Source organism: Lactuca saligna, chromosome 9 (genome assembly GCF_052625555.1).
Source record: "Lactuca saligna cultivar CGN05327 chromosome 9, ASM5262555v1, whole genome shotgun sequence".
NCBI classification, from domain to species: Eukaryota; Viridiplantae; Streptophyta; class Magnoliopsida; order Asterales; family Asteraceae; genus Lactuca; species Lactuca saligna.
Genome location: NC_136425.1, coordinates 176,561,072 through 176,629,987, shown reverse-complemented (window position 1 = coordinate 176,629,987; position 68,916 = coordinate 176,561,072). Strand labels below are relative to the sequence as shown.

Genomic DNA, 68,916 nt, shown 5'->3' with positions numbered 1-68,916 from the left:
GTGTTAGGTGTCTGCAATCGTGACATGAATTTTGTCTACGTCTTAGCTGGTTAGGAAGGTTTCGGCTACTAATTCAAGGGTTTTGCGGGATGCAATTACTAGACATAATGGTTTGAATATTCCAATTGGTAAGCTAAAACAATAATTACTAAATATTTGAAGTAAACATAATTATATATATATATATATATATATATATATATATATATATATATATATTATTTTATTTAGTATAGGTAACTATTATTTGGCTGATGGAGGATATATCAATGGTGAAGGTTTTTTGGCACCATATAGAGGTATTGGGTATCATTTACGGGAATGGGAAGGTAGTACACGTGCACCTACAAATAAGGAGGAATACTTTAACATGAAACACTCTCAAGCAAGGAATGTTATTGAGAGGTGTTTTGGTCTACTAAAGAGACGTTGGGCTATATTAAGAAGTCTTTCATGTTATCCGATAAGAATTCAAGGGAGAATAGTCATGGCATGTGCTTTGTTTCATAATTTTATTAGGACACACATGGCTCTTGATCCGGAGGAAAACACGTCTAGAACTTTTGAAGATATGCCTATCGGGGAAGAACAACCAAATCATTTTCAAATTGTGGATGTTGTTGAATCAAGTAATGAATGGACTCAATGGAGAGATGATTTAGCACAATAAATGTTTGAGTCTTGGATGTCAACTAGATCTTATTAGATTGTTTTTTTAATTTTAGATTTTTTATTTTAAGCTTGTTATTCGTAGTTGTTATTGATGTGAACAACTTTGATTTTTTTGTATGTTTTTATTAATTCTAACTTGCTAAGTGGATGATTTGTTTTTATATTTTCCATTTTTATATATTACATTTGTTATGTATAATATGAAAAAAGCAGATAACAAATCATGGTAGACCATTGTCAATGAACTCAAGAAGAAGAGGATGCATTGATTACCATCATTCAAGACATAGTTGTCATCGGTGGCAGAGGTGATAATGGAAGCTTTAGGCCTGGAACCTATGATCAAGTCATTCTAAAGTTGCGGGAAAAAGTCATTGGTATTAATATAACAACAAAGCACGTACCAAACAACATCAAACGTTTAAAGGATAAATTTTCTGTTGCATATGATATGCAAAATACAAGTGGGTTTGGTTGAGATGATGCTTGTAAATGTATAGTAGTTGATTCTGCGGATATATTAGAGGAATATCTAAAGGTTAGTGATTATATATATATATATATATATATATATATATATATATTATTTGTATGCATATCTAAGTATTAAATATATGGTTTTACATGTAACTTTGTTTGTTTTACTAAAAACATCCAAACAAAAACTATGTTTGTAACGACCAAAAATTTCAACAAAATTTAAACTTTTCAAAAACAAATCATTTTAATAATGTTATTACAAAAAGGTTTTCAATACATTTATTATCAGAGTATTTCCAGAACCATGTCATAAACATAAACACGAGGAGAGGTACGATCACGCCTTCGCCTTGCCACGATCTCCTGAAGAACCTGAAAAAAACATTTAAACCACAACTGTAAGCCCAAAAGCTTAGTGAGATACCCCCAAAATACTAACCACGTATACGCCCTTCCAGGCTACGACCTTCCGATCCAAAACATATTGCCTTCCGGCCCATAACATAATGCCTTCCGGCCCATAACATAAATAGCATACATAGCATAACAAAACATAGAACAGCCATGCATATCGGGTCTACTGTGTGACTGGTCCGCCGTATCGGGCCTTCAGTCTGCCAGGTCCAAACTCCGAGTCTAGTCATGTCCTTCGAGTCTGCAGTGTGGTTGGTCCGCCCGCACCGGGCCTTCAACCCACCTGGTCCACTCTCTGAGTCTACAGTATGACTGGTCCGCCCGCATCGGGCCTTTAGTCGACCTAGTCCACTCTCCGAGCCTCGGCACGTCTGGTCCGCCTTCGTGGGGCATACAGCCTATCTGGACCGCTCGATGGGCCTTCGGAACAACCGGTCCGCCCAGGGTATCTTGGCCTACAACACAAAGCAGGACCCGCCTCAACCCATCTCCAGTCCAAACAACCATGTGCACATAACATACAATCATATAACAGTTCATAGTCAACAAGCAGATCAAGCAGATCACAGAACATATCATGACCCTAACCGGTCACTAGCATAACATCACCCTACATATCAGGAAACTGACCTTAACCAGGTCTCTAACATATACCATCCTAGCTACCAGGATGCAGACATATCAAGGACTAACATAACAATAAATATCCGAATCTCAATCCGATAAAGGGCCGGCCTTGGTGCCTTAGACCCTGTCGATATAGTGTGGATAACTCACCTCGCGAATGCCGATACTCCGAACTGAAGAAGCAAGCTCTCAAATCACCAACTCACCGCCAATCCCAAACTATCCATCATAACAAAATAAACATAAGGCCAATCATACATCCACTTATCGGGCCAAGACCAAAGTCCAAATCTCATACAAGGTCCAATATTGGCCCAATTTACCAAATTGGGCCCACCTCACCAAATGGGCCTAGAACCAATGACCATAACAATAATTAGGCCTAAAATACTCTATCCATAAATTCCCAGACTTGGCCCAATAACCAACTACCCACAACGGCCCAAACTCAAAGGCCCAAAATTAAGATCCAATTAGGGGGAGTACGCTGGGCGTACTCTCTCTGGTACGCTAGGCGTACTGCAAAGAAACGCAACTGGGATCGGGGCTCTGGCCCGCTACGCGGGGTGTAACTACTCTACTCACAAAATCATATAACTTCTTAATGGCTTAAGCCCTTAAGCCCAAACTTCAGATCCTTAGGCCAAATATGCCTAAGATTCATAAAGTCCCAAAATTTATGACTTGGGACATCCATAAGCTCTTAATCCAAGGTCTTAATCCATTAAGACATATATTTCTCACACATGGAACAACTACAGCCCTTGGGACCTCATTTTTCTCACTCAAGACCTCTCCAAAGGTCTGAAAGGACATATAATCTCGGGCAACACAAAGCATGAATCAAGATGAGAACTTTGGGACAAGAAAGATGCTAAAAAACTCCACAACACTTAGATCTGTGCAAAATAGATGGGAAGCAAGAAGCTTTATACCTCAAAGAAAGCTCCAAAGGATGGTATCTCTTCAGATCTACAAGCTCCAATCGATCCTCTTCTTCTTTGACAACTTCTCATTTCTCCTTCTAGCCTTTCTTTTGCCAAAATGAGCTTTCCAAGGTCAAACACACCCAATAATGGAGAGAATATGAGATCTAGGGTTTCTGAGGTTGAGGATGAGCTTTAAGGAGGCTAGGGTATGAACCAACATATTCCTTTTATAGTGGCTGACCCTAAATTAGGGTTTGTGGTTTCTGAGAGTATGCCGGGCGTACCTCCCTGGTATGTTGGGCGTACTCACCCGGCCACCCGCACACTTCTCGCCCCTTTACGATGGGCGTACGTCCAGCTTACGCTGGGCGTACCCAGCCATACTTCAAAATGCATGCATGGGACCTTCCCCACTTATTTCACATGGAGCTATAAACAATAATCATCTTCGAAACACCGCAACTCCTCTAATCTAAACCCGCTCCCAAATAACTTTACATTCATATGAGGGTGACGAGAAGCCCAATGCTTCTAACACATACACCAGCCCAAAACCTTCTCGGATGAAACTCATTTCCCGTAAAAGGACCAGAATTACCCTTCCTCTTAAATCTCAGGGACTCATAATTAAACACTTTAAGAATGGGGTGTTACAATTCTCCCCCACTTAAATTAGGCTTCGCCCTCGAAGCCTGCGACAACTCTACTCCGAAACTATCCCTGCAATGCACCGCCTGGTATTCACCAGACCATGCTACTCAAGACTCGACCATCGAAATCCGAAACCCAACTTTACCTTTCTTGCTGACAAGACGACACATGTTTCAGCCTCAGAGCAACTCCCACAAGTTCTCCACCGCAATCTCATAACCACACCAAACTGGCTCTAGAGTCCTCGGGTTAGGAAAACCCCGATACACTGATGACACTTCCAAACATCCTTCCGGATGAATTTTCACCACTTTAAACAAAATCTATCTGGAAATCTGAGATTCCATCCATGCATTACTGCCGAGCCTCAGCAACCATCCTACCCGGATGTGATCCCATACCACTGCCGCAATCTCGTTGCTCAATGACCATAATTGGACCACTCCCATCATAACCCTGCGCTGCTACTTCCACTTCCGTGAATTTACATTCTCTTATAGCTAGGCGTGAGTAAAAACCGCACTGCAACTAAAAATAACCGCAAAAACCGCATAAACCACAACCGAAAAACCGCAACCGCAATAAAAACCGATGGTGAGGTTTTCTGTTTTTCAAAAACCGCAAATTTGCGGTGCGGTGCGGTTATTAATTTCCAAAAACCGCAAAAAAAACCGCACCGCACCGCATATATTATATACAATTTTTTATCAATAATTAGTTTATTAAATATTAAAAATAAGACAAATTTCATGAATGAAAAACGGATAAAATACTAGAAGACAAAAGTGTTGGTTTTTTCTTATGTTTAACTTTGAAAAAAAGGATGAAATTAGACAATTTTATGATATTTATTGTTAATTACTATTGATTTAACGTTTTTAAGATATTAGTTGTTTGTGGTTTAAGTTAAATAGTTAATTGTCTTATACCTTATGGTTTTTATTATTATTACAAGTAATATGTTTGAACTCTTAAAACTATTTGAGCTCTAAACTGTGGTTAAAAACCACACAAAATAACCGCATCAAATCCATGCGGTTAATAACCGCAACATAGAAAAAATAAACCGCACCGCAAAAATAACCGCTTAACCGCACCGCAAAAATAACCGCACCATGCGGTTTTGAAAATGGATTAACCGCATTTGCGGTTAGTGGTGAGGTTTTGACTAATAACCGCACCGAACCGCACCGCGCTCACCCCTACTTATAGCATAACCGCTACCCATGCAACACACATGTCCTGAACCTACTCGCAAGGACTCTCGAGTCCATGCACCATCTCCACTAATCACAATCAATACCCGGGGCCAGACCTTCTAATGCTAACACATCACAACATACCCAACCCATTTCCTCGAACCGATCCAATAATACCTGCAGAGTCTTCAGCATGACTGGACCACCTTACCAGGTCTTCAGCCAATCTGGACCACTCTCAAAACCTTCAGCCAATCTGGACCGCCCTCCAGGGCCTTCAGTCTGGCTGGACCGTCCCCCCCCCCCCCCCCCCCGAGCCTTCGGCCTGATTGGTACGCCTACCGGCCTTCAATCTATCCGGACCGCTCGACTAGCATCCATCATTCCGAGTTATCTCTCTGGGAAATCCTCCCATGCATACTGTTCTAGCCCTCTAGGGGTTCCGAAATCTATCTCCATCATACATACTCGATCCCAGCCTGATCCCAGGCCCTCCACAATCAATGCCATAGGTCTGTATTCCGCCCCACACGCCTACTACTCACCCATACCAGCCTGCTCTCGGTTGACAGAAATATCGCTGAATCCCAAGCAGCTAAACGATCTCTCAAGCCTATCGACCATCTGAAGAATTTCCAATTCTCCCCCACTTAGGGCACTGACTATCAACCATCGGTCGCTATCACCGACCTCCCAGAATAACCTTGCACAAAACCAAGACTTACATGCGGATTGATTCCCACTAGCACTAGCAACCTTCGCAAAAACACATTTCCATACTGATCATCCCGCTCGAAAGAAACTCAATCTTCAACTATCCACTCCTCATACTGCAGATGCTACCCGACCTTCAAACCAACATCGTAATTCCACTAATAACCCTCATGAATGATAACCAACGAAAACCCATAACCATACCAAACCCTTAAGGAACCACGGATACCAGAACGAAAAACCACACAATGAGACTAGCAGATAATAATACTCCACAATAATCACAAGATAACAAGATATCGAGAAAGGAACATACCCGCAGCTGTATCCGGTACTGCTCTGACCTCCTCTACTGAAAGGTGAAAAGCACGACCCTGAGCCCTTGGGGGCTCCGCTCCACCCTGACCTCCACCTGCGATTCTCAAAGTGGCCGGTGCTGGAACCTGCACCGGCCCTGCAGCAAGCTGTGGGCAGTTGACCCTCAAGTGCCCAACCTGATGAGTGATGACAATGATAACAAATCCTCAAATCCCGAATCGGCGCTGACTGCCGACAATCCCTCGCATAGTGCCCCTCCTTTCCGTACCTGCGGCATGCACCACCGGACCGACAAACTCCGGTGTGACCCCTCCCACACTTCCCACAAACGTGACTGCCCTGATCTCCCATCGTGGAATCAACGGTCTTAGACCGTTTCGTCGCCGGCTGCGACTGCACCGGAGCTTGCCTCAGCTTACGCAACTGCAACTCAATCTCTAACTCACGCCGCCTGGCGGCCTCCTACAACTCCAACAAAGTCTCGCACCTCTCCGTGGACACAAACTGTCTGATATCCCTATTCAGCATACTCAGATATTGGGACATCTGAGCCTGCTCCGAAGCGAACTCAGGGCAAAACATCGCCCTCTCAGTAAACATCCTGGTGATCTCCGTCACCGACTCCAAATCCTGCTTCAACTCAAGGAACTCCTGAGCCAACCTCTCCCTCTCGACCTGCGAAACATAACGAGTGATGAACATCTCTCTGAACTGATCCCATGAAACCGTAGCCCTCTGCGCATCCGAGTATAACCCTGTGGTCAATTTCCACCAATCCTTTTCCCCGAGCCTTAACAGGTTCAGAGCACACTTCACCCTCTGATCAGAAGGGCATGAACACGTGAAGAAACACCCCTCCACATCTGATAACCATCTCATAGCAACGATCGGGTCCTGAACTCCATCAAAGGTGGGAGGCTTCGTATTATCGAAGTCCCGATACTGAAAACCTCTACTAGCTCCTCCCCCTGCCGCTGCTACAGCCGCTGTAGCCGTCGCGACAGCCATCTCAGTGAGAGTCGCATAGCGCCCATCAAAATACTCCACCATGGCGGTCTTGATCGACCCAACCAGTTCCGGCAGCTCGGCCCGGAACAACGCAACAACCTCCTCGTGCAGGATCTCACGAATCCTCGCATCCAACTCGCACGTACTCATCTGTCTGATATCCTCGGGCGATACTGACCCGCCCGGAACTCCCTCTCCTTCTCCCGATCCTGACCCAGATCCACTCCCAGCATGCCTCGAAATCTCCATACTGAAAATAAACCACAAAATCTCAGACACTTCCCACTATCCTGGGAACCAACTCTCAACTCAACCCTAGAGGTCATGGTTTCCCTGATACACGTATGGGTCCTGTGCTTTCAGTAGTACGGGCCCATACTACCTTCCACACCTACCCATATTTGTATGAAGTACTACCACAACTCCCTAGCGACAAATATGCATAGCAAGCGCTCAATCCTCACTCCTAAAGGAACACCGGAAATCTCATACAGAGGAAAACCCTAGGCTAGCAGGCATCATAAAACAGGCAACATGTTGGATTAATGTCTAAGTCCATAACTATAATTAGTAAGACTTGACCCGACCCGGTATGGTCCATTTGGGTTGCATAGCATCATGCACTTGGATAGACTATAATGAGAGAAATAAGACACTTATGGTTATTAATATATTATAAGTTCTAGTATATTAATAATAAGAATAATATGATTATTTAATTAGTATTGATCAAGAATTAATCTAGGATTAATTAAGTGATCAAAAGAAGACTAATTAAATATATGGGTTGATTGTGTAAATCATCCATACTTATATAGTGGACTAATGCTCCATGGATTATCTAGTTGGGCCAAAACCCATATGATGCTCCATGGATGCTCCATGGTGTATTTGAACCCATGGATCCAAGGAAATGGAAAGTCATGACAATTAGGGTTTGCCCTAATTGTAACACTATATAAAGATATTATTCTTGACAAAATCGGCCACGAGTATGATTCTAGAGAGGGTTAGCCGATTTCATGAAGTGTAGAATTCTCTCAAGTTATTCCAAGTGTATTTGGTGTTGTGTGAACCATTTGAGGTGTCACACTTGGGGCACTAGGCACTCAAGCTTCATGAAGACATTCTACATCAAAGAGGTATGTATTCTATCTTGTTATATTGATAGTCTTGTATGCTAGATTAGGATAATACCTTGAATGTTCATATTTGCATGTATAATAGAGAAAACATAGATCCAAGGTATTTAGGGTTGCATGTACACTTAGGAGTGTTAGAATGCTCATAACCCAACACAACATTATCATGAAATCCTGAAGATCCCTAGCCTACTACTAGCATGTTGTTCTATCAAAGCTCGAAAACAAATATCATGTATGGTATATTGGGGTTACTTACTGGCTACGACTGATCGTACCTTCGCGTCCTCTTTTTACTTAATTTGAAAACCATTTTAATTTATCTTTTAAAAACTCTCCTTGATTTGAGACTGGATTCACACAAATGTTCCTCCAATTCACTCAAACTAAGGCTCTGATACCAACTTGTAACGACAAAAAATTTCAACAAAATTTAAACTTTTCAAAAACAAATCATTTTAATAATGTTATTACAAAAAGGTTTTCAATACATTTATTATCAGAGTATTCCAAGAACCATGTCATAAACATAAACACGAGGAGCGGTATGATCACGCCTTCGCCTTGCCACGGTCTCCTGAAGAACCTGAAAAAAACATTTAAACCACAACTGTAAGCCTGAAAGCTTAGTGAGATACCCCCAAAATACCAACCACGTATACGCCCTTCCAGGCTACGACCTTCCGGTCCAATACATATTGCCTTCCGACCCATAACATAATGCCTTCCCGTCCATAACATAAATAGCATACATAACATAGAACAGCCATGCATATCGGGTCTACTGTGTGACTGGTTTGCCGTATCGGGCCTTCAGTCCACCGGGTCCAAACTCCGAGTCTAGTCATGTCCTTCGAGTCTGCAGTGTGGTTGGTCTGCCCGCACCGGGCCTTCAACCCACCTGGTCCACTCTCTGACTCTACAGTATGACTGGTCCGCCCGCATCGGGCCTTCAGTCGACCTGGTCCACTCTCCGAGCCTTGGCACGTCTGGTCCGCCCTCGTGGAGCCTACAGCCTATCCGGATCGCTCGTTGGGCCTTCGGAACAACCGGTCCGCCCTGGGTATCTTGGCCTACAACACAAAGCAGGACCCGCCTCAACCCATCTCCAGTCCAAACAACCATGTGCACATAACATACAATCATATAACAGTTCATAGTCAACAAGCAGATCAAGCAGATCACAGAACATATCATGACCCTAACCAGGATACCGACCTAACCGGTCACTAGCATAGCATCACCCTACATATCAGGAAACTGACCTTAACCAGGTCTCTAACATATACCATCCTAGCTACCAGGATGCAGACATATCAAGCACTAACATAACAACAAATATTCGAATCTCAATCCGATAAAGGGCCGGCCTTGGTGCCTTAGACCCTGTCGATATAGTGTGGATAACTCACCTCGCGAATGCCGATACTTCGAACTGAAGAAGCAAGCTCTCAAATCACCAACTCACCGCCAATCCCGAACTATCCATCATAACAAAATAAACATAAGGCCAATCATACATCCACTTATCGGGCCAAGACCAAAGTCCAAATCTCATACAAGGTCCAATATTAGCCCAATTTACCAAATTGGGCCCACCTCACCAAATGGGCCTAGAACCAATGACCATAACAATAATTGGGCCCAAAAGACTCTATCCATAAATTCCCAGACTTGGCCCAATAACCAACTACCCACAACGGCCCAAACTCAAAGGCCCAAAATTAAGATCCAATCAGGGGGAGTACGTTGGGCGTACTCTCTCTGGTACGTTGGGCGTACTGCAAAGAAACGCAACTGGGATCGGGGCTCTGGCCCGCTACGCGGGGCGTACTCGAGGGTTACGCGGTGCGTAACTGCTCTACTCACAAAATCATATAACTTCTTAATGGCTTAAGCCCTTAAGCCCAAACTTCAGATCCTTAGGCCAAATATGCCTAAGATTCATAAAGTCCCAAACTTTATCACTTGGGACGTCCATAAGCTCTTAATCCAAGGTCTTAATCCATTAAGACCTATATTTCTCACACATGGAACAACTACAGCCCTTGGGACCTCATTTTTCTCACTCAAGACCTCTCCAAAGGTCTGAAAGGACAGATAATCTCGGCCAACACAAAGCATGAATCAAGATGAGAACTTTGGGACAAGAAAGATGTTGAAAAACTCCACAACACTTAGATCTATGCAAAATAGATGGCAAGCAAGAAGCTTTATACCTCAAATAAGCTCTAAAGGATGGTATCTCTTCAAATCTACAAGCTCCAATCGATCCTCTTCTTCTTTGACAACTTCTCCTTTCTCCTTCTATCCTTTCTTTTGCCAAAATGAGCTTTCCAAGGTCAAACACACCCAATAATGGAGAGAATACGAGATCTAGGGTTTCTGAGGTTGAGGATGAGCTTTAAGGAGGCTAGGGTATGAACCAACATATTCCTTTTATAGTGGCTGACCCTAAATTAGGGTTTGTGGTTTCTGAGAGTACGATGGGCGTACCTCCCTGGTACGCTGGGCGTACTCACCCGACCACCCGCACACTTCTCGCCCCTTTAACTGGGCGTACGTCCAGCTTACGCTGGGCGTACCCAGCCATACTTCAAAATGCATGCATGGGACCTTCCCCACTTATTTCACAAGGAGCTATAAACAATAATCATCTTCAAAACACCGCAACTCCTCTAATCTAAACCCGCTCCCAAATAACTTTACATTCATACGAGGGTGACGAGAAGCCCAATGCTTCTAACACATACACTAGCCCAAAACCTTCTCGGATGAAACTCATTTCCCGTAAAAGGACCAGAATTACCCTTCCTCTTAAATCTCAGGGACTCATAATTAAACACTTTAAGAACGGGGTGTTACAATGTCGCTAACAAACCATTCCCTGCATACGAGTGACTAGCAAATGTTTTTGGTAAAGATCAAGCTACAGGCGATATGGCTGAATCGGCGGCTGATGTTACAGAAAATCAAAATGTTGATAACGAAGAAGGAGAAAATTTCCCATCATCTAATTCTAATCCTCAAAACACTACAACTTCCTCCAATCCAAATCCCAAAGACTCGACGCAAAATAGAAAAAGAAAAGCAACATTTGAAGAAGTAACATATGTAATTCAAATGGGGTTAGCTATTGTATCCGAGGAAATTCAAAAAATGACTAGGGCTATTACGTCTTCAACAAATGACCTCACACAGATAAAACTATACATGAAGAGTTGAAGACCATGGAGTTGTCTTCTTCAGAAATCATGCGAGTTTGTTTGAAGGTTACAAAAAACCTGAATTTGTTACCGATGTGGAATAGCTTGGACGCAGCTACCAAACCACTTTTTGTGAAGACTATATTGGAAGATGACAATTGAAGTTTTTTATTTTTTATTTAAAAATAAGGATTTTGGAAACCATTTTGGTTTATAAGTTTGTTAATTTTGAAGCATATTTGGTTATTTGGTATTAGAGCTTTAATTTTTTTGCTAAAAATGTTTATTTTGAAGTTATGTATGTTAAATATGGTTATTATGGATATTTTTTGCATAAGGATAGTTTGGTCATTTTTGCATCTTGTTATGTCCAGTTCTATTGTTACCAAACAGTTTCAGATAACTTGTTCAAAAACAAAACATCTTAATCCCCATATAAATGATAAAAAAAGTGAAAGAAATAGGCATCTAATGAACCAAAATAACAAATCTCTTTGTGCACTATATTAGTTATATTGTAACGAAGCTCGTTGTGGAACAAATAGGCATAAAATGAACAGTAGCTTTATACATATTGACATTTATTAGGGGTGTTGATCAGATATAATTTTTGGGTTTTGGGTAGTTTGGGTCAGGTAGATCGGTTATTCTTTAATAAAAAAAGTAGTCGATAACTGTACTAAATAGAAAAATTGGATAATCAGTTACATGTAATTCAAGTATTAGGTTAGCTTCGGGTATTACCCAAAAAAATAACTTTTTAAAATTTTTGATTAATTTGATCCTTTTCGTTTTACCATAAAAACATATATTTTAGTATTAGTCATAGATGAAGTTGTTTTTTAACTTATATTTATTTGAAATTTAAGGATTCCAAGAAAACCTTTATAATTTTTAACATTTTTGTTTGGTAATGACAACAGTGAATCGGTGGTTCACTTTAACATTTAGGTGCACATGATCTCAGGTTTTCAGTTGTCGTTTACCTTAAATGCTATGAAAGATAACGATGAAGAGAAATAATGTATATCAAATAGAAGGAATTTACTTGTCAATTTTCATGAAAGATAGTAAAAATCTGAAATAAAAGAAAACTACATGAGGAAGTACAGAGAACTCATATGTGTAATGATAGTTTTAGTTTATGACAACTAAAATTTGATGTTCAAAATGATTTTGATAATTTTTTTTTTTTTTGGTTTTTTGGTCAATTTATACAATTTTTTTCCAACTAATATAGTTCAATACATATCGATTGAAGGCAAACGGACAACAAGCTGCACCGTTAGTCCTTTCTGGATGGCAAAACAATTCTTTTGAAAACAACATTTGTGGATCTAGGAGATATGACATTAGAATGCATGACCCGTTGGACTTTGTTGAGGAACTCCACCGCTTTTGATGCGAGAAAACCAAATGTATCGAATGCAAAAGGTACAAACACATGTTGATTTTCTATACATGCATTCTCGTGCTTTACCACTTTGCACGCAATAGCTTTCAAAGCGGCATGCCCTGCTGTGAAACTCCCGCTCCCCAAACCAACGAGAGGAGAGACCCCAGTAAGGTCCACACATGCATGCTTTCCTCTTATCCATCCAAAGACCAAGACGTCAGCCAGTTGAAGTGAGGACCTCCCATCCTGCGGGTCCGTCAAAAAGTTCACTGACGCTTCTTTCTTCACAGAAATACCAGCACGCCAACAAGCATCAAAGAGAACATCCCGAACCACATCATGTTTGTACTTGAAACCAAAGAGCTCTCTACAATGAACTGCATGTTCCCCAAAGGTATCCAAACATACATTGCGGCAAACTGAACATATCTCGTCAATTAGGAATAGGGGAATCATTTGGTGGTAACGAAAGATAGTCCGGTACTCCACAGGAGACATATGTTGACCAAGACCATTAGTTAGCATAAAATCATGAGCATAATAAATTGTATAAATAATGCCAAAACATTTATGTTAAATGTATATTAAAAAAAACTAAAAAACTAAAAAAAAGAATATTGATATTTAAAAAAATCGTAAAAAACTAAAATAAAAGAAAAGGTAAAAAAATGTTTACTTATAATAAATAAATAAAACATTAAGAAAACTGAAAAATAAAGGAAAAATGAAAAAAGACACTACTTTGATAATAAAAAAATCAAACTACAATATCTTGGTAAATATTTTTTTAAGAACCTTATTTTGGTCAAAAACTCAAGAATATGATATAAAAATTTTGTTTCAAATTTTGATTTCATTATATTTTTTAACACACGTTCGAATATGATTTTATAACTTCTGAATTAAAAAATGTATGAATCATGTGTGAGACACAATATCATCACAATATTTATTTACAACAACAATATGCTTAATATCACGTTTTTATCTAACATCATAATATTTGTTTACAACAACAAATCAATATTATATTCAACATTACAATATCTAACTAATGTATTATTCTGATCATGTCTAACACCATGAGGTCTACGACTCTGGAAATTTGGACAATAGTCGTTTAAAATGTGTAATTGAGGTTTGTGGGATCTAGGGTGTTGTATCCTAAAAGGTGCATGAATGGTGATGTTGGTCGATCATATAATTTGGTTGTTGGGGCATCAATTGTAACACTTGTTTTTCTTTGTATGTTTATTTATTAATATTATGGAAATACAAAAGTGGTTTTTTTGGAAAGGGGGTGAGGGAGGAGGAATGACTTCGCAATACGACCATGTGTTATTTGCAGCGCGTAAAGAACACGTGGGGTTGTGATGCGACCTTATGTTGGTTGCGACGTGTTGTCGTCAAGAGCCCAAAACCCTAGGTCTCGGGATTTGAACATTATTTAAAGGTACTAACTCGTAGTTTTTTCTCTTATTTTGAATGTAAACGTCCATAAACCTTAGAAATTTGAAACCATAGCCTCCATTCCTTGATTCTTAAGCTTTTGTGTCATTGGAGTGAAGCTCGAAGGTGAATTAAGTGTTTTGGGTGCAAAGGAAGTAAGATCCAGAGAGTTTAGGCCTTTTTGTCAACTTATCATCCCATGTAAGTGTTAAAGTTTTAATCTTTATGGGTAGTTACTTCTAGATGTAGAGTTTTGATCATTTTTGGTCCCTTTTGTTACGATACTCTTGGAGTTTGGAAACTCCTAGTTTGTGTGTTGTTTTGGATGACTTCATGGACTTTTTGATGTGAACATAATTCATGTTAAGCCCTTTTGTGCTCCATTCATGAAAGTCATGGCCTCTTCGGCTTTGCTCTTGGATTTAGGATTAGTGTTTAGAATGTTAGGGATTCACATGTTAGTAAAGTTTGGATTAAGCACTTTGTAAAGTTGTTCATACCTTGGTCACGACATGGCACGTAGGAGGGAATCATAATTGGTTTGGATTATAGTATGTGTGCGCAACCAGAGGCTGGTCCCAACGTGTTGGACGTTGACTATTTTACCGGTTTAACTTTTGATCAAACTAGACGTGCCTTCAACATCCCCCTCATTGCTTATGCATAATACATCCCAAAATATCAAATACTCCAACAATAAAATAAATTGACAAAATGTATATGAGTACATCACATTCAATATAAAACAAAGGTCAAACTAAATTACTAATTCAAACTTGATGGGGATATGGGCACACGACCCGACTTCAACATAACATATCATCCTCAAACCGATTGACAGAGTGAAATGAAGATTCATACTCTTGAGGATATTTTGAGAGCATGTATCGAATTCAGTGGGAGTTGGGATTCATATATTATGTTTGCATTATTTTCTTACAACAACAATCTCCACTCCAACATTAGTATGCCTCCCTTTCGAGATGTTTTATGGGAGGAAGTTTCGGGCCCCGATTTGTTAATGAAAGGTTGGTCAGAGGGTTATATGGAGCATTTATGTCATGATAAAGACTATTAAGCATATTCAATAGGTTCTCGAAAGACTACAGATGACATAGAGTCGACATAATATCTTTGTCGATAGGCATCTTTCTAAGTTAGAGTTTTAGGTGGGATATTTGGTTTTGCTGAAGGTGTCGCCTTGGAAAGTCGTAATCCATTTTCGGAAGAGGGGCAAGTTGTGCCTCATGTGTAACACCCCAAATTTTTCAAAGTTATCGTTGTAAAATCTTTTCAGGGATTAACCCGCATTTAATAATAATAATAATAAAAACTAGGTCCCACAAAAACATTTACAATTAAAATATTGGGTGTTACTATTAAGCATCAATACAACCATAGCAAACAAATAAGAATTACATCAATAAAATTAATAAGGAACTTAACAAGTTCCGCTCCATTCTTTATCTCTTAACTTTTAACTTCCATTTATCATCTTTCTCCTTGAATATAACATGAAATACATGACATGTAAAAAAACATAATAAAATAATGTCTCGTGAGTTATGTGGGTTTGTGACCCAAAACACATCTACATGAAAAATCACTTCATTCATAACATAACATAGTTTTAGACCACAAAACATTTTCAAGGAAAACTTTTTTCCTACACATGTAAAAAAACGTAAAAAAAACTTTTTCCACATTCCATTCTCGTTTATCATTAAGGTCTAATTCTAATATTAAAATGTTGACATTTTTATACTTAGGGTACCCCCCCAAGTCTAGACAAGGTGAAAAGAAAAAAATCAAACCATCAATACATCATGCTAATAAGGACATCTACTCTACGAAGGGGGGATGTCATCCCAATAGATTCCTCTAGATCCCGTTATGGGGACATCATGGCTCGAGCAAAATATTCTTGTCATTACTTTCCAATTCTTGTCATTTCTTTCCGTTTCTTATCATTACTTTCCATGTTTTACACATTTCATATGTTAATATCAAACTACTCGTTTCAAAATTAAAACATCAATACTTCAAACATGTCAACGTTATCAAAACATTCATTATTTCAAAACGTTATTTACTTTCAAAGCATTATTGCTTCAAAGACATTCTTTCAAAACATTCCTTTCAAAAGTATTTAACATATTCATTTCAAAACATTTCATATATCAAAGCATTGGTATTTCATTATCATAAAATCATTTTTCCATGTACCCCAAAGTGGATTGATTATGGGTCGAGGTCTAATTATTAATTGGATGTTATTTGATAATGCAACGCACAAGGATTTTCCGGATCAGTGGTCCGAGAATTTGTCTGAGATACACAGTGGATTGAGGTGAGTTTTTCCTCATTATACTTACAGGTCAAAGGCACCAAGGCCGACTCATTGGATTGATACCATGGCTTACCATATGTTGCTATGTTGTAGTGATATGTGAGATCTATATCCTAGTTATAGGATGTTAGCATGCAGTAGTAATCTATAGATATGCATGTCAGTATGTTAACTGATTATATGATTATCTATTATTGGATATATGTTATTTGTTATATGGATGTCAACATTGTATGGTGGGGTTGTGTAACGCCCGTAGATCCGGGCTAGTCAACTTAGAGACGATAAGCATCAAAAATGAATTTTTGATGGATGATTATTTAGAAGGAGTAATCTTAACTAAGTTTTAGTATATGTTACAAGGATTCCATGCATATAAAGAACGCCGAAATCTGAGTTATAATGAATAAGTTATCACCTGTCGAAGTCTCGCGACAGAACCGACACGACGCTAAATGACATAAAAAGTGAATTTACGTTAGAGCAATATTTAGCCTTATCAATCTAAATAAAAGTCGTAGAATATGTTAAACCGAAAGTGTGCATAAAAAGAATGCCCAAATCTGACTTCGTATGAGGAAGTTATGATTTTTCCGAAGTTTCGACTTAGTAGTACGCAACCCGAATCCTCGATTTGATATGGAGTGATTTTTAGCCGAAACAATCTAAATGAGAATTGAAGATCTCATCTATAGTAGTGAAACGATAAAAAGATAGGCGGAAAAGGACGTCAGATGAAGAAGTTATGAATTTATAATAGAGTTTTCCTATCCCGGCCTACTAAAAATAATATAAAAGTAATATATTTATAGTATATTAAAAATAAATTCAAAATTAGCCAATGGAGTCTGAATGAGAGTTGTAGAGCATATTCTCACCCACGTGTCAATATAAAGATCATCGAAAACGGAGTTCGTATGTGAATGTTATGAATTTCTGAAGTTCGGGGCGCGAAACCCCAAAACTATCAGCCACCACGGCATGGTAAAAGTGCCACGACGTGACAGGAGCACTGGAGTCTGTCAGACACACATGCAATGACGCATGCAGTGACGACCCATCCACCACGAGGTGGTAAACCGTACCACGACGTGGCAAGGGAAAATTTTGCCCTATAAATATATTTGAAGGGTCAGCCGAGTTTGGGTTGCTCCAGCTCCTCTCTCTCACTCCCAATACCCTCTATGGCCATCCTGAAGTACCCCCGAAGCCCCGATTTCATCCCAAGACCCTAAGCGAGTCCCGAAGCCCGAAGATCCCGAGAAGAAAAGAGTTTCTGAGCCGAAACTCTACCCGCAAGGAGCCCGGTTTTTGTGAAGATCTTCCATATCTACCGAAGAATACTACTTCTACAAGTTGTAATTCTGTCCAATCATCTTTTGTTCAAGTGAGTGTGTGGTCACTTTCTTCTAACACATACATATTAAGTATTTGCTATGAAATACGTGCTATGTGTATAATATAAAGTTGTTTATATGTGTGGGTGTATAGTCCATTTCATAAACACGAGTATAATACAAGTATTGTTTGAATGTATTATGTATATGTTTGGGTGAGTGTGTGGTCACTTTCTTCTAACACATAAATATTAAGTATTTGCTATGAAATATGTGCTATGTGTATAATATAAAGTTGTTTATACATGTGGTTGTATAGTCCCTTTCATCAACACGAGTATAATACAAGTATTGTTTGAATGTATTAAGTATATGTTTGGGTGAGTGTGTAGTTACTTTCTTCTAACACATAAATACGAAGTATTTGCTATGAAATACATGCTATGTGTTTATATATTATTTGTCTATTTGAGATGGGCATGGAATTGAAGTTTTATATAGGTTTTAAATGAGTTAAACTGTATATGTATTTTATCTCTACAAATATGTTGGGTAGAACATGGGTAGACGAAATAGTTGGTGTGTGATGAAGGATGAGTTTGAGGATGAGATGAAAGATAAACCTTGGTAGCTATGGATTTAGTATTGTAAAGATAAGCCTCGGTAACTATGGATTTAGTATTGTATACAGATGAACCTTGGTAGCTATGGATTTAGTACCGTATAGATGAACGTTGGTGGCTATGGATTTAGTAGTGTTAGATAGACGACGATAGTTATGGACTTAGTACCTGTTAGATAAACATTGGTAGCTATGGACTTAGTACCTACACTGGTAGCTATGGATTTAGTACCCGATGAATGAACCATAGCAACTATAGAATTAGTGCTTTACGAAAGAACCTTGGCAGCTATTATCTTAGTGCCTAATAAAGAATCATGTCGGCTATTGTCTTACTGCCTAATACGGAGTGAACGAATAGATGACTCTTAGGTAGGCCCTTAAGAGTAAGGAAGATAATAGGGTGGGTAATCGGAATGATCGTTTGATGATTGAATATATATATATATATATATATATATATATATATATATATATATATATATATATATATATATATATAAAAGATATAATATTGTGGGTTGAAAACCCTATATGCTTACCAGGCTCTCAAGCATGACCCACTCAGTTTTCTTTGCATTATAGGTAATGGCACAAGAGTATAAGTTGGTGGACTTGACGAGAGATTTTGGAATATAGATCGGTAGTTATAAATAACTGTTGTAAGGTCTATTTTATATTGTTTATGCTTTTGGTCTGTATCGGAACATGACATCCCGAGATTTTGTTATTTAATGAAAATACATTTATTTATAAAATGCTTTGATAAATTCTTATCATATTTTGTTTTGGGAACAAATTCCACAACCGTTTTCTTTAAACGAATACTCTGATTTATAAAACAAAACATAAACAAATCGGTCTTTTTCTGACCGTAAAATTGGGGATGTCACAGTTGGTAACAGAGCATTAGTTTAAGTGAACTAGGAATTTGTAGGAAATTTCTAGACTTAAACTTAGAATGCTAAGTAATAATCGTGAGGAGTGCGTCTAAAATATGTTAGGTAGTACACCTAAATTGACACAAGCACTAGTTTGTTTTAGTAATGATGCATAAAATGCTTTTATGTGCTAAATGTTATATGTTTGCCATATATGAAGTTGTTTGTTCGGATCTATGGTCTGTTCCCGACCAGATCTAGAAACCTTATGTGTTTAGGATTCTAAGCGTACGACTACGACATCGGAACTAGCATGTAAACGTTTCGGAGTGATAAGGATGATTTAAATATCTACCGTGGATGAGGATCTAAATTCGACTTATTTGGTGTGTAGATCAAAAATGGTAAGAACCAGAACTGGAGTTGGAAATGTGAATGAAGACCGGAATCAACCACTAGTGATTGCGCAAGAACCTGTTGTAGCAGCAACACCAGAGCCAATGAAGATGGTTGGGGTGCAAGCGATGTTGCAGATGATGTTGGATTGCCAAATGGAAGAGACAAGGCGATTCCTCCAACAGAATCGTGAGGAACTATCACTTCAAGTGGAAGAGCCTGAAGTGAATGGAGGGCATTCGGAGGGAGGTAACCACAGTGGGACTGTTGGACAAGCAGAACCTCCAGTGGCAGAAAGGAATGACCCGGAAAGGGAAAGAAACAGGGATGGGCGTATGTATAAAAAATTCTTGGGCGCCAAGCCGCCAAGTCTTTTTGGAAGCCCAAAGCCTATTGAGATTATGGAGTGGATCTCCGAAATGGAGATTGTGCTTGAAAGTTGCGACTGTAGCAACATACATAAGACTGTCTTTGCAGTTAGACAAATGAAGACTGGAGTCTTGAGCTGGTGGAAATTACTGGCAAAGATGATGCCTCGAGGGGAAGTCATGGATGTCTTGGGAATCACTCATGGGGCAGTTAAAGATGCAATACTGCTCAGAGATAGATCTGATTGATCTGAACAATGAGTTCCAGAACTTGAAAAATGGGGAAATGAGCATTGGTGATTATGCTATTACGTTTATCAAAAATATGAAATTGTTTCCATACTTGGTGCCGACTGAGCTCGCCAAGATCGAAAAATTTGCTAACGGATTGCCATTAGACTTTGGCCCAACGGTCAAAATGGCAAGTACGTTGAAGGCAACCGTTAGAGCTGCTAAGAATGTCGAGACTCAAATAAGAGAGAAGGGTCTAGAGAAGGTTGAAGTTGGAGAAAAGAGGAAGCTTGAAGGATCCTCAAGACCTAATAATAAGGGAAAGTTCGCAAAGTCTAACCTAGATGACCAAATGTATGGACCCAAGTGGTGTGAAAAGTGCAAGAAGAAGCACTTTGGAGCATGAAAAAAAGAAGTAAATTGTTACAAATATGGAAGGATAGGCCACTATTCCAAGAATTGTACACACAATGATAAAGTGTGCTACGGATGCGGAGGTAAGGGGTGATGGGTTTGAGCCATAAGAACTTTCCTATGTGCACATGCAAACCCTAATGCTTGGATCTAGGTTTCTCTAATTGAACATGTAATTTATCCAAGACTTCCATTCATATATCTAGTGTAAACAAACAATTCATAACATATGAAATCAGATCTAGAAGAATACCTTGAGTTGCTTGCTTGAAACTTCTTGTTCTTGGAGCTTAGAGTCACAATTGTCACTCCTCTAATGGCTTACAAACACCTACTAGCAAGAGGATGATTTGAGAGAGGGAGATAGGTGAGAAATCGGTCCTAGGGTTTCCTCAATCATAGAGTGGCCGATTTCCCTCACCCAAGGGATCTATTTATACTATGAGCTCCTAGGGTTTCACCCCCAACCCTAACTGGATAACTTAGCTTCAAAGCAATCTAAAGATCCTTCTAGATGATAACCTTGGACGATTTTAAGATATCCTTATCTTACAAATCGTCCCCCTTATTATCTATAAGGATTCATAGCCCAAAACACAACTATCACACATTTGACAGTTTCTGCCCCTTTATTCAATTAATCTCTTTAAGTCACCAAATTAATTCCTAATTAATTTATGACTTCTATCAATCAAATAATATTATTATTCCCTTAACATATTATTCTTATAATACTTTAATAATAATATCTCTTCTCTCTATATAAATCACCCTGTCAAGTTGCTATGATGAAGGCAACCCAAAAGGACCATGCACAACCGGGTCAAGTTGTAACACTAAAAAATTTAAGCCAAATTTAAACTTTCAAAACACGTCGAATTCATCAAAACATTACAACTTTGTTTTCAAAATACATTTATATCAGAGTTTTCCCAGAAACATAACATAATAGGAGGAGTTGTACGATCATGCCTTCGCCTTGCCGCGATCCCCTGAGGTACCTGAAACAATAAACTGAAACTGTAAGCCCAAGAGCTTAGTGAGTTACCCCCAAAATATCATTACACATATATTCTATATAACCATGTCACACCATAACATATCATAACAAATTGAGCAGAACAACACATAACGGGTCCACAACTTTATAGACTGGAATACCCCTGGGCCCACAGTGTGAGTCTGGAATGCCTACCGGGCCCTCAACTCACATCTGGATTGCCACCGAGCCCTCAGTACGAGACTGGAATGCCTACCCGGCCCTCAGCTCGTATCTGGAATGCTCCCAAGTCCTCAGTATGAGTCTGGAATGCCTATCGGGCCCTCAGCTCATATCTGGAATACTCTAGGGTTTGTTGGCTACCGCACGGAGTAGTACAACCTCAGCCCATCCCACATAACATATCACATGTAATAGATAATGCACATACAAGCAATCAATTAGTATCACAGGTAGTCCTACAGACCTACCCTCTAGCGTATCAACTAGCATGCATAACTAACTCATACTCAGCATCACACAACTACTAGGATATCATATCCAATGGGCCGACCTTGGTGCCTTAGACCCCTTAGTATAGTGAGGATAACTCACCTCGTAACTGTCGTCGGAAATAAGAAAGCTCAACTCCTGGGTCCAACATGAACTCCACCACCTATATGTACCACACAACCTTTTTCATAAATCTCCCAATCTCAGAAACCAACAGAATTCAACTGGTCAACCCTTGGTCCAAGTCAAAGTCCACAGTTAGAGTCAACAGTCTATGTTGACTCGACTCGCCGAGTGCAGGTCACCGACTCGCCAAGTTCTTCCTGAATTCGAGAAGTCGTGAAATCCTTGATTGGCTCGTCGAGGTCCCCTTTTAACTCGTCGAGTTCATATGCGGCCAAGATTTGGAAGAAGCCCTAGCCAACTCGCTGAGTCTTCTAACAACTCGCCGAGTTCAAGGCAATCCTCAACGAACTCGTCGAGTTCATGGCCATCTTCAATGGACTTGCCGAGTTTCCCATTCAACTCGCCGAGTCCATGCAGTTCTTAATCCATGCAGATGTTTTTTAAGCCATAGCAAGGCCCCAGATTACATATCCAAGCTCCTAAGGCATGTTTATCACGTAAAGTTGCGATCTTTACATCCATGCAAAGCTCTAAAGGCCCTAAATGATCAATCTAAGCTCTTTAATGGAGTTTTACACCTTGGGAGAGTCTCATCCTTGTACAAACTGGGAACTTTATGGATCTAGAGGTCAAGGGAAGTCCAGATCTGAAGTTACAACTTCAGATCTTAGCTTAAACATGGAGAGCCCTTCATAACACCCATCCAAGAGAGGTTCAAAGTGAAATAAGCTTAAGGAACAACCTAATACCTTCCAGAGAGTGATGACTGAGGAAATCCCTTAGCTTCCTACGAGTTCCTGGCCTTGCTTTTCCTTGCTTCTTCAAGTGCTTCATTCTCCAAGGTTACTCCTTCAAGCTTGGACACACCAAAGAACACACACACACACGATTTAGGGTTTGAGAGGGACAAGAAGCAGTAAGGGGAGGCTGGTGGAGGCCAATGATCCTTTAAATAGGATGTAAAACCCCCAGAATTTAGGGTTTCATTTGCCAGCTCCTACTTGCCGAGTCCCTTAGTGGACTCGTCGAGTAGGTCATTAAACACGCGTTCCATTCCCACTGCTACTCGACGAGTAGGGCAACTAACTCGCTGAGTAAGACATAAGACCAATTATTCTTTAATTAAATTCATACCTGGAATCGGGACGTTACACAAGTACTTACAAAATATAGTTACAGCCTTAGACACTAATCCAATAGTCTCCCACTTAGATAAGTCTAGTAATTATAAATGTGAACACAATCCAATTAACAATCGTAGCTCTCAAAGATGCTGTCAACTCTGATCTTATCAGTATCCTGTCCTTTAGATAAGGGATCATACAGTCCTCTGTTTTGATATCGTGCAGACAATCTCATGAAACATTGTCATACTTATTGTCTAGCAATTAGTTTCTCGATCTCAGATTTACTTGACATAGAACTTAATTGGACACATCAATTCAGCCTTGACTGGGCCCGACACATAAGTCAAATCAAATCATCGAGCGGCCGTGATATCGCTTTTACCCTCTTAGGATAAAAGTAACAAACAAACTTCGACTTATATGCATTTACATATTCACTAATCAATTATACACAACAATACGTTTTATGACATCAATTTACTGATGCGGTTTCGCATTATCAATGCACAACCAATTAGTAAACAATAAACCATATATCTTGGTTTCAAGACATATGATATTATCGTCTTGCGGTACATTCTATAAAGTGATTCCAGCAAGCGCGGGTTTATTCCAATGCTCAAAACATGTTCGTAAGCACTCATGAATGTCGTAGCAAGCCTTTGCTATGTCTAATACCATTTAGACAATCTACACACCAATTCATGACAATATTCATTCATACCTACTTCCAACATATGAATGATTGTGGATTGTTTGAATAATTTGATTATTCTTAATAAACTCAATTATTCTGGAAGTCAAAACATGAAAAGTGAAACAATAGTTAAACAATTAACATAAGACAAAACTTTTAAATAATACTCCTTTATTTAATCATCAAATGTCAACTACATTTATCTATTACAAGTTTCCAAGCTATCTAATCTAAACCAATACTATCCTTCAACCCAATGCTCCTAGCGTGCTGCAAGTGCTTAACCTTACTCAGTCCCTTTGTAATCGGATCTGTTGGGTTATCTTCTGATGAGATCCTCTTAACCACGAGGTGTCCTTATTCTACTCAATGTCTAATAAAGTTATACTTCCTGTCGATATGCCGGGATCTACCATGATCCCTCGGTTCCTTGGTCAAGGCAACCGCTCCTTCATTATCACAGAAAATTTCCATAGGCTCCTTTATGGCAGGCACAACTCCAAGGTCACCAATGAAGTTCTTTAACCATATCGCCTCCTTTGATGCTTCGCTCGCTGCAATGTACTCTGATTCACACGTTGAATCAGCTACAGTTTCCTTCTTGGAACTTTTCCAGGTTACTGCTCATCCATTAAGGGTAAAGACCCAGCCCCGACTGTGAACGGTAGTTGTCTCTGTCAGTCTGGAAGCTGGCGTCACTATACCCTCACACCTTTAAGTCATCACTCCCTCCGAGGACTAAAAACCATTCCTTGGTCCTCCAAAGGTACTTAAGGATATTGTTGACCGCAATCCAATGAGCTCTGCCAGGGTTCCCTTGATATCTACTGACCATGCTCAAAGCAAAGGCCACATCAGAGCGAGTACAAGTCATACCATACACGATCGAGTCAACTGCGAAAGCGTAAGGTACTCGGCTCATCTCAGCTATCTCGGCTTCGGTACTCGGACTTTGTGTCTTACTCAACTTGGCATTACTTTGTATCGGTATTTCTCCCTTCTTTGAGTTTTCCATACTAAAACGTTTTAGTACCTTATCTAAGTAAGTATTCCGCTAAGTCCTATTAGTCTCTTACTTCTTTATCTCACTATCCTTATTCCCAAAATATAGGAAGCCTCTCCGGGATCTTTCATAGCGAAGTACTTCCCAAGCCAGGACTTAACCTCCTGCAGAGTCGGGACGTCGTTTCCTATGAGTAGTATGTCATCTACATACAGAACGAGAAAGCTAACTATACTCCCACTGGCTTTGACGTATACACATGATTAATCTTCGCTTTGTACAAATCCAAACTCTTTGACTTTCTCATCAAAGCAAAGATTCCATCTGCGAGATGCTTGCTTAAATCCATAAATGGACTTCTCAAGTTCGCAGACTCTATTGGGATGATTAGTATCGACAAAACCCTCTAGATGAGCCATGTAAACATCCTCAGCCAACTTCCGATTAAGGAAAGCAGTCTTGACATCCATCTGCCATATCTCATAATCATGAAATGCAGCAATAGCTAACATCACCCTTATAGACTTTATTTTCGCAACTGGTGAGAAGGTCTCATCATAGTTAACTCCGGGAGTTTGAGTAAAGCCCTTCGCCACTAATCGCGCCTTATACGTGTGCACATTCCCATCCACGTCAGTCTTCTTCTTGAAGATCCATTTGCACCCAACCGTCTTACGTCCGGGCACATTGTCAACCAAATTCCAAACTTGGTTGTCATACATGGACTGAATCTCGATGTCCATCGCCTCTTTCCATTTAGTAGACTCCGGGCCTGCCATGACTTCCTTATTGTTGTTAGGTTCATCTAGATTTACTAATGTACTGTCACTAATATACGTGTCCCCTTCGGTAGTAATATGAAAACCATACAACTGGGATTGAACTCTAACTCTTTCAGAACGTCTAAGAGGTAATGATTGGTCAATCGGTTCAACCAAAGTTTCCTCCTCGGGTTGAGCGCCAGCGGTCGAGGTTCCTTCATCACTCGACTTTTGAATCTCATCAAGATCGATTTGCCTCCCACTGTCTCCTTGGTTTATGAGTTCTCACTCTCGGAAAACCCCTATCCTAGCAACGAAGACAACATTGTCACTTGGTCTATAGAAGAGATATCCAAAGGATCTCTGCGGGTAGCCGATGAAAATACATCGCTCACTATGAGGTTCGAGCTTGTCGTGAGTCTCTTGTCTTACGAAAACCTCACAACCCCAAACATTGATATGTGCCAACGAGGGAGCTTTCCCTGTCCACATTTCGTGAGGTGTTTTGGCAACCTTCTTTGTGGGGACTCGATTAAGGATATGGGCGGCAGTCTCTAAGGCATACCCCAGAATGAGATAGGTAGTGAAGCACGAATTATCATAGAATGGACCATGTCTAACAAGGTTCGATTACGCCTTTCTGCTACACCATTCAACTGTGGTGTCCTAGGTGGCGTCAATTGTGAAACTATTCCGCAATCCTTGAGATAGTCGTGAAATTCAAGACTTATGTACTCTCCTCCTCGATCGGATCGAAGCATCTTGATTTTCCTACCCAATTGGTTCTCCACTTCATTTTAAACTCTTTGAACTTTTCAAACGTTTCTAACTTGTGCTTGATTAAGTAAATATACCCATATCTATTATAATCATCGGTGAAAGTCACATAGAAGCGGTTCGCATCCTTTGTGGCGGATCTAAAGGGCCCACATACATCGGTATGTATGAGATCCAATAAACCCTCACCCCTCTCACAAGTGCCAGTGAAGGGTGACTTGGTCATCTTTCCAAGTAAACAAGATTCGCACGTGTTATCTTCCCTAAGGTCGAATGACTCCAACACTCCATCCTTTTGGAGTTGGGCTATGCGCTTCTTGTTGACATGTCCAAGACGATAATGCCACAAACATGATTTATCCATACTATTGGAAGAATCCATACACAACACATCATTTCCTAGGTTATCTACAACCATAATAGTTTCATAAATTCCATTACAAGGCATTGCTTCAAAGTATAAAACACCATTTAGATAAGCATAAATAGAACCATTCTCATTATTAAACGAATATCTAAATCCTTGTCTAAACAAACCATGAAACGAAATGATGTTTCTTGCCATATCTGGCGAGTACCAACAATTATTTAAATCTAAACCTAATCCATTATTAAGCACTAGAGAATACTCACCAATCTTGGTGACAGGTGATGATCTTCTGTTTCCCATGATTAGATTTATTCTTCCATGCTCCACATCCCTATTTCTTCTTAGTCCATGCAAATCAGAACAAATGTGGTAAACACATCCTGTATCAAGAACCCAAGAAATAGCATGAGATGAATCATTAGATTTAATTGTGTAAATACCTGCGAAAGACTCCTTTCTCTTTCCATCCTTGATAGCTTGCAAATATTCTAGGCAGCTTCTCTTCCAATGCCCTATTTTGTGGCAATGGTGGCACACTGCTTCCTTTGGGTTAGAGTTGGGCTTAGCAGGGCCATCCTTAGTCCGACTAGAAGAGGAACCATCTTGGGACTTTCCCTTGTAGTGGATCTTTGACGGAGCCTTCCTCTTCTTCCCCCTTCTTTGCCTAATAGCCAAAATAGGAGCAGCGGGTGGTGCGGGAGTCGGTGCAACAGACTTCTCCTTGAGGTTGCCCTCAGCAGTCCTTGGAGTTTGCTTAGGGTGACCTCTTCCTTGTTCATGTGGTAGATCATCCTAAATTGGTTGTAGCATGAGGGCAAGGAGTGAAGAACAATGTCGATGGCCAAATCCTCCCCAAAGTTAACATTTAACTTGTGAAGACGATCAACATATCTTTGCATCTTTTGCAAGTGCACGGTTAACGAATCTCCACTTCCCATCTTAGCGGTGATCATGTTCGTAATGATTTCATAGCGCTCTTGCTTCGCGCTTTGGTGGTTGATAGCTTCATTTTATTTACTTCTTTTTATAGTTTATTTTAGCATATTTCATTCATAATTTAGATAATTTCCATGCATATTTTCCTTTTTGTTATTTTATGACTATTTCGGGTACTCTCGAATCTTGTGAGCATAATTGCAGGTTTTCGGGTCTAGCGGAGCGGGAGTGTTCGGGACGTATAGGAGGCGATGAGATTTGGTAGACAAAAATGACGTTGGGCTTGATGGGTAGTGGAGATGATGCATGGAGTGATCTTGATGATTATTTGAAGACTTGGAGAGAAATAAACTTTAAATTTGCAAGATGCGGGGGAACATTCAAGCGTATGAAAATTATTAATCGGGCGAGTTCACAAGCTTTGGAGGATTTGGAGAGGTCAAATTGGGCTTTAAATGAAGAAAAACTTGAAGAAAATGGGCTAGGAGGTGATTGGATTCGATCTGGGCTAGTGGGATATGCTTTAGAGGCCCAAAATCTCAAAGAAGCCCATGTCAGGCACCACCCGCGCAACCCACCCGCGCAGCAGCACGTGGGTCGCGCAAGGCCCTGCAGGGGTAGTTTCGGAAATTCTTCTTTTGAGCTATTTGAGGAAGGTTGGTGCCCATCTTTTGCATACTCTTGGACATCCGATTTTTGAAGATTCTCTCTGAAGTTTTGAAGACTTTTGAAGGCCTTGAAGAACATCATATTTTTACCTCTTGATTCTTGCTTAATGTTTGGTACAAATTTCTCTAACTTTGTTTCTTTGTGTTTAGCCATGCTTGGCTAAGCTAATCTTGGTTGACTTTTGGTTAATCCTTTGAACTTTTGTTGAATGTTGAAGAATCCATGAACATGTTCTTGAATCTTTATGGGAATGTTTTGTGTTTTAACATCTTATCATTACTTGTATGTTTTAGTTCATGAGTTTAAATGTGTTTGTGGTGATTAGTTGGCTAATTTCTTGATTAAGTAAAGGATCCTCAAATTAGCAAGCAACAAATGATTTTTGTGTTGTTTTTGCTTCACACAATCATAAAAACATTCCCTCCAACATGGTGGTGAAAGCATTTGACCCCTCTTGGATTTGGTGACTTTTTGGTTCTTAATGCTAGTTGACTTTCACTAATTACATGCTATTTGGAATTAGTGACTTTGACTAAGGAAATTGTTATGAGCTTCTCTAGCCATTTCAACAATTAAGAAAAGTCTAGGTAATCTCAAGCTCCTTGGATTACTATAGCCAAATTGAGGATTTAAAACAAGTATTGCACCATTGAATTCTAATGATATGTTCATCAAAAGTCAAAGTGAGAAAACTTTAAGTCAACCATCTTTCCCTTATTGATTTTACATCAAATTCTTATTTTTGTTGCAATTGTCTATTTAAATCATAGTTAATTCTAGTTTGTTTCAAGTATTTCAAAACATCAAAACCCCCATTTTTAATTTATTGTCATATTCCAAGTATTTTACAAAGAGATTTTTCATAGAGTTATCAAATTGAACCAGTCTCCGTGGATTCGATCCCTTACCACTATACACTATTTTAGTGTGTAATAATTAGGGTTATTATTTGTGTTGGCCTCGACAACCACCAGTGGTACATCTCCATTAAGTCTTGATGCATTTTATAGGGATACATGTCCTCATAGGATTTTTGGAATTCTTGGTTCATCGTGGCTATCATGATGCAATGGACTTTCGTTGCATCACGTTCGTGGGTCTTAAAGACAACCATTTCTTTGGGAGTAGCGATTTCTGGGTTGACCTTCTCGAGCTTTTCATCGAGGATGTACTCTTTGTCCTCGTAGCGTGCAATCATGAAAATGTATCTTATCCATTCGCTAAAGTTCGATCCATCGAAAGTCAATTTTTGACAAAGACTCATTAGCGTGAATGAGTTAGCAGCAGCGTTGTTCGCGTTCGACATCTACAAATAGAAAGGACAAAATTTGATTAGAATTGAATCCCTAATTAAACACCCAAAATGAAAAATTAGGGCTAGGACCCAACAACATTATTTACATATTAGAAAAGGGATGTCGTAATCCAACATGCAAATAATTTGGAGGTAAGTGAATGACGATTCACTAATTCTTCACCATGAAAAACATAACCTTAAGTTTTAAATGTATTGAGAATTCCTAGGTTTTTTTGGAGATTCATTGAACTTTTCAATGGTATGTTTAAATCTCGATATGCCCCTCTCATTTTTTACTGGGATTTCGAGGATCACAAAGTGGGTGTGAATAACCATGAAAATCTACACGGTGCCTTCATTGTTACAATCACCTATTTGATGTGCCGGTAAACCACATACGCTCCATCGAATTATGATAAACAATAAATCACCATTTGCCACCTTTGCTTAGAACTAATTAGTGTGCCGGTAAACCACACACGCTCCACTAACTTCTTAGCAAGGGTGCAAAGTGTAATTTTATGGGATTGCATCAATTCACTTTTGCCTAAAGTAACTAGGATTGGGAATTTGAAAAACATGTAGTTACTTTATATTTTAACATTATACTTTTTAATGAGGATAGAGTTGCCCCATCCTACCCGTTCGGCTAATGACCCTCCACCAGTCAAGCAAGCAGTGGGTGTGAGTGTACACCCATTAAGCGCCATTTTATAGGCATCAACCTTATACCCACCTTATTGACCGGCTTCGTGAATGAAGCCTACTAACGGTAAGACTAGCATTTTAATTATACATACATATATATATATATATATATATATATATAGATATTAAGATTGTAATAATATAATAGTATAAGGTTGAATTTTAAACTTGTAAAACTCTAGGGGTTGAAATTTAAATTGTTCAAAATTAAACTTTTAATCACAAAATTCAAATTTCAAAACTTGAGGACAAATTTTGAACTTTTCAAAACTAAAGGGATCAAATAACAAATGATTTCAATCAAGTAATTAATCTCATAATTATCTATATTTGATTTATTTAATATTACTTGCAAGATAATTATCCAATTTAATCCAAATAATCAATCATTATCATATAAGGAAATTATTATTCATTCAAATGGTAATTATCTTTTGTTTTGTCAAGAATATACTCATATATATCATAAAATTCATATATTGATGACCCAAAACAGTTAAGGCAAGTTTCCTCAAGTAAAACAGCAAGAAATCCCGAGATAAGCTCTATCTGACCCTTGAACTCGCCGAGTACCACAATGGACTCGCCGAGTCCACTATGGAACTCGCCAAGTTCACCAGTCAGATCCACAAAAAACGAATTTTCAAGCAACAAACAATCAACCAATGCATCACTTCAATAGAAACCAATCAAGGCTCTGATACCACTGATGGGTTTGAGCCATAAGAACTTTCCTATGTGCACATGCAAACCCTAATGCTTGGATCTAGGTTTCTCTAATTGAACATGAAATGTATCCAAGACTTTCATTCATAGATCTAGTGTAAACAAACAATTCATAACATATGAAATCAGATCTAGAAGAATACCTTGAGTTGCTTGCTTGAAACGTCTTGTTCTTGGAGCTTAGAGTCACAATTGTCACTCCTTTAATGGCTTACAAACACCTAATAGCAAGAGGATGATTTGAGAGAGGGAGAGAGGTGAGAAATCGGCCCTAGGGTTTCCTCAATCGTAGAGTGGCCGATTTCCTTCACCCAAGGGATCTATTTATACTATGAGCTCCTAAGGTTTCACCCCAAACCTTAACTAGATAACTTAGCTTCAAGGAAATCCAAAGATCCTTCTAGATGATAACCTTGGACGATTTTAAGATATCATTATCTTACAAATCATCCCCCCTTACTATCTATAAGGATTCATAGCCCAAAACACAACTATCACACATTTGACAGTTTATACCCCTTTATTCAATTAATCTCTTTAAGTCACTAAATTAATTCCTAATTAATTTATGACTTATATCAATCAAATAATATTATTATTCCTTTAACATATTATTCTTATAATACTTTAATAATAATATCTATTCTCTCTATATAAATCACCCTGTCAAGTTGCTATGGTGAAGGCAACCCAAAAGGACCATGCACTACCGGGTCAAATACTTACCAAATATAGTTACATCCTTAGACAATAATCCAACAAGGGGCACATGTCTAGAGACAGCCCAAAGAAAAATGAAGCAACAAGGCTAAAAGCACCGCCAAAGCCAAGGGCATTCCACATGATCCTTGATGAAGCAGAAAACGACACGAGGATCCAACGATGAATACTTTATATATCTATATAAAGTCTGTATCAGGAAGTGTAGCCTATTAGAGGCGTAGTATAGGGTGAACTTGAACTTTTTTGTAATAGTTTCAAGGAAATAATATAAACCCTAGTTTTGTTATCTAGTGTATTGAATGATTGTATGATTTTTTCTTGTATGGTGACTTGGTTGACTGCGGGAGAATACTTGGGACGAGTATGAGTAGGTGTGAAAGGTAGTAGATGCATATACTATCGGAAGAATATGACTCACACTTGGATCAGGGAAGTCACAAGGTTACCAAGAAGCTAGTAATTGATTTCGTTTTATTCTGGTATCTCATTACCATTGTTTCGGTAATGACTAGTAATATGGTTGTTATTCCGACCCTAGTGGTCATTTCCAATTGGGGTCCGACTACGGTGAGTATGTTACGGGGTTCAGAGAACCAAGTTCGATGTAACATCTAACGTAAGTCAGAAGATTGAAGTCAATGCGATCATTGGTATCGCACTCGTTGCTAAAGTAAGTTTGCAGATAGAAATGCTACATGTTGAAACATGATTATATCACATTAGAATATGAAGGAAGGTATATTCCATTCTGGAATTTGACTCTAAGAGACTTGAGTCTAAGTGTTGCATCATACGATGAGAGGTCATTAGAACACGATCCATCGGTTTGTTACAATAGATAAAGGAAAGTATTTATCCTAAGAATAATAAAGAGTCATCAATAAGGATTTATTTTGTATCTCATAGGTTACGATCGAAAGTCCAACATGGTACGATAAGCATATACAAGATTGGGCATCGTCTTCGGTCAAGAAAGCCATAGAGTTAAATACTCTTTCGAGGAAACATGGAAGTTACGATTATTACTTAGTATGAAGAGGTAACGTATGGAATCATTATCCAAGCCCTATTTTTGTTGATGATTCCGGGACGTAATCATCCTAAGCGGGAGATAATTGTAACGCTCGTAGATCAGGGCTAGTCAATTTAGATACGATAAGCGTCAAAAATGACTTTTCGATGGAAGATCATTTAGAAGGATTAATCTTAAATAAGTTTTAGTATATGTTACAAGGATTCTGTCCATATAAATAATGCCGAAATCTAAGTTAAAACGAAGAAGTTATGACCCGTCGAAGTTTCGCGACAGAACTGGCATGACGCTGAATGATGTAAAAAGTGAATTTACGTTAGAGAAATATTTAGCCTTAGCGACCTAAACAAAAGTCGTAGAATACGTTAAACCGAAAGCGTGCATAAAAAGAACGCCCACATATGACTTTGTATGATGAAGTTATGATTTTTCCGAAGTTTCAACTTAGCAGTATGCAGCCCGAATCATCGATTTGAGATCGAGTGATTTTTAGCCGAAAGAATCTAAATGAGAATCGAAGATCTCATCTATAGTAGTGAAACGATAAAAAGATAGGTGGAAACGGACGTTAGATGAAGAAGTTATGAATTTATAACGGAGTTTTCCTGTCCCGGCCTACTAAAAATAATATAAAAGTAATATATTTATAATATATTAAAAATCAAGTCAAAATTAGCCAACGGAGTATAAACAAGGGTTGTAGATCATATTCTCACCTACGCATCGATATATAGAACGTTACAAACGGAGTTCGTATGCGAAAGTTATGAATTTCTGAAGTTCGGGACGCGAAACCCCAAAACTGTCAGCCACCACCAGGTAGTAAAAGTGCCACGACGTGGAAGGAGCTCTAGAGTCTGTGAGACCCACTTGCAATGACACATGCAGTGACGACCCAGCAACTACAACGTGGTAAACCGTACCACGACGTGGCAAGGACAAATTTTTCCCTATAAATATATTTGAAGGGCCAACCGAGTTTGGGTTGCTCCAGCTCCTCTCTCTCACTCCTGATACCCTCTATAGCCATCCTGAAGTACCCCCGAAGCCCCAGTTTCATCCCGAGACCCGAAGCCCGAAGATCCCGAGAAGAAAAAGTTTCCGAGCCGAAGCTCTGCCCGCGAGGAGCCCGATTTTTGTGAATATCTTCCAGATCTACAGAAGAATACTTCTTCTACAGGTCGTAGTTTTGTCCAATCATCTTCAGATCAAGTGAGTGTGTGGTCACTTTCTTCTAACACATAAATATTAAGTATTTTCTATGAAATACGTGCTATATGTATAATATAAAGTTGTTTATACGTGTAGGTATATGTAACATCCCAAGTCAGAATCAAGAGTTCAGGGGGTAAAGTGTAAGTTTGGAAAAGAGGAACTCGACGAGTAGGAGCTGCAACTCGTTGAGTCTAAGCATGTGTAGGGCACATGTTAAGTGACCGGACTCGCCGAGTCAGAAGCTGGACTCGACGAGTCCGTGCTGGAATGAGAAACCCTAATTCCTAGGGTTTTTACCCTATTTAAAGAATAATATGCCTTCATTTCAGCCTCTATCTTCCCTGAGTGTTCCAGAGAAAACCATAAATCGTGAGAGACTCCATTGTTGAGAATATTGAAGCTTGGAAGAAGAAATTGGTGAAGAGAAGTTGGAGGAATTTAAGGATAGCATCAAGAGAGCTTGTGGATATGAAGTCTATATCAGTTTAGACTCATCTCTAAGGTAAGAGGACCTTACCTTAAGCTATTTCCTTGTTATTTCATCCATGGTGTGTGATTTAGGGTTCTTTAGGATGGTTGGGATCTATTTCGGGTATAAAGACTAGATCTGAGGTTGCAACTTCAGATCTAGGTTGGGTTGGAGCCATAAGATCAGAAAGTGATAGCTTTGGGGCGTGATTGAGAGTGTCCTTGCCTTAAACCTTCATTTTTAACTTGTTGGAGCTTGTTGAGCCTTGCATGCACGTAAAGTTGGAAACTTTACGTGTGAATATGGCCCTAGGAGTCCAGATCAATGTATTGGAAGCAATGGAATGACGTGAAATCGCCTGGATGAAGATGTCACGTTTGGACTCGGCGAGTTGGAGGAACAACTCGACGAGTCTGTTGAAGATTCCCTTGGACTCAGCGAGTCTATGCTTGGACTCGACGAGTCTGGTCGTGATGTCCTAACCTTTTCTGGTTGAGCTGTGAATCAGTGAGTCGAGGGATGACTCAATGAGTTGAGCAGGAAGGGACTCAGAGCTTGTTGGACTCGACGAGTCTTGGGGAGACTCAGCGAGTTGAGTCGTGGCATGGGAGTTTCTGAGTATAGGAACTCGACGAGTCAATGGGTTGACTCGGTGAGTAGGGTCAACCATGAAGGTTGAATTTGACCAAGGACTTTGACTTTGACCAAGAGTTGACCAATTTGTAAGGGTATTTTGGTAATTATTGGTGTTTATTGGTTTTGGTTATTTGGTAATGATCACTGGTGGAGTTCGTGTTGGTGGTCGGAGAGCGTGGTCTTATTTCTTCAAGTCGACAATTGCAGGTGAGTTATCCTCACTATATTGACAGGGTCTAAGGCACCAAGGCTGGCCCTTTATCGGATGGGAATCCGGGTAGTTGTTTGTTATGTTATTGCTTTGCTATGTCTGCATCATGGTAGTTAGGATGGTATATGTTAGAGACCTGGTTAAGGTCGGTATCCTGGTATATAGGATGATGCTATGTTAGTGATCGGTTAGGTCGGTATCTTGGTTAGGATGTTGCTATGTTATGTGATCTGCTAGATCGGTTGATTAGTTGTGAGTTGCTATATGATTATATGTTTATGTGCACATGGTTGTTGAACATGGGTTGGCATGAGGCGGATCCTGCTTTGTGCTGTAGGCCAACATACCCAGTGCGGACCTGTTAGACCGAAGGCCCAACGAGCGGTCCGGATAGGCTAAAGGCCCCAAGAGGGCAGACCAGACATGTCGAGGCTCGAAGAGTGGACCAAACAGACCGAAGGCCCGGTGCGGGCGGACCAATCATACTGTAGACTCGGAGAGAGAGTGGATCGGGTGGACTGAAGGCTTGGCGCAGGCGGACCAGTCACACTGTAGACTCGACATGCATGGTTGTTCTATTTATGATATGATATGATATGTGTGTGGTATTATTGTTGGTATTTTGGGGGTAACTCACTAAGTTTTTGGGCTTACAGTTTCAGTGTATTGTTTCAGGTATTTCAGGAAACCGTGGCAAGGCAAAGGCGTGATCGTACCGCTCCTAAGTTTTATGTTGATGTTTCTAGGATACTCTGATAATAAATGAACTGAAAACCTTTTGTAATAACTAAATGAATATGGGTTGTTTTTGAAAAGTTTAAATTGGTTGTAAATTTTCACGGTGTTACAGTGTATAGTTCATTTCATAAACACGAGTATAATACAAGTATTGTTTGAATGTATTAAGTATATGTTTGGGTGAGTGTGTGGTCACTTTCTTCTAACACATAAATATTAAGTATTTTCTATGAAATATGTGCTATGTGTATAATATAAAGTTGTTTATACGTGTGGTTGTATAGTCCCTTTCATCAACACGAGTATAATACAAGTATTGTTTGAATGTATTAAGTATATGTTTGGGTGAGTGTGTAGTTACTTTCTTCTAACATATAAATACGAAGTATTTGCTATGAAATACATGCTATGTGTTTATATATTGTTTGTCTATTTGAGATGGGCATGGAATTGAAGTTTTATATAGGTTTTAAATGAGTTAAACTGTATATGTATTTTATCTCTACAAATATGTTGGGTAGAACATGGGTAGACGAAATAGTTGGTGTGTGATAAAGGATGAGTTTGAGGATGAGATGAAAGATAAACCTCGGTAGCTATGGATTTAGTATTGTAAAGATAAGCCTTGGTAACTATGGATTTAGTATTGTATATAGATGAACCTTGGTAGCTATGGATTTAGTAGTGTTAGATAGACGACGATAGTTATGGACTTAGTACCTGTTAGATAAACGTTGGTAGCTATGGACTTAGTACCTACACTGGTAGCTATGGATTTAGTACCCGATGAATGAACCATAGCAGCTATGGAATTAGTGCTTTACGAAAGAACCTTGGCAGCTATTGTCTTAGTGCCTAATAAAGAATCCTGTCGGCTATTGTCTTAGTGCCTAATACGGAGTGAACGAATAGATGACTCTTAGGGTAGGCCCTTAAGAGTAAGGAAGATAATGGGATGGGTAATCAGAATGATCGTTTAATGATTGAATATATATATATATATATATATATATATATATATATATATATATATATAAGATATAATATTATGGGTTGAAAACCCTATATGCTCAACAGGCTACCAAGTCTGACCCACTCAGTTTTCTTTGCATTACAGGTAATGGCACAAGAGTATAAGTTCGTGGACTTGACGAGAGATTTTGGAATATAGATCGATAGTTATAAATAATTGTTGTAAGGTCTATTTTATATTGTTTATGCTTTTGGTCTGTATCGGAACATGACATCCCGAGATTTTGTTATTTAATGAAAATACATTTCTTTAAAGAAATGCTTTGATAAATTCTTATCATATTTTGTTTTAGGAACAAATTCCGCGACCGTTTTCTTTAAACGAATACTCTGATTTATAAAACAAAACATAAACAAATCGGTCTTTTCTGGCCGTGAAATTGGGGATGTCACAGGTTGAGGTTGTACTGCTTTGTGTTGTAAGTCAACAAACCAGTGCATTCCAACCGTAAAGTTGTGGGCCGGGGCATTCCAACCGGAAGGTTGTGGGCCGACGGTAATCCAGCCAGTAGGTTGTGGACCCGTTATGTATTTGGCATACCAACCGTAAGGTTGTGGGCTAGGATATTCCAACAGGAAGGTTGTGGTTCGGGGGTAATCCAACCAGGAGGTTGTGGACCTGTTATCTGCTTGATTATATGTTGGTGTGGTGGTACTGTGGGGGAAATCAGTAGGCTTCCTACATACGATTTCAATTTATTGTTCAGGTACTCCAAAGGATCGTGGGAAGCGAAGGTGTGATCGTGCACATCTTCTTGTTTTTATGACATTGGATCTTGGGAGACTCTGATTTTAAATAATGTTTGGAAACAATGGTTTTGTAAACACTTCTTTTTAGTAAATGGGTTGTTTTGAAAAGTTTAAATTTGTCATAATTTTTGGGATGTTACAAGTATCACACAGACAACTAGCATCCTACAAACATGATCCATTTGACCGACATTGGTGCATTCGACCCATGAGTACAGTGAAGAGACTCATCTCAATCTGATGATAAACAATCACTCACATAAGTTGCTGCTACAATGACTCTTCACACTGAACACATTCAAACCAACCCTAATTAATATGTAGGGTAATAACCCACAAATTAAGCTCCAAATCATAATCTCTATTACAAAGGGTAAAAGACCCTTCTACCCTTCCCACTCTAGACCCAACTAACCATGGTCCAAGGCCCAAAAATGGCCCAGATGGACTTCAAGTTGTATACACCATGCCTACGCCCAATGTATTGGACCTTCACTGAAATGGGACACAAGCTAAATTCGTTGCGTCATACATACCTAAAGGATACGCCCAACGTACTCGTCAACTGCCTAAAAACTGTTATTAGGCTCGTAATGCTTAAAAGCCTTTCGTCTAACTCAAAGATATTAATCTTGGGAAGGTCTTAATTGATAAATTCGACTACTTTAAGTTTTTGATTGCTTAATAGAGCCCAATATCAAACCCTACGTCCTTAACACTCTTAAACAACCTCAAACCCTTGCATGAGTGAGAAGTAACATCAAAGACTCCATTTTTATGACTTAAGATCCTTAGATACATCATAAAGTAACTAACTTGAACTTTAGAGTAGCTCATACTCACAAGAACCAACCCTTGGGACCAAAATATGCCAAAACCTTAAGTTAATCTAGATTTAAGCAAAAGAGTCATAAAGGTTCCAGAAGGATGACTAAGATGAAAAAAATCTGGATCTACAAGCTATGGGCTCCAAACACACCTTCCAAGATCTCCTTCTTCATTATAACACACCAAAAATCACATAAAAACTTGAGATTCTCACAAATGAAGCTAGGGTCTCGTAGAGAGAGAGAGAGAGAGAGAGAGAGAGAGAGAGGGTGGTGGCTGATGATAAGAAGGGTTTCCAAGGACTTAAGGTCCTTAAATAGGGTCCAAGACCCTAAAGCTAGGGTTTGCATTCGTCATGAGTACGTCTGACGTACTCTAGGTACGCCCATCATACTCGAGAGAAACTCGGATGCCACGTTTAATGAGCTACGTCCCGCCTAACTATTGGTTACGCCCTGTGTATGGTCCTCCTATCAAAATTTAAATATTCATATTAGCTTTAAAGAATTTACATACGATTCGGATGTTACAATTTCATCATTGATCTAAACAAAATCGTGAATCAAAATGATTTTCTAAATTTCAAGTATATGTTTCAAAAACTCAATGTTAACTTCCAAAATTGTTTTCGCTTATAATTTGCAATTAGGATGACCTAACTCAAAAGGATTATTAAGCCTTATAAAAATTATCCAACCAAAAATTAATGTGTTCATGATAGATTTGATTTGAAAATGTTGAACTCAAAATTTGATAGATTTGAAAGTGTTGAGCTCAAAATTTCTACCAACACATCATAAACCTACATTTAATTTATATGGACGATTCGACGCTATGATTAGGACTTCGTATAATAAAAACTACAAACAAATTATGGTAGTACGAAACAAATTTAATTCTCGTCGTCTAATTCCAAATGATCCGTAGATGAATTCGTGAATTTAGCTTCATTAACTTAATTTTTGATCCTGGAGATAAACTTACATCGTTAGGTTATTATTATAAACTTAGAATTTGACCTTAAACATCACCTGATCATTAATTTCATCATAGAATTTGGATTTGATGAAGCTCACAAAATATTGGAAGTTTAGATGACAACGAAATTATGAAATTAACTACCTCTTACGTGATGAATTAATGTTCGAACGCCACTTCAACTTCAATTTTGCTTATATTTCGTCAACCCACTCTTAAAATTCTGGATTCTAGTTCTTTAGTATATATGAAATAAAATAAAATACCTCTTATATATTTTGTTATTACATAGAAAATACAATAAAGATTTTTACATATTTTATCAAAACCTACAAAATAGATGAAATTATTTTTATATTTTTTGCATATATGTAAAAGACATGATGGATTTTGTATACGTATCTTGCTATTTGATTTCACATAGAAATAAACATGAATTTTTCTTTACATATTTTGCCAAAAACCATAAAAAAAAAAATAAAGTAAATTTATTTTTAGATATTTTGTCTACATATAAAATGAAATGTCCTTTACCATAATTTAACAGCATATGAAAAACAAAATGGATTTTTTTTACATATTCTGTCGACACATAAAAAATGAAATGAGTGATTGTTTACATATTTTTGCCAACACAATAGATGAAATGAGTTTTCTTTTATGTATTTTGCCAACATAGAAAATGAAATGATCATACTTTTACATATTTTGGTAACACGTCAAAAATAAAATGAATTTTCTTTTATATATATTTTACAACACATAAAAATATAAAAAAAAATTATCTCTTACATATTTTGCCAACACGTAAAATTTCTTTTACATATTTTTCGAACACATAAAAAATAAAATAAATTTATTCATATGTTTTTCCAACACATCAAAATAAAATAAAATTTCTTTTACAAGTTTTGACAATACATCAATAGATGAATTTTCTTTTACATAAAAAAGAAAATGAACTTTAGTTTACGTGTTTTGCCAAGGTACATATAACAGATTTTCGTTAAACATTTTGCTAATACATCATGAATACAATATTGATTATATTAATATTTTGAATTAATATACGCAAGTGGGCATTTGGTCTAGTGGTATGATTCTCGCTTAGGGTGCGAGAGGTCCCGAGTTCAATTCTCGGAATGCCCCAATTTTTATTTTATTTTACGTACCATGTACGGTAAAATTCTTAAAAACGTTAATGCACGATTTGTTAATGCCCAACGCCGTCAACGCGTATACAATTTCTGTTTGGCCCCCTTTAAATTTTCCCTTCTTTTGGGCTGTGATTTTTAAAAACATTAATTAGATTTAAAGAGGATTTTGGATAATCAAAATACATATTATTTAGGAAAATTGAGTAATCTAATAGGAAAATGATTTTATATGGTAAGATACGAAATGTACAGTTCTTTTTTTTTTTTTTTAATAAATTGTTATACTTTATTAATATGTATACATAAGATCATTTTTCACCGGATTCTACAGGTTTTGCTGATGTGGAAGCACAAGTGATACTAAATAGTAATTAATTAGCTTGTCACCAGAGGTGGGTGATCCTCCAACAACAAGAAAAGGGCGACGACCCTTCTCTTTCTCGTCTCTCTTCCTTCCGGTCGAACAACAACAGCCAAACACCCTTTACTTGTTGTGTTTCTCCGAGATGTCTCTCTTTGCCTCCATCTTTGAGATACGTTGCCAGAAAACGAAGAAAGAATCGACGAGGGGGCTACCAGAGCAGCTCCTCGCCGCCAACTACCGTCTCTACTTCCTCCTGCCTCCCCCTTCGACCTTGTTGTTTTTTCCATCATTCATCCTTGCTACCAATGATGTGTAGGAACACACAAAGGAGTCGCCAGAGATAGGGGTTCTCCCTCTTTTTGATGATGAATAAAAGTTGGAAAAATCTCGTTGTGGATATGTGGATGTCACCTGAGTATTTCATTTCAACAAAATAAAAGAAATGGAAAATGACTTAATATGGTAAGATATTTTTTGAAATGTACACATTTAGTCCTTTTTTTTTGTAAAATAAACCCTTCCACGTCAGCAAAATCTGTAGAATCCGGTGAAAAGGACTTAATGTGTACATATTAATAAAGTGTAAGGGTTTATTTCACAAGAAAAAAAATAAGGACTCAATGTGTACATTTTAAAAAAATATCTTATCATATCAAGTTATTATCCCTAATCTATTAAATGAGTTTTTTGAAAAAATTAGGGTTTGCATGATCCTTACTTGATGAGTCACATTATTATGTCGACACATTAAAACGTCTAAATGAGAAAAGGGTCTGAAGGGACTCGATGAGTCGATGAGCTGACTCGACGAGTCAGCTAGGGTTTTCCCCGACAAGTTTGTACATGAGTAACTCAGCGAGTTGATGAGACAACTCGACGAGTTAAGTTGGGTTTTCGCGACATTTCTGAAGGAACGAGGGGACTCGACGAGTCACATAGTTGCACTCGACGAGTCAGGTCAACATGGACTATTGACTCGAGTGTAGACTTCTGTTGACTTTAGGGCTTGGTGAAGGCAGGGATTATGGAGGGGTAGAATAGTCTTTTACCCATTCCAAGAGATGGAGAGAGAAAATAACTTGGTTTATTTGGAGTTGTGATTTAAGTGTTAATTAGAGATATCTGTGACATCCTCAAATTCACGGTCATTTTAACATTTTTATTTATGCTTATTTTAAAATCAAAGTAACATTTTAAAGAGAAGTGTTGCGGAATTGGTTCCCAGAAAAACATGATAAATATGTTATTAAAACATTTCCTAGGAAATGTATTTTATTCATTTTAAAACCTTGGGATGTCATCGTCAATAAAGAAACATAAGCATAAACAAGCCTTACATTCATTTACACTAGTGATCTACATCTCTTTAATCCCTCGGTGTAATGTAGCTTCATATTGATACCTGTGATACAAATAAACTGAGTAGGTCAGGTTGGGAAACCTGGTAAGTACATAGGGTTTTCAACACACAATAATATAGTTATTATGTTTCATCATCAAACAATTAACCCACTTACCAATGCCCATTATCTTCTTTATTCTTAAGTATATTATCTATGAATCATCTACTCCTCATTATTTATTCCTAAGGATTGTCCTCAGGAATAGGCACGAAGTCCATCGTTGCCATGGTTTATATAACATGCACTAAGTCCATAGTCACCAGGGTTTATCTTGTTTACTGACAATATTATTTTCGACAATCCACTCGCAATACATGTCAATGGGTTTTTAGAGTACACCGGGTGAACGTCTCGTTCACAACACCTACAGGTTGTGAGCCTGCTAGTGTTCCATCGGACTGTCTAGAATAGTCTGCGGTTGTCATCCATACTCTGCTAGATGACGGGGCCAACGCTTCGTAAAAGCTTCTCTCATTTTTCACCTCTCACCCTCATCTCAGAATCTATTTCACATTTCAGTTCCTCATCAAACTCATCTTTCATCTACCCATCTTTACACATTGTAATTTAGAGGTTTAAAATACATATACAGTTTAAATAATTTAAAACATGTATAATAGTGTTCATCCAGCATAGATAACAAGTATACAGATAATATGCATACATAACACGTAATTTATATAAAATACTTCAAATCTATGCGTAAGATGAAAGTAACTATGCACTCACTTGTTAAAGTGATGATTCCAAACTCGGACAACGCTTCGCTTTTAACGCTTCGCTTTTAACGATTCTATTTTCCTTCAACGAAACCTAGCATTATGATCGCTAACTTTTAGTCTAATCTTTATTGCGACTAATTATTAGTCTAGATTCATCATTAACTCAATGTCTACTTCATGATCTATCAAGTAAGCAACAACCACGTAGGATCATATAGGATGTAGGGTCCGTTTGGTATACGAAATATACTGTTTGGAAATCTCACTTTAAACACCATACTAAATCACAGCCTACACATCATCCCCGTAAGTAGATCAATCAGTATAACGACTTTGAATTACTGATAAATTTTATTTACAGATTCATAATAGAACTTTGTCGTTGATTCTTTCTAAGAAAGATTCTTGCAGCGCTCACCTTAGCATATTAAAAACTACAGAAAGAGAAGTCGAATCACGAGGGACCAAAATGCTCGGGGGATAAGAAGAGAAAGACTCTTGAATCAAGAGAATGATGCAAGAAATATGAGACCCTAGAGGCGTTTATTTATAGTAATTGAATTTTCAAAAACCACCATTTATATTACTTAAATGACTAAACACTCATTTATAATACTATTTTAAATAGATTTAATGATATTTGTACTAAACTAATATCGAAAGTACTCAACACTAGTCATATAACGATCGCGTCGACGATAACTTTCTAATGATATATACATATGTATATTTATGTATATGTATATATGATTTATACTTTATTTTAATGCGTAAATATGTTATTTATAATCGATAACTCATTCATACGAACTCCGTTTTTAACGTTCTTTATATCCACACGTAGCTATTGACGAGATCTACAACTTTCGTTTAGACTCTGTCGGCTAATTTTGACTTTATTTTTCGTCAATATTTTTATAAAATTAAATGATTTTGCTAAAATCATAACTCTCTTATACAAACTCCATTTTTGGCATTCTTTTTTCTCAAAATTCCTATTTTAAGGAGTACTACGATTTTCGTTTTGGTGACATTAGCTAAAAGTCAACCATTCTCTTCGTAGCTTTTTACGTCATACATTCATTGTGCGCGACTGACTTTTATATCTTATAAAAATCATATATAATTCATACGGAATCAGATTTCTACGAAATTTATATTTTCGGGATCGGGGAGACGTGTACTTTCTCTTTCTTTCTCTCTCTCTCTCTCTCTCTATATATATATATATATATATATATATATATATATATATATATATATATATATATATATATATATATATATATACTCCATCCGTCCCATATTAATAGTCCATGTTTCCTTTTTGGTTTGTCCCAAAATAATTGTCTACTTCTAAAAATAAATATGTCTTTTACCATAATACCCCTCATTATTAGTTAAATTACCATAAAATTAAATGCAACTACCATAGAATTAAATGCAATAGAAGGGTAAGACTGTCATTTCCTTTAATAAAGTTAATGGTAATTAATGTTTTCTTAAACTGTGTGTTTTTTGTCTGTGGACTATTATTTTGGGACGTAGGGAGTATATGTTTTGGTGCACTTATTTTTACGATTTACGGACGACTCAACTGATTTTTCCTATTTATTACGTGAAATATGTTATGTGTTATATGTTTCAAGTACTTGTCAAGATCACAGGAAGGCTCCGGCTTGATTGTACACACGGGATAGAGTTTATGTTATGTGGATCCTGTATTTTATCAAATACTTTATGAATTTGTGTTATTGACATTTTGAAAATGGTGGTTTTTGGAATGTGATATTGAGAATTTTGTGGTTTTGAAAATGAAAATTTTGTTTGAAAATTTATGGTGTTACATCTCTGATGTTAAACTATTTTGAAAACAATTTGTAAACAATGAATGCTTTTGGAATGTTTAAAAAGTTTTAAATTTTCATGACTTTTATGGATGTTACTTAAACAATGATTAGATTTTATTGATTCGCAAATGGTTGAAGTTTTTATACAAAAAAAAAAAAAAAAAAAAAAAAAAGAGATGAATCTTAACCAAAAATGCATCACAAGCTTAAACTTGACAAGAACTTCAAAAACTACAATCTTGAGGTATCACCCTTATCAAACCCTGTCAAGAGGTATCAAACAATCATTCAATCATTGATGAATGACCTCTAACAAATTGTTGAGGGCCAAAGGAGTCCCACATCTTTAAATTGAATCTCAGAGAGGTAAAGTTGTGCGATAACCCTATTGACGGAGTAAGGGAAACCACTAAACTTCTCTAACATAACACCTTTCTCTTCAAAGTTTGAGTTTATCTCCTTGAACATCCTTAATTTATTTTTCTTTTTTCGTATGTCTCTCCATATATCATATTTGATTTCAACGATTAGGTACGACTATAATCAAATGCTTGACGCTATTTCTTTGTTGTATATTTGTCTTAAAAAACTAAGTTTTGTTTGTACTTTGGAAATGTGATTAAGTTTTCTAGGTGTGGCTACTTATATATGTAATCTAGGCTAATACCCTTTAATTGTTATGATAAATAAAAACAACCTTGATTTGTAATCAATATCTTAACATTAATTTCTCATGTAGCAATCATGAAACAATGTATAAAACCTTATAAACTTACATCTCCCATATGTTAATCCCAAGAAAATAGATGAATTTGGCATTGATGCTTTGACATTGAAAAGTCCCAACTTTATTTTTCATACTAATAAACATGTAGAATTTAATTTGTGTTATTTACTAATCATGTAACGTGTATATATACTCGTATATGTTTGTATGGTAATCATGACACAAGTTTATATATAATATGGGTTTATTAGAGTTGATTGCATATATATATATATATATATATATATATATATATATATATATATATATATATATATATATATCATATATTCATCTATTCATCTCACACCAGAAGAATATATGCAACAGATTGCAATATATTCTACCAAGCAAGTCAACAAACTTACAAAAATGAGATTAGATTTTAATGCAGAAAAGTTATGTTTATATTATCACGATGAAAGTGGGGTTAAACAGTGTGAAGCTACAAAGAGGAAACCTAAAACCAATGAACAGACTAATGTATTGTTTTATCGTCATGAAGAAACCAAGTATGATTTAAAGATGAAAGATTCAAATGATGGAGTTATGGAAAGTACAAAGAAGGTGAAAAAGGACTCTGAAACTTTTTATGGCAAACTATGCGTGAGGCTAAAGATGAGTGAGCGTGTACATAGTTTAATTCTTATTTGGTTTCTTTTAATGTCATTTGATGTTTTTGTCATTTGTACTTGGTTGTAGTTTTAAAAACAATGGTATTATATGGAATTTTCTTAACTAATTACATTGTACTCTTTTGGTATTATATAAAGTTGTAACATCCCAATGATGAGGTACTTCCAATTTTGACCCTATGATTGAATAATATTGCATCTTGGGCCTTGGGATTGAAAAATGATTATAAAATGGACTATAGTGGCAATATGGTAATTTTGCCATTGTGTAGTACGTTGTGCATGATAGGCGTACTGGGGTGTACCCTAGTACGCTGGGCATACACCTCGTACACAGGGCGTACGTGAGGATTATGCAAACCCTAATTTTTAGGGTTTGGTTCATATTTAAACATCATTATAGACTCATATCTCGTTTCTTCTTCAACCACCTTCTGTGAGAAACGACCCCAAGTAAGCCCTAAGTGAACGAGTGTATTTTGGAGCCCTTTTGAGTGTTTAGAAGTGTTCTTGAAGAAGAAGTGAGTGGTGAGAAGAGCTTGGAGCTTGGAAGCATCTTTGATCTGGGATTTCCTTCTTGTTAGCAACCTCCAGGTGGTATAAAGTTTGCATATTGATCACTCCATCTTGTAGATCTAGTTATTTCCTCCTTTAAGACACTTTTTGTCCCAAAAATGGTGATTCTTGAACATAACATGTTCTTGACCCAATAAGCTATCCTTTTAGAGGTTTTGAAGCCTCTATAAAAATATAATCTTGGACACTAGTTTCTTCTCATGCATGGACTTAATGGATTAAGAGGTTAGGATCTTTGGTGTTGGGCAGTTAATAGCCATGCAAGACCATAAAGTTGGAAACTTTATGGTCAAAGACATCATTTTGGACTTGGATCTAGAAAATGGACTTAAGGGCTTAAGGATTAAGCTCTTAATGAGTTGGGTTGACAACCAACTACGTACGTTGGGCGTACAAGGCTTACGCTGCGCGCAGATTGTCAATAGGCTCGTTCCTGGTCAATCATCGTGTACGATAGGTGTACAACTAAGTACGCTGGGCGTACTCAGCTGGTTTGACTCGGTTGACTTTTTGGGAATTTTGACTTTTACCTGATTTTAACCAAGTTTGAACTATGGGTATTTTGGGAATTTATGAACTTTGTTTTACAAATAGTGTGGAAAATATCTATGTATTAGTATGTACAAAAAACCACAAAATTTGGTCCTTTTTTTTTAAAATTTTGATTGTTGTTGTTTTTGTTATAGTAAACTAAGAAAAAAGGACAAACGAAAAGACAAATATACCCTTGTGTGAATGGCACATGGGGTGATCTAACAGCCAAAACAAACGAGTATTAAGTCCAACGATCAAATCTACAAGTTAAAAAGTTTCTAGCAGTCTCAATCCAAAAAAAACAAAATCACAAAATAAAGGACCAATTTTGAAATTTTGTCTAGTTTTTATCTTATATATTGTAATACTAAACTTTACAAAAATACAAGTGTTTTCTTTATATTTTGTTATTTAATATATATAACTTTTTAGATTAAATGAATTAATCATTATAAAGCCATACCAGTCTAAAGTCTAAGGTCAAGTCAACTGAGGGATGTATCTCAGGGATAATGAAGATAAGTTTATAATTGAAAAGGTTTATATCTTTGCTATATGATGTAAATTGTAAAGTGTTCTTTGTCCAATGTCCAAATTAGAGATGTCATATGCATCTCCTCAATAACCACTACGTATTGTGTAAATAAATGTTACAACTCTAGAAATTTAACACTTAATCTGATTAGTGAAACAATTAAAAAAAATAACAAGTGAATACAACTTGTTCATATTCTTGTGGATATCTGTCAATGGCCAACCCATGTCTTTTTTGTCTCTTACAAAAAGAACGAAAACACAAGTAGCCATATGATCAATTCCTTTAACTTCTAGTTAGTATGTATCTTAAGTCTTAACCAAAGTTAGTGTACACATGGTTCTTCTTTTACTAACAATGTTGGTAAACATGTACAAAATTAACCTCTAATGTGATCTAGCCTCTAATATCCGGGGTGCACCGGTGGTGGTGGTGATGGGTAACGTGAACCAATGTATTCTGGAATATCAACGTCGTTGAAGCTTGGTGGGGGAGGAGATGGGACAGGCGGTGGTGGTGGGGGTGGAGACAAGACTGGAGGCGGTGGAGACGGTGGTGGCGGGGATGGTGTTGGTGGAGGAGGAGAAGGCACTGGAGGCGGTGGAGAGAATACAGGTGGCGGTGGGGATTGAACTGGTGGAGGAGGAGGAGGAGATTGAACCGGTGGTGGCGGTGGCGGTGGCCGGCGCCGTGGTTTCCTCTTTTTAGACTCCTCGTCGCTTGTTCTTGATGGCTTTTTACACCCTAAAGATTTACAATCAATCGGATGATTCACCACCGGCGAACACTTCTGCTCAGTTTTCTGATTCGGTTTCTTCGGCAAACAATTCTCTCGATCATCCAAAACAAGCTCAGCTTTCATCGGTTTTTCACATTTCGGTTCAAGCCCATCAAAGAAGTTCTTAGAAAACGTAAAATTCATCAGTTTCGGCAACGTACAAACACTTTCCACCACCTTTCCGATCAACTCATTACGTCCGATATCAATACTTTCAACATTCTTCAATCTTTCAAAACCATTCGGAAGTGTTCCTACAAAGTTATTATTACTCAAATCCAACACTTTAATGTTTTCAAGCATCGTTAATTCCTCAGGTACACATCCAGAAAGCTCATTATTCGCGAAGATAACTTCATCCAAACTAGTCATCTGACCAATGCTCTTCGGAATGCATCCTTTGAAATCATTATCCGCAAATACGATCACAGAAGCGTTAGAATTCCCGATGTTTTCCGGGATTGTTGACGTGAATCGATTATCGTTCAAGAAAATGGCGTCGAGATCTTTATCAAAGAGTTCGGGAGGTAACCCACCTTCGAAATCATTAAATCTAATATCAAGATACTTCAGTTTCGGCATTTCAAGAACAACATTAGGAAACGGACCCACGAATCTGTTGTTGCTAATGTCAAACTCGTGTAAGATCGTAAGCCTGGAAAAGCTCGTCGGAATAGTCCCACAAAACCTGTTCGAATTTATATGGAAGATAGCAAGATCGGTTAACAGCCCAAGAAGACATATAAGTTGGCCGGCGATGTCGCCATGGTTAAGATCGATTCCGGCGACTGTAACTACATTTGGATCATCGAGAGCTTTTTCACAAAACACACCTTTATAAGAACAAACATCTGCACCTTCCCAGTTACTCAACATGTTTTCCGGGTCGGAATAGATTACCTTCTTCCATTGTTGAAGGACGCAGTAAGCTTTTTTAAGCCTGGGATTAGGAAAATTTAAACGGGCATCAGTCTCAATCTCACAAGCTAGATCATCATCCGGTGGCGGATCTATTTCTTTTGGAGTATCGCTCAGGTGGCGGCGGGTGATTGCAGCGGTGAAGGCGTTGTTTAATGGGATTGATGATGATGGAGATGAGAAGATGAAGATGAAGATGGAGAGGAAAAGAAAGCAACATATGGGTTTCATATTTGGAGGTTTTTGGGTAAACTTTGGTTTTTGGCCAAAGGTTTGGTTATAGGAACTCCATGCAAGGAAGAATGGAGGGTGTTATGGAAGCTATCTTTAGTAACAAATCTTCTCCAACACCATTAAATTTAAAGATTGTGAAAGTTTTGAAACATGATGCGAGTTTATTTCCAGAGACATTGCTTGATTGTCGGCAGATTTTGTCCAAGCAAATAAACGGACAGGTGGAAAACAAGAGGTTGGTATTCTCCCCTGTATTTGTTTGAGATGAGATTTTTAATAGATTTGTAATTTTATTTCAAATTTATTTTTTACTTTTTTGTTATTTAAACTTTACTGAATTGTGAGTTTAACGTTTTCGCCCTTTTAGTTTTTCACTTTTTTGTAACTAAGCCGTTGAAGTTAACACTCTTTTTGTAACTAATTTTGTCCATTAAGTTCACATTATAGTACCTTATTAGTTATTATTGACTTGTCTTTGTGAGGTTCTGTTTCACGCATATTTTAACAATGTTTTTAAAACCCCTTTGCATCATTTTATCTACACGTTTAATACATATCCATGCATTACACGGTATCTTGGGATTGCATTCAAAATGGTGTCATAGATAACTACGGGAGCTTATTAGAATACAAAAATAATTTTCCCAATTTAAACGCACAGTCAATTTAATAAGGGCATCCATAATAAGAATTGAATAGGAGTTAAATAGATGGTGATTAGAATTGAATAGATGTTGAATGGAGTGTGGTGATGATATGGTTGAATGAAAGAGTTGTATGATCATTGAATGGTTGAATGAAATTAATCTTTTTTTTTTAATTAAATTTCAAACAAAATATATATGCAATCATATTCTCTTATATATTTATATTTGATTTCTATATTTTTCTAATTAAATCACAAATAAAATTAACCATATTTTTAGGTATTATATTATTTAATAAATCAATTTTTAGGTGCCTTATTTTTTTTATAAAATAAATAATACAAATGAAGTATTTAAAAATAAAACTCACTTAAAAAGAAATCTAACCGTTACAAATTTAATATAAACTGGTTTCGATAAAAATATTACATTAATCAAATTATTACACATTAATTCCGACTCTCATGTAAAAAACGTTCTCAAATTAAATAGGGTTTTTGTTTTTAATTAATGTATGTATAGGTATTAAATCTTTTAGGTTTTATAATTTTTAATTAATATATTTTTAAGTGTTGTATTTTTTTTAATTATTATATCTTTTATTTTTAAATTTATAATTATATTTAAAAATATAATGATGAAAATGTGCAATTTCATTTAATTGTGTTGAATGAAACATGGGTGTTAAAAAGTAAAATCGAATAAAAGATGAAATGCTGATTTGGCAGTTTACTAAACAACGGAATGTAATAATACTTGACACGTGGACTCAAAACCCTAGACATTATTTCCCACCCAAATGCCCAGTTGGAGATTTCCTTTCAACAGGGCGGGAAAACATAGTCCTCCAAAAGCGGGGTACTGCGGGAGCCGAGGGACATCAGCCGAAAATGGTGAGCAAGAAGAAGAGAAGACATGGAAATGGCGGAATCGAACCAGAAAAGGAGAATGATGGAGGCGGAGTTGCAGATTACGAGCTGTCTCGAGAGCAAAGAATCAAAGCGAATCTTGAAAGGATGCAGAAACTCGGCATCCTGGAGCTCTCTCGTAATCTCAAACCTCCTCCTAAACCGAAAACCATCCGTCCTCCGAAACGCTTGCCTCCGTCGCCTACGTCTCAGAGACGCTCTTCTAGGTATTTTTCTATCCGCAGATCTCGAATGGAAATATGATCTTAAAATCAAATACTCCATAACTTCATTTCTGAAGTGCGAAAGGGTTTTAAACTTTTGGTACATTTTGATTCTATGCAACTAACAATCTCTACAACATGTATACCGTTTCTGTTTTCCGATTAGAGTTTTATTCTGCAAATAACGATCTTATTCATTGTAAAACTATCAGATCTGTTCAACTCAGTGTTTAGTTTTGATTAGCGTGGTTTCCCTTTAACCAATTCGATCTTATTTCTTCTTAAACTTTCCTAATGTAATAGGATACAGACCTTGCCCACTGTTAATTATTCAGAGATGCGTGTTCCAAATTCCAACGAAAAAGTCATCAAGGACGTCAAAATTGAAATAAAGGAAGGTTCACAACCTGAGGTTTACACTGAAGAACATGAAAAGGCTTTGGGTGATCACAAAGAAACTTGGACGCTTTGTGTGGATGGGTATGACGATGAGGGGAATCGTATGTATGATGCTTATGCAGGAAAGAGCTGCCATCAATGCAGGTTTTGTATCATTCAACTCCTTCATTTTTCTTATTTAAATGTTGCCAAACTGCAATTTGTGCTATCACATTGTTATCAGAAAGCAATCTGCTCTCTAAAATTTTGTCATGGACTCTAAAAATCTCCACTCTTTGCGACACATATGAGCTCATTAGTGAAAATTGTAAATCATTGATGTATCACAGGCAGAAAACTACAGGTCATCGTACTAAATGCTGCAAGTGTAAGACTGTACAAGGGCAGTTTTGTGGTGATTGCTTGTTCATGAGGTTAAGTGACATTTTCTTCATACTTGGTCTATTTTTTTCACTTTTCTTACTGTTAATGAGTTAGAATTAGGGGTATTGTGCAGATATGGAGAGAATGTTCTAGAAACAAAAGAGAACCCAGAGTGGGTTTGTCCTGTGTGTAGAGATATATGCAATTGCAGTAGATGTCGCAGGGTAAAAGGATGGGAACCTACTGGAAATCTTTACAGGAAGGTTAGCCTTTATTATACTACTTTTGCTCATAGAATTAAAACCCTAAATCTGTATTTTTTGAAGTTTTTTACTCATAGGGTTATTTATGTAGTTTATGAGCTTGAAGCACTTCAAATAGGCTTGTTATAGATTTTAGAGATAATGAAGGGTATTTTTGGAATAAAAAGAACGATACACATATTTTCTGATATTTTAATTTCAGGTGTTGCGCCTTGGTTTCAAGTCAGTGGCTCATTATCTGATTCACACTCGAGGCCCTAATGGAAAGCAAGAGGACATGGAAGATCTCAAAACTTCAGATGAAGAAGATGATGAGGTTGATGATGGGAAAAATGTATCCAGTGTGAAAAACATCAATGATCATGATGGTGGTGATGGTGATTCTGATTATAAGTCTGATAATGATAATGATGATGATGATAATGAAGGTGAAGATGATGATTAGATGCAAACTTGATTGCTCTTTTTGAAATCAATGTTTTTTTGAGCTCTTCACTTGATTATGGTGCTGAATTTTCGGGTGTTAAAGGATCTAAAGTTTTACAGATGACATAAACATGTCACAAGTGCAAAATGGTTCAAGTGCTATTGAGCTTAAATGCATCAATATTTTTTATATATAATCAGTTTTGTTGTAGAAGGCTAAAAGCTTCTTATCTGTTTCTTGAGACATCATTTGCAAACATGATTACCATGACCTTAGCTTTATGTTTAGAAATACATTTACTAGACAAAAAAAAGTACATTTTGGGTTTTGTTTTTCAGATGTACAAAAACACATTCCAATTTTTCAAACATATATTTGGAATCCGAAGAACAAGCTTAATATTTTGAAAAACTTTGTTTTTTTAATAAAATTTAGCAAACAATTCCAAGAAAGCTAGCAAAAATGAAGTAGACTAAACAACAAAGGCACAAAAATATGATTTAGTTCAAAAAACGGTGTAACTAACCATTTTGAAATTAACTGAAAAAATATACTTTTGAAAAATATTTGGTCCAAATAACCTCTGATATAAATGCAGTTTGTGTAGGCTGTTTGTGTGGTTTTCTAATTTTTATAACTTTTGAAAAACCAAATAACCTTTGATATAAAACTAGAAATATTGTGAAAAAAAAAAAAAAAAAAAACAAAACAAAACAAAACAAAACAAAACCAAGTTGCTATGTGTGTACATATGCTAGAATGACTGAATGGTTTGTATATGGGTTTTTAGCATTTTGTATACAAACCATTCATTCATTCTAGCATACTTTTAGCATCTCGACATTAATTTATCATATAATCAGTCTCATATTGTATACAAATATTCTCTCATACACAAAGAAAATTAATTAAGCAACTATGAACACCTGACAATCCAATTGATGGTAATCATATTATTGGATTGTGTTTAATGCATGTCTATAGAATCTATTGGCTTCAAAAAATCAACATTCTCGAATTACAACAATACACAAACAGAAAATCATATCTGGCTCTGATTGATGTACTCAGCTTCATCAAAACTTGTTGCCATCAGCAGTTGAGTTGTCTATATAACTAACTAAGAATTACAAACAATACTCGATCAAAATCATAATAAATTACAAACAAAACACCAATAAATAATGATTGTAACCCAAGCTTAACATACAAACAATACTCGATCAAAATTCCAAATTGATATGATATGATGGGGGAAAACAAAATTTATGACCTGAATTTTCTTCAAGCGACAGCTACAGGTTGTTGCTTCGCCGGTTCGATATTCGTTTTAGATTTCTGATTGGTGAAGTCTTCCATGTTGTATATGACAGTGATGTAAAGAGAGCAACTAGGGCACCGAGCGATTTCTTCACCGATCTTCAAGTCCTCTTTTGTGATCTGAAACAAGTCTCCACAAGGACACGGATACGTGAATGCCTTAAGCTCCTCGTTCCATTCCATGTCTTCGATCTCCACGTCGTCGTACGACATCGCCTTCAATCAACTCAACTCCAAATCTTTAATTTCACTGGATTTTGAAATCGTTTGTTGCTAGGGTTTTGGATGTCACGGAACAAACCAGGACTTTTTCCTTTTTTTTATAGAGACCCGAAAAGTTTGTTTTTACAAATGGAGAACGAAACTTTCTGTTTTTCTGTTTTACGTCCTAGTAGAGATGAGGGTGGGTCCAAACCCGGATAGGATGGATCCGGACCCGGAAAACCTGGAACCGATTAACGATATTTTTTAGAACCGGAACCCGGACCGGTATATAGGAACCGGTTCCGGGTTCTGTTCCGGGTAAAATGAGTCTAGAACCGAAAAACCCAGAAATAGAAACTGGATCAAATGGGTTTAGAACCGAAAAACCCGGATTTTTTTTTAAAATTACCTCAATCGCATAATCTTTCAACCGTTATAAAAAAAATTAACAAACAAAAAATTACATTTAGGTTATTAGGTTATTAACGACATTGAAATCAAAATTCTTGACAACTTGTGTAGCTTCATTGTTATCTACCCAATTGTCCATCATTGGTCTTTAATTGATTGTAGGAGATTGATTTGAAGTTCAATTGGGAATGAATGGAAGTTGATGTTTTGATGATCATCGACCTGAATGATGAACTGAGGCTTCAGTATCGGCGTAAATTGGCTGAGGCGTATCGAGTGAGGTTTGTGTAGGCGACGACGATCTACTTCTTTGTGATCGGTGACTTTTTTTTAGCTTTTCACTATGGACGATCGACGAAAATTGAGGGCATGGGGAAAAGAAACCAATTGTATTCCGGTTCCACAGTTAGCACGTTTCCTATACCGGTTCCACATCTAAACCGGTTCTTTGGCCCACTAAACCCGGACCCGGTCCATTTAACCCGGTTCCGGTTTTTTAAACAAAAACCGGTTAAAAAACCCGGATTAACGGGACCACTTAGACCCATACTCGAAATACCCGGAACCCGGATAAGAGTAATATTGAAACCCAATACCCGGACCGTTTAAGCATTTTCCGGTTATACCGGTTCCGGTTTCGGTCCGGTTTTTCGGTTCTAAATCTCATCCCTACTGGATAGTGGGTACAACAAATTTTTGTATTTTGTTTTAAAAGGTTTTTAATGTTTTCATTTTGTAGTTTAAAAGCACAGATTCAGATTAACCTGTTAAAATGGACCAAAATTTGTGATATCAGGTAGTTGATGATGTGGCTTTTCTTTAAACCAACCAATATTTTAAATACACAATACTTATAGCAATGTATCTTTTTAAAACACGTTTTATACCGAAGAGTGAAGACCCTCCTCGGTACCTTCATTGTCATTTTATCTTTCTTCTCCCCACTTCCAAAAAAAAGAGTTACCAGCTCCACCATCATTATCATTCACCACCACCATATCCACTACCTTCGTGTGTCCTTGAAATTTATTTGTTTCTTTGTAATATTAAAATTTATGTTTTTTTTTTCGGTAGTCGGGGAAGCGATAACCGTTTGATATTTGATTTACAGCCATCAATTGATTTACAGCCTCCAAATTATGTCGTTGGGTTGCAATTGCCCCAAACGGATCTTTTGTTCTAGTTCTCTTTTGAGCATGGTGCATGCCATGGTGTCGTGTCAGGTGGTGCCATAGAACTTACAATACTTGTTGCATAGAGAGAATTTTTCATGTCAACTAGCTTTCTTAGGATTTGCTAGTGAGTCTATGTATGTTTGTGTGCATGGCTTTATTTGAAGGATGGTATCATTGGCTTTGTGGTTTATGTAACTTGGGATTTTATTTGTATGGGTGTTGGTATTGTCCCCCTTGATTGTTGTGTGTTTATGTTGGTTTATGTTTTCTTGGATGGAAATGTGAATTTTCTCTCTTATGCCTATCTTAACTTTTTTCCATTTTTTCTTCTTGTTGTTTCAAGAATTTGTACGCTTTGTCCATTAGATCCTTTCTCGGGATGGTTTTTCGACTAGCTTTTCGAGACCATAAGTAAAGTTTGCGATAATCATGCTATTCGTTCTTTCTAGTGCTTTTTGTTGAACTTGTTAACATATTCCATAAGTGTTTCATCTTCCATTTTCGTACACCCTAAGATTGGCTTGCGCAATTGAGGTGTATTTTCTTTGTTTTTTAAGCTAGTTAAAATCTCATATATTTTCCATTGTTAGCCTTTTGAAGTTTGAACCATAGCCTAGTTGGTTGGAATAGTGTTGTTGGGAAGAAGATGCACCATTACTTTTCGTCCAAGTATTATACGTTCATTGTCCATTTATAGTTTTTGATGTGGTCGCCTGGATCGGAGTTGTTTGTGAGGCAATTGATGTTTAAAGGAAAACGGGCATCATGTGCATCAGATTGAAAGGCGTGGATCTTAGAGGTGTGCTTGTATTGGTATTGTCTGCCATGGTTGCATTCATATTGTTCATTAAGGATTAAGGATTATGAATGGTGTCAATGTTGCTACGTTAGTCTTCGATAGGGGTTTGCCTGGCCTCTCCTAGTTGAGAATGATCGTAGAACCTTAGATGGTTGACAAAGAAGGTCATGACTCATGAGCATTATCTTGATACTCGTGCTAATACACTCCGACACCTAAATTAGGATAAGGGGATCATGTATTACAAGAGTAAGTTTAGAGTGTTGTGTGTATTCATTCTGCTATTTAGACTTCCTTTGTCACCAAAGAGCCTTTGGTCTAGTGGTATCAAGGTGTTCCTCCTCCAAAGGCTTGAGAGTTCAAGTTTCATTGTGGAAAAAATAAATATGCTAGTTGTTCCAAAGAAAAAAAGTTACATAGGAAGTGCATGGAAGATGTCATAAGGATCGTATTATTTGTTTATGTCCAATGTAATGGGAGTTACATTGGTTATTATTAAGTTAGTGCGACTTTTTTCCTTGCTCTTGAGTTTGAGGGATTGCCTTTGTTCATTGTAGTCATGAGAGATCCTGTGGAATTCTATCCAGATTCGGATATCCAAAAGGTGAGGCCCCCCATCAATATACTAGGTTCAAGAAAATGGTTGTAGAAAACAAAGGGGTTGAATAAAAAGTCAACAAGATTTAAAGCATTAAAACTGATAACTCTCAAGGAATTCATGCATATGAATTTCAACTACAAAACTTCACAAAGCTAATACACAACCCCAGACAGAAATACCTACATTTTGATGATGAACATGACCTAGAGACTATTTATACGTAAACACACCATACTTCAAATTTGCAAAATTTTAATAGATAAGATTTGGAAATGGAATTAATATTTTTGAGAAGTTTCTCTTTTTTATCATTCAGAGTCGGAATCATGGATTCCAGAGTATCTGACTGTCCTACGTCTACTTTCGTCATATTCAGCTTCTTCATCCTCATCTTTTTTCTTCTCCTCAATTATACCTAACACCATACATAACCATCATCATCAATATCAAAACACCAACCTACTTTCATTTTTTATTTTTTACTTTTTGTATTATTATATAGCATCCTTCTTTCATTTTCTTCATTTATCTGTGTACTACAGCATTCCACTTTTGATATTGTTTTGTATTAGAATCATTTGCAATAACTGGGTGCAATGCTATTTCTTGCATTTAACCCTTTTTTATATTTTTCTAAAAGCATAGCAACTTTTAGAAAAGAAAAAAAAATGTTACCTTTCTTGATCAATAAAGCTTCTAACTTCCTTGTGCTGAAATCGTCTTTTCCTCCAAGATCTTGGAACCCAACAATCCTATCTCCTGCAATTCCTTTTCTGAGGAAAAAAAAAGTTCAATTCAATTTTTAATCCCACATAATATAATATAGAAAAGGATAACCATATCAGCTAAGCAACAAAACTGTGATGAAGATGTATCATGTATCTGACCTGAACAATATGACACATGGCAATGTCTTGATTCCTAGTTTTGTCACAAAGAACGGGGCATTCTGTATGTGATATTTAAAAATGTTTTAAAAAAAAAAAAAACATTGATGTTAATAATGATAATACAAGAGTGAGGAAAAAGACCTCTGCATCTAGCTTAACAAATTTGGCATCAAGATGATTTGTTGCAAGAGACTTCAAATGCTTGTCCATTATCCTATAATAACAGATATGTAGATATATACCAACATGTCAATATCAAGAAAGTAGCCATAAAGTTGGAAGTTTTAATTTTTTTAAGGCCAAATTCCATAAAAACCACAAAATTTTGATTTTTTTTTATTTTTGTTCGACAACTGAAAGAAAATTTTAACCACATAAGTCAATGATATGTGGATGTCAGGATGCATTTATATATGTTTGTGAATGAATATACAAGTCTAAAACAGAACCAATACAAGAACAAGATCTTTTGTTGCTTCATAAATTGGTGTTTGTATTTGTTCAACTGTTAGAAGTGATGGATATGGTGAAATTTGTTTGTTCGAGTCTTATAAGGGCAAAATGGTCATTTACTTAACGCAGAAAGAATTACTTGATGCCGAATTACCTTTAAAAGTACAGGAAATAAGGTTTTCCCCCATTAAATCCTAGCTTTTTACAAACATCCCCTCATTTTTTCGACTCAAATAGCAAGAGTCTTTAAAAGGGTATACAAATTTGAAAAAATAAATAAATAAAAAATAATAAAAAACTTACTTGCAGCGATAGAACTCCCGATGGTAGAAATGGCAAATGACCTTTTCACTGGAAGTGACTTCACCCAAAAAGTCTCCTTCAGTTATCTCCCTATACTCTCCATGCCCTTTTTTAGTTAATGATTGTCTCTTTTCAGCTTCTCTCTTTTCCAACAAAAAAGGCATATGAAAGGTTAAAAGACTTAAAGAAACTTTTGTGTTTGCATTATAATAATCAAATTGCAACCTTAAGAGCTGCAATCCTATCTGCATGCAGTTTTTCCAGCTCAGGATCCTGATATACAGTTCCATCAAAGTGGGATTAAGATAAAGAATTTGATTAAAAAACATATATTATACAATAAACATGCATTTGCAACTTACATCCATCAAATCATCTAGATCAACCTCCTCATTAACAGAGGATGATGTTTGCACCTTTTCATAAGCTGCAACTTCCTATAAGAATTAAAATATATAATTGAGTTCTATTGATCGATGTGAAGGAGCAAAATACTCACTATTTTTAAAGTCCAATACAAACCTTGAATATAGTAAGCACTCACTTTACATAAAGAGTCCAAACATAAATATGACATTTTAAGTATTAGTTTTACTAGTTTTTAACTTCAAAATAATGATCTTTTGGATTAAACATAAAATTTATTACTACATTAAACTACTGGAAAAAAAAAAAGAAACTACTGCAATTGGACTCTGATAAGCATATCCGAATCTCAGTTTACAAACCCTACAATGAATCTAGTGTTTGAAGAAAAAAAAAAGTAAAATTAACATCATAAGAGACTTTGAACTTCATGAATCATTACATACACACTTGATAGTATAGATATAGAAATACCTTCTGATAATCACGAGCAGCTGCAGCCATTACATTTCCAAATGCTAGAGTTTGCAGAGTCGATTTAACTGAATCAGGATCCATGTCTATAGACGCTAATTACTTCTTCTTTTATCTCTGTAGAAAACCTACATAGTCCGAAGAGTAAAACATCCAAAAACATCATGAATTTGGAACATAAATCAAAGGTTACATGGGTACAAGGATCTGAAATTTTGTTGAAACTACCATATGCATATCGATTTTTGATAAAAAAGTGTTTATTAGTTTATTGGTAATAAAAATGAGTTTTTAAAAAAGTGTTTGGATTAGCTTATATATGTAAATTGACCAAAAAGGTCATGCTTACCTATTTAGTATTTATGGCATTGCAAACAATTGGCAGATCAGATAATTCACGATTAGACACAAAAGTTTTAAGGCTTAACACATTCCTTTGTGACATTCCAATTTGAAGTGGCAGGTATGATACACCAAAGTAATCTTTGGCATTGCAAAATTTTGGCAGAAAAAGAATAAACCATTCACAAAAATTTGCCATTGCAAATTTCAGGTGGCAGATTCGTGTTTGAGACACAAAATATTAACCAAAAATCTTTGCCATTGCAAACATTTGGCAGAAATTCGTGTGAGCAGATGGCAATAGATAGTGAAGATGATAATCAGAAAAGGAAATCTTTGGCATTGCAAACCATCAGAATCACCAGAAAATCAAAATAAACAGTATAGACATGGAGATATCGAGATTTATAGAAATGGACAGAGAAGATGATAGCTAGAAAAAAGAAATTCATTACCTAAACGGAGAGTTGGCGGCGATGGAGATCGGAGATCGGAAAGCTGAGTCGAGCAGGTCTGATTCGAGAAGGGGTGGCGCCGGAGATCCGCGAGCTGGCGGCGGTAGCTAGAGAGAAGAAGATGGGAGATGGGGAAGAAACTGTGATGGAGGCGTTTCTGTGAATCGTATCAAGAAACGAGAAAGAGAGTTCCAAAGTTATGAGCCATCAGACCGAGACCGGTGGGCGTTCATTTTTTTTCTTTCCCTCACTATTTGTTTTTTTTTTTAAATAAAATTAATTTATTTTTATAATTTATAATTTTTAAATTAATAGCAACCAAAAAAAATTAATTAAAAAGAAAATGCATTTCATTATTAAAACAAAAATTACAATAAACCTAAGATTTAAAAAAGTATTAAAAAAAACAAACAAACAAACAAAAAATCAAACAAACCAACAACTTATGGAAAATATTATTCATAATTTTTTCTCTTTTCTTCTTCTCAAGCTCGAGAGTCGGTCCTGATAAATGGTCGGTGTTTTCCATTAATAATTTCATATCATTCATTTCTTGTCTTTCCGTGCGCTCCTTCTTCCTTGCTTATTTTTTTATTTGTCGAATGTCAAACGTTCAGCGAAATTAAGATTATATCGATCAAAAGACGCTCTTATTTTCGACAATTCGCCAAGGTCCATACTGAAATCCGATGCACCCGAAGAAGTCCCTTTTCTCTTCCTATTTGCTTTGTCCCTACCCATCGGTCGGTCAATTTCTTCTAGCTCGAGTTCGTCTTCCTAATTTAAATCTAGACCGACCCGAGCATCGGAGGAAGTTGTGTAACCATTAGAGCCCGTTTTCGTTCGCTTTGATTGTTGTTCTCCAAAAATAAAATTTACTCGTATTTTTTCCACCTATGACTTTTAACCAATAATTTCCAACAATCGTGTCACTTGAATGATTTTCCGACTTCCTCAAGGTAAAATTGCAAAGCTTCTTGAAGTATTTTTTCGTCGTCTTGGCTACTTTTTGTTAGGTTTTTAGGTTGTTGTACAACCCGTTTATTTTTGAAACCCCATTTGCTATTTCTCAAAACTTTAAATTCATTTGATGTTTTTAGGTTGTTGTACAACCCATTTATTTGTGAAACCCCCTTTTCTATTTCTCGAAACTTTGAATTCATTTGATGTTTTATACGGTAGTCGCCAACTTTTCCTAGTTCTTCCCGAAACCGTTCTAAAATGCGAAACCAAAAATGATTTCCCGGTTGTGCATTTCCCGTCTTAGAATCCTCATAAATGTCAACCCAAGTTTTTACTAAAACTAGCTATTCTTGTGGAAGCCATGGTGTCGGCATCTGTCTTCCTGGTTGTGCGACACCATCGCACGCCAGTTGTTTTCCTTTGTGTCTTTATGGGGGTGGTGTGGGTTGAGTTTTGGGAACCATCTCTTCTTCTTCTTCCGAGTCATCCAACTCATCGACAAGTTGGAATTGTTGTTGGGTTTGGGTTTGAGGTTGATTTGGCGAATGTTGATCGGGAAAAACAACAAAGTTTGAAAACATTTGTGGAGTAACATTTGGAACTTGGACCGGGTAATATTGTCTAATATTCTGGTATTGAAATTGTAGTGGAGATTGAATGGAAGCATCGAGTTGGGGACGATAAACTCCTTGTGATTATGAATCGATAGCAAAAATGTTTCGAGTAAGGGTGCTTAAACTCGAAACATGAGTTTTTTTCTTCTATCAGAGGTTGGGGTTTGATTGTCGGGATTCTTTTTTTTTTTTTAAGAAAATAGAGGTTGTAGAGGGTTTGATTGAAGGTAAATGAGTATGAGTATTTTGATGGGTTTTGGTCATAAGACATCCTATGTGCTCATACAAACCCTAATGCTTGGATCTAGGTTTCTCTATTGTACATGCTTTGAATCCGAGACTATAAACCCTAATTCTAACATACAAGTAATCATATTAATATGTAATTAGGTTTAAGATCGTACCTTGATTGTTATGTAGCAATAACAATCATAATTCCTCCTTGAATTGACTTTGGAAGGCTTAGAGTCACAAGTGTCACTCCTCTAATGGTTCACAAACACCATAAGCAAGAGGATGAAGAGGATAGAGGATGGAGGCTGCCAAAAACATGTGTAAACCCTTACAAGAACATTAGCCCCGTTTTTGAGCCTTAAGGGGTCTTTATATAGTTGGGCTATTAGGGTTATCTAACAAGGAAACCCTAATTTGGATGCTTAAGCCCTAAGCAACCCATAGACTCCTTTTATTAAGCCCATGGACGATTTCCTTATGGGTTTCCCATTAGAATTCGTCCATCCCTTAATACAAGGCAATCCATGGCCCAAATCATAATTATCTTATAATTACAATTCCAGTCCCTTAAGTTTAATTAATCTCTTTTAGTCACAAAACTAATTACCAATTAATTATTGACTAATATTAATTAACCAATATGATTTATCCTTTAATATATTATTCTCATAATACATTAACAAATCATATTTAATCCTTACTCTCCATAATTCATCCTATCAAGTTGCTTTGGTGAAGGCAACCCAAAAGGACCATGCACCATCGGGTCAAGTACATACCAAAATAGTTATGGACTTAGACACTAATCCAACAGTCTCCCACTTGGATAAGTCTAACAACTATTCTGCGTATGACTTCAGATCCTGATCTGCAATCGTAGCTTTCCAAAGCCGCTGTCAACTCTGATCATATCAGATACGCGTGTCCTTAGATAAGGGATCATATATTCCTCCATTCTAGATATCGTATGAGATATGATTTCAAATCATTCTCTTTGTACTATATCTCGATTTCCGATTATGACGACAGACTAACTGAACAAATCAAATTAGTCCTAGCCCGGCCGAGCATTTACGTATGTCATCACTAAACCATCGAGGGGCCCAAAGATATCGCTTTTATCCTACTTTGGATAGAAGGAACGAATAAACTTTGATACAATGCTCGCTTGCACTTACTAACCAAATCACCCACAACAATATGTTTTATAACACCAAGTTACTAGTGCGTTTACATATTATCAATGTGCAACCAATTAGCAAGATACAACTCACACATCTCGGTTTCAAGAATATAAGATGTTATCGTCTCACTAATCACTCGAGATAGTGATCCAAGTGAGTGTGAGTTTAATCCAATGCTCAAATCATATTCATAAGCACTCATGAACGTTGCAACAAACATTTGCTTATGTCTAATACTTTTCTAGACAATCCACACACTAATTCATGACAGTCTTCATTCATATCTACTTCCAACATATGAACGACTGTGGCCCGTTTGAATAATTCGATTATTCTTAATAAACTCAATTATTCTGGAAGTCAAAACATGCAAAGTGAAACACAAGAATAATACTAATCCCATATGACCTCAAACCTTTGAGTATAAACAAAACACATTTTATTTATCACCATATCGATTACTCATTATTTGTCGTTTCGGGTAATCAACTTCTTATTTGAATTCCAACACTTGTCCCATGCTCCTAACATGCACACAATGTTTACCTATGGTTCTTACTTTTGTGAAATAGACAAATTGAACACATTTCCAATCATTCTCATTTTACAACTCCAAATCCATTTTCTTAAGTGTAAGAATATCAAATTCTTGTTACTTATAGAATATACTAGATTCTAACACTTTATGCAACGATCCTTTTGTAATGTTACTGCACCAAAGTCTCAAAGACTATTGCCAATGATATTACAAATTCCTCTATCGGAGATTGTTACAAGACAATTCCTTAGATATGATGTCTCTCACTCAAAGTACATTCCTTTGAACATCCTTTTGCATAAAAGTTTCTAATCTAGACATATATTTTCAATATTTACTTCCCAATATGGACACGCTTCCATATTTTCCATATGAAAACTAATTTCTTAATAGAATCTTATCTATTCGTAATGATGTTGATATTGTACATCTAATATGGAAACATTTCCATAATTTCCAATACTATACTTCCAACTACTCACAAGCGACCAATCCTCGTCGAACTTTGGATTGTCCTTTGATAGTTGTTTAATTATTTTAGTCAAAACCAATTCTAGTCCCTTTTCCCTCTAAATGCACTAGACATTTGGAAAATTTTAGAATGGTCAAACATTAAATCATTTGCAATCGATCCTATACTCGAAGCGTATGGGACACGACGCACAATGTTTTATTTTCTATGTTCTCAAAATTCGAATTGTGAAGAGGAATGCCGTAATCATAATCAAAATTTTAAGAACACACTATGTACCTTTGACTAAATTTATTAACATTCCACAACCTAATCCTTTAGATTTGAAATGAAGCATAATATTCTCTCCCTTAATTATAGCAAAACAACCTTTCAACTCTTACAACTTTGCAAAGTATGACTCTTGTTTTCTATAATTAATATTGCCAACTATGCAATACGTGCCTTAATAATCATACAATCATAAGATTTATGCTCCCATTATCATGATGATTATTATAAAATATAACACTTATGCTCCCACTAGCTTCGATATGTATTCATAAACATCTTAACTTTCAGAAAAACAATACCTATTGAATTTCTTAAGTCCATGTTTCTAATACTTAGTGCTTTGATAATCTTTTATCAAGGCTTCTTGAACTTATACACCTTTGCCTTAGATAGTTCATATGTGTGTCTTAACAATTAAGACTAATTGCCAAACCTCACAATTCAAATTATGGAAAGGGATGCCGTAACCATGATCAAATTCGAGAATGCAATTTTACAATCACTATCTTCTTAAAATCATTCTTAGTGAAAGCATTTTCTCACAATCATTTTCATGAAGGAGGAAATCTCATGACACTTAGATTTAAATGGTGTATTTGTTCCTATCCATGTGAATTTGTTAAAACAAATTTTACAACAAATTCAGACTCATATGGACCGAACTTTCTTAATCTTGATTTCTTGCCTTATGGTAGCACAGCTGCCCACCACGTCTTCCAAGTAGTTAAGCAGCTCACCTTTTTCCTATCAATGTACTTTCCATTGATCAAGGTCCTTGCCTTTTATGCATTCAAATGAGAACTCATAGGACTCACATGCGTAATTAACTCGATTGGATTGGCACAAAATAATATCTTCACGATAGGTTGTAAACCTCAACTCGTGTGCTAGTGATGATCGATAAGGTTTATTTGATTTGTTTTTGAAACTTTTCAAGACTATTAAGACTCCCACTGACTCCTTGACATATACGATTCTCTTATCAAAACATTTCTTGACAAACAAATATTCAAGAGTTAGTGTAGCTTATATCAAAACAAAACACTTCATAATTTTGGTCTTAGTTGGTCTTTGTCTTATCCAAGACATCACAACTTTCCACAATTGATGAATGTTATAAACCTTCTTAATACTATTCACTCAATGTCACAATCTTGACTTTAAGACTTGTTTTGGAACGAAGTATGATTGACTTCTTAATTTGACAATTTCTTCAATCTTTGATTACTCTTCTTGGACATACAATTGTACCAAGACTCATTAAAGGATCAATTGAGATATGGTTCTAACTCATTAAGACCTATCATAAAACATAAAAGCTACTCTCCCTTCTTCTTATAATGGAGAAACTCTTATCTTTCTGCCTACTTGATTCTTCTTATTCGTTTTGCTATTGATCTAAACCCTTTAATCAATTCAAAATTACACTTAATCTTGTAAGTGTAATCATATTTACTAAGCCTTTAGTAAATCATGACGAATATCTTTGTTACTCTTATGGTGAACTTGATCAACACACAACTTTGTGTACTCGATCTCCTAGTCCTTCACTTGACACTTTGTCAATGAATTAGTCCAATTTCCAAAAACGAAATTTCTCATTCATCGTGCATCCACGTTGCATGATTCCAAGTTTCTATCCAATTGAAACTTGGGCGATGAGAAACTCTCCCTATTTGGTAAATTCTCGACATTTCCATAAATAAGATAACTACGAATCATATCCATTCGTTGTAGAAATATGCAAACATCAATTTTCACATAACGATTTCATTGCAAGGAAGTAAACAAATAAATAAATAAGTCAAACAAAATTTATTTTATTTATAAAAGCAGCGGAAAAACATTTGTCCTTACAATGCAAAATCTATTGAAAACTATGTAAAAAGAAAATTTCTAACAACTCTATCATAACTATCTAAGCTCAAAATCCAATCTTCAAGTCCATGCGATCAAGATCCATCTCTTGTGATTAGATTCATCTTGCTCTCTTATCAAGCTTCCTTTCTTTTCACCGATCCTTCAAAACATTCAAATGCAATCTTATCACATCATGTATTAAGAATCAATGAATAGGAACTTAATGGAGTTAGATAGTGGATTCTTACCTAAAGCGTAGTCATACTTTTAACTCTCCCATCTCTTAGATCTGTTAGGTAAGTAGGGCAACTTCGTCTCCAATGCCCCTTCTCTTGGCAATAAAAGCGAATTGACTCTTTTGGAACAACACATGGAACTACTTCAGACATCGCCTTTCTCTTATGATCAAACTTTTCGATCATTGCATGTCTTTCATTGCCATTGTCTATATCCATAAAGGTCTTGAAGGCAGATTCACCAATCAACTTTGCTTTTCTATTGCGCCAAACCATTGTTGATTCAGTAGCAATAAGCATATAGGTGAGATCTATAAGGGTCACATCGCGGTTCATCATATAGTACTCTCTTACGAACTCACTATATGAGTTAGGAAGTGACTGAAGAACCCAATCAACAGCCATCGCTTCACCGACAACGGATCCTAACATTCTTAACCTATCAATGTGTGACTTCATCCCTAAGACGTGTGCACACACCGACTTGCCCTCTTTATGTTTACTTGCCAAAAGGGCTTGAGTGATATTGAACCTTTCAATTTTACAATCTTGTGGGTTAGGGAGAATAATTGGAGGAGGAGGAGGAAGTGAAGCATGATTTCTTGTTCCTCGATCGAATCGTGGAATATCATCTTCATGTGGAATGCTTGTTCCACGGGACTTGAGAAGACCATAGTTGTCAAACTTTGACATCGGGAGAAAAACGAATTCAAGTTAGTTGATTGATTGAGTCCTTGGTAAATCACCCAAATGAAATTCCAAGGCTAGGACCCAACACAATATCCTACAACTCGGGAGAGGGATGCCGTAACCCAAATTGCAGAACATTTGAAGGTAAGTGAATGACGATTCACTAGTTTCCACCATGAAAAACGAAAAAGAAATTTAAGTTTTAAATCTATGAAAACTCCTAGATTCTTTGAGATTCATTGAACATTTC

General features: G+C 37.0%; 3 protein-coding genes, 1 non-coding gene and 1 pseudogene across 5 annotated transcripts; 2 read left to right on the top strand and 3 right to left on the bottom strand.

Annotated features, from left to right (window-relative positions):
- The first annotated feature begins 41,183 nt into the window (after nt 1-41,183).
- Nucleotides 41,184-41,255, top strand: TRNAP-AGG (transfer RNA proline (anticodon AGG)). Its single transcript has one exon. It is a non-coding gene; the product is annotated as a tRNA-Pro (tRNA).
- Nucleotides 41,256-48,917: 7,662 nt separating this feature from the next.
- Nucleotides 48,918-50,697, bottom strand: LOC145015605 (pollen-specific leucine-rich repeat extensin-like protein 1). The gene has a single exon (XM_078974074.1). It carries the CDS (start codon nt 50,573-50,575, stop codon nt 49,052-49,054), a length of 1,524 nt encoding a protein of 507 aa, XP_078830200.1. The 5' UTR covers nt 50,576-50,697; the 3' UTR covers nt 48,918-49,051.
- Nucleotides 50,698-52,013: 1,316 nt separating this feature from the next.
- Nucleotides 52,014-53,956, top strand: LOC145015607 (uncharacterized). The gene is made up of 5 exons (XM_078974075.1): nt 52,014-52,360; nt 52,661-52,900; nt 53,086-53,169; nt 53,253-53,382; nt 53,585-53,956. Exons 1-5 carry the CDS (start codon nt 52,116-52,118, stop codon nt 53,825-53,827), a joined length of 942 nt encoding a protein of 313 aa, XP_078830201.1. The 5' UTR covers nt 52,014-52,115; the 3' UTR covers nt 53,828-53,956.
- Nucleotides 53,957-54,523: 567 nt separating this feature from the next.
- LOC145014322 (diphthamide biosynthesis protein 3 pseudogene) lies at nt 54,524-55,471 on the bottom strand (annotated as a pseudogene). Its single transcript, XR_013665496.1, has 2 exons — nt 55,083-55,471; nt 54,524-54,929 (listed from the first exon to the last, which is right to left on the bottom strand). The product of XR_013665496.1 is annotated as a diphthamide biosynthesis protein 3 pseudogene (transcript).
- A 2,908-nt stretch (nt 55,472-58,379) lies between these two features.
- On the bottom strand, nt 58,380-61,823 carry LOC145018790 (thioredoxin domain-containing protein PLP3B-like). Its single transcript, XM_078976635.1, has 9 exons — nt 61,603-61,823; nt 60,806-60,933; nt 60,328-60,402; nt 60,191-60,238; nt 59,966-60,108; nt 59,351-59,423; nt 59,207-59,268; nt 58,995-59,092; nt 58,380-58,734 (listed from the first exon to the last, which is right to left on the bottom strand). The coding sequence occupies exons 2-9, from the start codon at nt 60,887-60,889 to the stop codon at nt 58,628-58,630; spliced, it is 690 nt and encodes a 229-aa protein (XP_078832761.1). The 5' UTR covers nt 60,890-60,933; nt 61,603-61,823; the 3' UTR covers nt 58,380-58,627.
- Nucleotides 61,824-68,916: the final 7,093 nt, after the last annotated feature.

Coding starts and splice junctions, on each gene's coding strand:
- LOC145015605 (XM_078974074.1), bottom strand. CDS start 50,575: ATGAAACCCATATGTTGCTTTCTTTTCCTCTCCATCTTCATCTTCATC.
- LOC145015607 (XM_078974075.1), top strand. CDS start 52,116: ATGGTGAGCAAGAAGAAGAGAAGACATGGAAATGGCGGAATCGAACCA. Junction 52,901..53,085: donor AAGAGCTGCCATCAATGCAG/GTTTTGTATCAT, acceptor GATGTATCACAG/GCAGAAAACTACAGGTCATC. Junction 53,383..53,584: donor CTGGAAATCTTTACAGGAAG/GTTAGCCTTTAT, acceptor TTTTAATTTCAG/GTGTTGCGCCTTGGTTTCAA.
- LOC145018790 (XM_078976635.1), bottom strand. CDS start 60,889: ATGGATCCTGATTCAGTTAAATCGACTCTGCAAACTCTAGCATTTGGA. Junction 59,269..59,350: donor TTGTTAAGCTAGATGCAGAG/GTCTTTTTCCTC, acceptor TATCACATACAG/AATGCCCCGTTCTTTGTGAC. Junction 58,735..58,994: donor AGCTTTATTGATCAAGAAAG/GTAACATTTTTT, acceptor GTATGGTGTTAG/GTATAATTGAGGAGAAGAAA.